Source organism: Nicotiana sylvestris, chromosome 5 (genome assembly GCF_000393655.2).
Source record: "Nicotiana sylvestris chromosome 5, ASM39365v2, whole genome shotgun sequence".
NCBI lineage: Eukaryota > Viridiplantae > Streptophyta > Magnoliopsida > Solanales > Solanaceae > Nicotiana > Nicotiana sylvestris.
Window position 1 is genome coordinate 146013872 of NC_091061.1, and position 72089 is coordinate 146085960.

The following is a 72089-nucleotide window of genomic DNA, read 5'->3' on the forward strand; positions in this document are numbered from 1 at the left end:
CTGTCTTTCCTAGTATTGTGGGTCGTCCTCGCCACACTGGTGTTATGGTTGGAATGGGACAGAAAGATGCCTATGTGGGTGACGAAGCTCAATCCAAGAGGGGTATCTTGACCCTGAAGTACCCAATTGAGCACGGTATTGTCAGCAACTGGGATGACATGGAGAAGATATGGCATCATACCTTCTACAACGAGCTTCGTGTTGCCCCCGAGGAGCACCCTGTTCTTCTCACTGAAGCACCTCTCAACCCAAAGGCCAACAGAGAGAAAATGACCCAGATTATGTTTGAGACATTCAACGTTCCGGCTATGTATGTTGCTATTCAGGCTGTCCTTTCCTTGTATGCTAGTGGTCGTACAACTGGTAAGTATCAGTCTTTTCATATCCAAATCTTCTCCTTGATCGGCAATGTGTTATGAATCTGAAATTATGAGTATCTTATGACAGGTATTGTGTTGGATTCTGGTGATGGTGTGAGTCACACTGTCCCCATCTACGAGGGTTATGCTTTGCCCCATGCCATTCTTCGTTTGGACCTTGCTGGCCGTGACCTAACTGATAACCTGATGAAGATCCTCACTGAGAGAGGTTACATGTTCACCACCACTGCTGAACGGGAAATTGTCCGTGACATGAAGGAGAAGCTTGCTTATGTGGCTCTTGACTACGAGCAGGAGCTTGACACTGCCAAGAGCAGCTCCTCCGTCGAGAAGAACTATGAATTGCCTGATGGACAAGTTATTACCATTGGTGCTGAGAGGTTCCGTTGCCCAGAAGTCCTCTTCCAGCCATCCATGATCGGAATGGAAGCTGCAGGTATCCATGAGACTACCTACAACTCCATTATGAAGTGTGATGTTGATATCAGGAAGGACCTCTACGGTAACATTGTGCTCAGTGGTGGCTCAACCATGTTCCCCGGTATTGCTGATCGTATGAGCAAGGAAATCACGGCTTTGGCTCCTAGCAGCATGAAGATTAAGGTTGTTGCTCCACCGGAGAGAAAGTACAGTGTCTGGATTGGAGGATCCATCCTCGCATCCCTTAGCACATTCCAGCAGGCAAGCCTTATATTTTTATCTTCACTTGAATATTGTTTTGCCATTTTAATAAACTGCATTGAATTGTGGTACTAAACTTGACTTGTTCTGTGCTTAATCAGATGTGGATTTCAAAGGGTGAGTACGATGAGTCTGGTCCATCCATTGTCCACAGGAAGTGCTTCTAAGGTGCTGCTGCTGCTATTTTTACTTTGGTCGAGATCTTCCTTTTTTGTTTTCCTGCTTTTGCTATTATGTCGACAGTGAACTCAGGTTTGCTGTCGTAGACAGTCTTTGAAGGTGGGGCTGTGAAAGAAGGGCGATAAGACAACATTGTACTGCTGATATTGTTTCATGTTTACAGTGCAATGTGGATTATATTCTGAACACATTGAGAGGGCAACCCTCTTTTGTCTGGAAATATCCCTTCTTGAATTTCTGTACGCTTTTCTAGTAGGTTGTTGTTTGTAGTTGGGGAGAGATTGTGATGTTTTTCTTTGAATCTTTTCTTTCGTTTTCTCAGTTTTCGTGTTTTGTTATTCTATGGTACTTTTCTTGGGAACATATGTCACTATTTATTTATTGAATGAGAATTTTTGGTAGTATTTTCAGTTTTCGGATATTACTAGCATTCTCTGTGGATGTGGGAATTGACATTTCTGTGGATCATTTTTGGTGAGGCGTTGTTTTCATCGTTGTTATGTATTCTTTTGTTGCAACCAATGTCCTATTCCTCGTGGTGTTTTCAGCAAACGTTTTGAGGCTATAAAAAAGCAAAACGCCTTGACCTTACGTTTGGTGTACAAAGTTTTGCCATTATATGTGGTTTCATCTGATTTCATGGGAAAAAGCCAAACTCAATTAATTCCCATGAATTTAGATGAAACCTGGCAAAATTTTGTACACCAAACGCTATAAAACACTTGTCAAAGAATAAAAATAAGTATTGCGCTACAAACACGTTCCATAAAAACTATGCTTGAGTGCATTAGTTGGGGCATTAATACGTAAGTACGTGAAAATATTGAACAGTATTTGCATATAGTTGTAGGGCATCAGTCTCTACAAATACTGAATCTCATCATTTGCATTTCAAATGGCATATTAATTTTAAGGTGTACTTGAAGTAAAATGTTATTTCTTTTCACACATATTCAACACTTTTCAAGCAAAGTTTATTTTAAACATAACTTTAACTTCCACACTTCCTTTTTAACTTTTGATTTTAATTCAAATAATTTTTTTCTTAACTTCAGCTCAAATATTGTGCGTAATTATTTCGACATGGAATATTCCGGAAGACGCGTAATCATAATATATTTATCTCTTGGTAGGTGATCATGTGGAGATGTTGCAATCTTTTTAAACAAAAGGTATTATTTAATTAAGTAAAATAAAAGGTTCTGATTAATACTACTAATAAAAGATAACAGCTGTACATGTTCAATGCCTTTTCCTCTCTTTTTTTACTTTAATACTTAATTGACAGTAATAAAAGTAGGGGTAAACGTGAGTGTTTCCAGTTGGCAAATCAGTGGGTAGCCATTCTTTCAGACAGGCTGAGCACATTTTGGTTATCTTTATAGAAGAAAATCAAAAGCTAAATAAAATCCATTTACTGACTTTTCATGTGCTTTTCAAAGATAAGCATCCCAAATCCGAATATCAATATACCAAACGAGTATTAAATAGTATCAAATAGAGTTTGGGACCATTACCTTTATATATTATACTCCCTATAATATGGATTGGGGTTTCAATGAGCATCATTGAATTGAACCTAACAATAGCATGTTCAAACCACTGCATTTATTTTTTAAACAAGCCCAAGAATGTTGCTTAATTTTTGTATTTTTATTGTCTTAGGAACCAAGTAATAGATCACAAAGTCAAGCTTTAGTAGCTTGTTATTTCTGCTTACTCGCGCACGATACATCTAATCGAATAATTTAACTTTAGGCGTTAAAAATAAAGTAAAATCTATATGACTTAACCATGACTAAGTAATAAATGTGCGCATTACCGAAACATATCTTGTATTATTGTTTGGTGTAAACACCATATACAACTAAACTTTTCCCGAACTGTTGGGGTTTGAAATAAGTAACACTATAATTCGAATTATATCTCTTGAGGACAATGTTTCATGTGATATGACCAGGAAGAGGCAAACCCGAAAATAAAGAAGATAAAGAACACCAAATTTTAACGTAGAAAACCCTTCAAATCGAAGGTAAAAACCACGGGATCACAAAGATCCAAAAAACCCCACTATAACAATAAGAGAGTTACAAAAGTTCTCCAAATTGGATACACAACAAGTGCCAAATACGGAGCAACAACTGTAATAAGAGCAACAACTAATCAACTGAAAAAAGAGGAGAATCCACAAAAACGAAGCTGCTGTTCGAGGCTCGAAATCAGATGCTACGAGCCACCAAATTCGATCTCCACCGTTCCAATCCAACACCAAGATGTTAAGAACACTCAATCGAAATTTTAATTTTACTGCATCCCAATGTTCTTTTCCAGGATTAGAAAGGAATCTACTAACAGTACCAATGATATGTGCAATATCTGGTCTAGTGCAAACCATAGCATACATCAAGTTACCAATGGTAGAAGAGTAAGGAATACGAAACATCTCCTTTTTCTCTTCATCAGTAGATGAACTCTGACTAATACTCAATTTGAAGTGTTTAGCAAGAGGAGTACTAACCACTTTTGCATCTGTCATATTGAACCTCTTGAGTACCTTCTCAATGTATTGCTTTTGGGACAGAAATAACTCCTTTCTATCTCTGTGTCGGTGGATTTGAATGCCCAAGATTTTCTTTGCTGGCCCCAAGTCCTTCATCGCAAACGATTTGCTCAACTACTTTTTAAAGACTGCAATTCTGGATTTATTCTTGCCAACAATAAGCATGTCATCCACATAAAGCAATAAAATAATAAAATCATCATCAGAGAACTTCTGGAAGAATACACAGTGGTCTGAAGAAGTTCTTGTACCCTTGTTCTTCTATGACAGATTCAAACTTCAAATACCATTGCCTTGGAGCTTGTTTCAATCCATACATGCTCTTTTTCAATTTGCAGACATAATTTTCTTTTCCCTTAGTTACAAAACCCTCAAGTTGCTCCATATAAATCTCCTCATCTAAATCACCATGAAGAAAAGCAGTCTTGACATCCATCTGCTCAACCTCTAAATCTAGACTTGCAGCTAAGCCTAGAATCACACGAATAGAAGACATCTTCACAACAGGGGAGAAAATTTCATCAAAGTCAACTCCCTTCTTCTGGCCAAACCTTTAACAACTAACCTCGCCTTGTATCTAGACGCAGAGGTATGGTTATCTTGCTTTATTCTGAATATCCATTTGTTAGATAAATCTCTCTTACCTTTCGGCAATTTCACTAACTCATATGTTCCATTCTCATGGAGTAACTTCATCTCATCTTCCATCGCTTCGATCCACTGATCTTTGTGAGTATCTTGCATGGCTTCATCATAATTCTCAGGTTCTCCCATGTCAGTCAAAAGTACATACTCATCAGGAGCATTCGAAGTAGTTACCTGTGCAGGAATTGGTTACTGATCAACCACAACTTCATCAACTGGAGCATCCATAAAATCTACACCATGATGATCATTTTGATCTTGATAACTGATAATAGGCTAGATTTATGTAATTTGGCGATTTTTATGCCCCAGCTTAATTATGTTTCAATGTTATAATATAATTAAATGATGAAAAACAGGCTCTAATTGTGAATGTCACACGTTGCAGGAGTGAGGAGCTTATATGAGGCCTTAAGGCTGTGATTGGAGCTACATTGAAGCAAGAAAACAAACCCCTAGGAGCTGAGTACGCAAGAAGACGAAAAAAAGAATAATTAAAATGAAGGCCTGGACTAGCGCGACCATTAGCGCGTGTGAGCACGTGATTTTTGCTTTACGAAAACTACTCCAAAAGAAATCAAAGATAAAACAAAATTCTCTTGGTGTGCAATTTTTAGGATTTATGTGGCATTTTTGCATAATTATTTGTGTTTTATCCGTAAATATTTACCTTGTTATAGTAAATTGAAAAATAAAATAAAAAATACATGTTGCATGCATATCTAGAATTTAATTATGCATTTAAGAATTAATTAAAACATTATTTGGCTCTAAAAGAAAAATCATAAAAATATGCGTGTTATTCTATTTGTTGTCATTGTGTGATTTTATTTTAAGGTTTTAATTTGTGTGTTAATTATTGTAAGTGTTAATTAATATTTGTGTTAGTTTTATTTTTGATTTTACAAATTAATTCAGAATTGTGTTTAAATTAGAAAATTAAAGAAGGAAAAGGGAAAAAAGTTCAAAAATATGAAGAAATTCGGCCAGGGCCAGTTTTTTAAAAAGAGAAGTCAGGCCCAATATCACACCCAACCCAGGCCAACCGACCAGTCTCAGAATCCAACCAAACGACGCCGTTTTTGGGTCAAAGCTTCTAGGCCGTTGATCTCACGCATCCAACGGTCAGGATCATCAATCCATTACCCGTATAATCTTATCCGACCCGTTTCCATACCCGTTCTCCCCACCAAACGACCCCGTATTCAATTAAAAGGGTTGATCGAGGCCGTTGATCTCACGCATCCAACGACCCCGATTAATTCAATCATTTTAATATATCAAATCCCATCAGACCCCCCTCCCAAACCAAATCCCTCACCCCTCTTCGTCTCTGAAGAACAAGAGATCCCAATCCCTCCCCGAACCCTAGAGCCGCCACCCCACTCTTTCGCTTGAAACCCGGCGGCCCTTACACCGGTCGCCGTGAAAATCACACCCTAGGTTCCCCTGACCCTCCCCTCTCTGAATCCCCACTCCATTGTCTTCGAATCCTCGTAGAATGGTTCGAATCTTCGATCAAAGAAATCTACCAAGAAACCCTAACCTACCCCAATCAGTCCCAAACTCACACCCAATAATCACCTTGACGTCGACGTTGCTAATCCCTAACCAGATTGGCTCAAATCCGAGTAAAACTCACCGAATGGCAGAGCTAGGACTCAACAGTTCGAGTTTGTTTCAAAGCTGTCAAGGTCGAACGGTTTATGGTTAGTATTATAAGTCTACTTCTGATGAAATAGACGTATAATACTAACTGGAACTCAAGTTCGAAAGGGCGTATGGTTGAAATCCAAGAAAAATAGTGAGTTCTTTTCAACTTCTTCTTTTTCCTTTTTCTTTTCTATGTGTTTGTTTGTCTGCGTGATTAGTCATTTTTTTTAGGATTTTTATTTTAAGTTAATCCAATATATATATTCTGTTTCTTTTTCGGATTTTGGTTGGATTAAATATTTCAATGTTTGTTTAAGTAGTTGGATCAATTCCTCGTTTACATAAATTAGGTTCATTGTAATTCGTTTTTTGTCCGTTATTTTCCCCATTCTCCATCAGTTTATGTTCTGTCGATTAATAACATAGGTTATAAATAGTTTCGTCGATTAGTCCATTCTTGTTTGTAAACCAGTAAGTCCATCAAATGGTTTAATGTCGTGTTATGTATTCTGATCTGTAGACACTTAGCTTCAAGGCATTGTCATTGATCCTGCATGCTTGTTAGGGTGGACCTAGAATCCCTGCATTTGTGATTGATTCTGATCCAGTTTCAAGTTTAGTTTTAATGATTTCGTTGAGTTCTGTGCTATGATTTAAATTCAGTTCATTTTTGCTTCAATGGGAACTCAACCTCAATCATTCAGTTGTTAGAAGAATTGGTTATAGCTGTTAGTCAGAATTAGTTTTAGATAACTGTTAGTTTGAACAAATTTTAGAATTAAAAGTTTTAATACAGTTGAATAATTGTATTAGGAAGTCAGTAATATCAAGGGGTTTTCAGGGTTGATTTAGGAATGAAATAGTTAAGATTATATTTTAGTATTAGTACTTTGTTAGTGGGGTATTAAATAATACACTAATGGGGAACAAAAGGGAATAGGGGGCTGATAATAAGGAAAAGCTTCCTTAGTGGAATTTAAAGTGAAAAATCAGATTTTTAGTGGAAAATTCTGATTTGAATAAGGAAAAGGGGTCGGGCACTAAGTTTGAAAGGGGGGCAGGTTGTATAAAAATGGAAGAGGGGACAATTCAGAAGGGAGAGAAAAAATTCAGAGCTAAAAGCAAAAGAAAAGACTGTTTTTTTAACTCTTAAGAGAATCAGTAAGAGTGGAGAGTAAAAAAAAGCATTTATTAATTTTCAGATCTAGAGTTCAAAATTAAAAACTCCAAAAACCAAAAACAATAAAAATCTAAGACAAAAACCAAAAATAGTTACTATTCCACTGGAATTTTCAGTTTAATTTCCAGTTTTTCCTAAGTTCTGGTTTCAGAGACATATATACTGATTTCGAATGGCTTTAGGTCCAATTGAGCTAGATTTCAATTGATTTTGGGTTTTGACTGAAAGTGTTGAGTATTTGCTGGGTAATTGTCAAGGTCATTTGGCCTGTTTCGAAATTGATTCAAGTTGATCTTTCTTTTGTCTGGTTGCAAATTTTCTTCTGGGCTATGTTTTGATTTTTGGGCTGTGTATTGTTGCTGTTTGGTTATCTCAAAGTGCTGTTGATCATCACTGCTCCACTAACCTCCTCTTCTTCTTCTTCTTCTTCTTCTTCTTCTTCTTCTTCTTCTTCTTCTTCTTCTTCTTCTTCTTCTTCTTCTTCTTCTTCTTCTTCTTCTTCTTCTTCTTGTTATTATTATTATTATTACATTTCACATCTCCAGGTACACATTTGAGCTTGATTCTATGTAGATCTCTTGCTGGAAATGAAAAAATGAAATTGAGCCTGGACCTCTGCTGTTGCCTTGCGATTTTAGTGACTTTATCATGTTTAGATAGAATTATATCGTTTGTTAGTTCACTCATAGACTGTATTAGCTTTGGACTGTTTAAGTTTATGGACCGTTGAACTCTTGCTGATAAGCTTACGAACTTCATAATTGGCAACATTAATTTGACTTAGACATATGCTGGTGTAGTGTAGTATAATGTTAGGTAACTTGATTTGTTTCTCATTAATTGCAAGAAAAACAAGTCAAATGGTTTGGTTTTGATGTGCTACTTTCAGTGATCCATTTTTTTTATCATGAACTGCTTGAATAATAATTCAGTAATGCTAGATTGAACTGTCCTAAAATCAATAGGGTATTTTAAGTTCAGGCTATTGAGTAGTTCGCATGTAATGTAAATAAAAATTACCTAGTCCAATTGATTAGCTTATTCATGTGAGGCTGATGTTTAAGATCAATACTGTTAAGTTCAATCACCCCCAGTCTGTGTTCATCTTAGTGACATTCAATAACTCATCAGGAACCATAATAGAAAATGATATAAGTAGGGAATTGAAATTCAAGCGATTAGCATGTTATCAATTTGAACAGTGTCTATTCTATCACAAAAGCAATAAGTGAATTTGGGAACACTTTAGATCAAGTTTAAGCCATAGCAATTTTAAAATGTCGTTGGTATAAGTCTACTGAAATTCCAGGCCATACAACCTCGTTTTGCTGATTTGGGGCCTTAGTGATTTAGCGCGGGCCTGGGTCTTGTGCTGAATTCCTTCTCGTTTGGGCCTGGGCCAAAGCCTACATACGGTTGATTTTGGTTATAGATTGGCTAGTGATTCTTACTCTTTGGGTTTCCCTTGGGGCCTAATGACATGTTTAGTTTAGACCATCATTTAGCTTGCATTAGATCAATGATATTAACCAAGTAGGATTTTCCTTATTTTTAGAGACAAATAAAAATAGAAAATCATAGTCACTTTAGGTTTGCCCTTTTAAAATAAAAATGAGATGAGCCTCGCCGAATAAACTATAAATTGCGGGGCCCTCAATAAGTATTGTACTAATTTTTAGACTTCGGGATGGGCCGTTTTAGTGAATTTCACGGCCTTCCCCAAAATAATAACGCATTAGTCTCTTTAGGCGTGCATTTTAGTAACATTACATTCCTAAACTCGAGTGCACATTTATGTGACTCAAATACAAATCCCAATGAAGTCGAAATGTGTCAACAACCATGGGTGCATTTATGTGACGTGATTCGAGACGTGTTTTCACGACGTTGCAATTCTTTTTTAAAATAACAATAATAAATGCGGCTAAAAGTTAAAATTTGCACATAGACTCATAATTATTAAAATCAGATAATTTACGCCAAAGATAATAGTTGAGCGACTGTACTAGAACCACGGAACTCGGGAATGTCTAACACCTTCTCCCGGCTTAACAGAATTCCTTACTCGGATTTCTGGTGCGCGGACTGTAATACAGAGTCATTCTTTTCCTCGATTCAGGATTCAACCGGTGACTTGGAACACCATAAATCTCCCAAGTGGCGACTCTGAATTAAATAAATAAATTCCGTTTCGATTGTCCTTTAATTGGAAAAACTTCCTCTACGCCCCTACTGGCGCGGGCGAAAAAAGAGGTGTGACAGCTCTGGCGACTCTGCTGGGGACTCGAACCCAGAATCTCTGGTTCAGGGTTCAGAATTTGAGCTTATAATAATTGTTGTATCTGGCTTTGTTTATTATCTGATTTTATTACATGTTTGGGCTTAATGTGCTAAATGTTGCTTTTAGCGCTTTGATATTATTTGAACTGTATATATAAACTGCTACAAAAATCCCTCTCTTCTTTCTCTTGAGGAGTGCACGCTGGTCGTGACTTCTTTCTGTTAGTGTCCTATCCCAAAATAGAACGAGGATTCGGAGGAGTTGCAAAACCGGATGATCTTTTGGTTACCGGTACGCAGTTCCCATCCTCGGCTCGAGTTGTCCGCTCGGGTAAACCAGGTCTAGAACAAACACCCAGGATAAACCTAGTATAACAAAACCTCATGCCGGATCCCTAGTAGGAACGCTTATTTGTATCATGTGCATTTGACTTAGGGGACTCAACACAGGGGTTGCGTCCGTCTAGGACAAGTAACCTGAAATGAAAAGACCATTCTGCTGCATCCGGTGTGTTTTATGCATTTATTTGCCGCAAACTTGCATGCTGACCGGCTTCTAAAAAAAAGAAGAAGAGAAAATAGCAGTATAGAGAGATAATTCCGAGTTACCGGCAAACTCTACTAAAATTTTGTGAAAAAAAAATGTTTTTTAGGGTAATTTATTTAAACAAGTCTTGTTGTCAGAATTAGTTTATTGGTCGTGGTCCGAACTACGTAGGTTTGATTCTCACAGGATGTGAGATAGGTAGGCAACCCTCATCGGGTCCAACCTCCCCTTTTGCAAAAATAGCCAAAAAAAAAATGTCAAAAATTTTAATTTTTCGTCGTAAATAAGTCAGGTGATTCCATTCTTGTAAAAATAGCCGAATGTCCCTAAAAAGACGCCGGAAGGCTGTTTTTGCGAGAAAAACCACTGTTGGTCATTTTTAAGGTTTTGTCCGGTTGGTAAAACACAGCCTTTAAATCTTCTTCAAAGTGCTGAAGGGCTGTATTGACAAGACCAGAGTTTTAAATGAGTGTCAATTCTTCCTTTGAGTCCAATGAGTCTTAATCACCCCAAACAAACATGCAGAATGAGCACGGGTCCAAGTTTGCCGGTAACAGTTAGGAGCAAGATCCCTTTGGAGTTGCGCTTGTGGTGGAAGGATTTGGAAAAGTCAGAGCGAGATAAGATCAAATCACATCTGGGAGACCTCACCAGTTTGTTGAACGTCAGACCCAGATGTGACATCATAAAAGCTTTGGTTACATTTTGGGACCCGGCCCACAACGTATTCCACTTCTCGAATTTTGAACTCACCCCAACCTTGGAAGAGGTAGCAGGATATATGGACATTACTGAGGGGCTAAGGCATAAATATCTGATTGCACCAAGAACCGTCAATTCGCACAAGTTCATGGATCTGCTGAAGATAAGCAAGGGAGTCTCGTACTCTGAATTGGATAGGGGTTTTTCTACTTTGCAGTTCATATTCCAGAGGTATGGACATATAAGAGGGTTCGACGATTTGGAAAGCAGGGTTTGCAGTAGAGGGAATCAGACAAAATGGGATGAACATAAGCGATTTGCCTTCATGGTAGCATTCTTGGGCATTGTGGTGTTTCCTCGGAAAGACAGAAATATTGATTTAAAGGTGGCTGGAGTCTTCAAGGTCCTAATTACTAACAACAAAAGCACGTTGGCCCCTATGATAGTGTCCGAGATATACCGAGCTCTCACAGCCTGTAAAGCCGAGGCAGATTTTTTCGAAGGGTGCAACTTGTTATTGCAAATGTGGATGATCGAGCACTTGTGTCATCATCCTCAGTATATGAGTTGTAGATCTACAAACGAAGGTTGCATTGAAGGATATAACACGAGGGTTTCAGGGCTCAAACTGGCAGAAGGGTCTGAAGACTGGGTATCTTGCCTTCGCACCACCACAGCAGCACAAATAGGGTGGACATTGGGTTGGCTTCCTGTTGAAGAAATTGTATACATGCCCGTCACGGGTCCTTACTTCCTCTTAATGGGACTCCGAGGCATTCAGCCTTATGTGCCTTACCGGGTGATGAGACAGTTAAGGAGGTGCCAGGTGGTACACCCACATGAAGATCTTAGTATTTATGCAGTCGAGGTTGGTATCCATGGCCAATTTCATGAAGAAGCCGTTCATTCTATATGGAATGAATGCCAATATTTAACGGTAAACACTCGAGTGTGCGACTTATCCCAAGGTGAAGTCTCACCGGCTTATATCGCCTGGTACATGGAGAGAGATGTTGTAAGAGATGAGCCAGAACGACTAGCCAAAAAAGCCCACATTCAAGAGTTCATTGAGGCATTGCAAGAACCGTGATATTGGTTGGCCAAAGAGCGGAAATACCAGGCCGAAATAGGCAAGCTGAAACAACAAATTAAGGATCTGAAATTTGAGAACAAGGTGCAGGTTGCTGCCGATGAAGGAGAAAAGAACAAATTAGCCCGGGAAAGCGAGATTCTTAAAGCTCAAATCCGGAAAATGAAAATGGATGCCGACACCCAACGGAGAAGCCGGTCCGATAAAAGGCTGATAGCAGGGTTAAGGAATCAAGTCGTTAAAAGCCAAAAAGACTTGGAAAAATCCGAGGCTAGCATAGTAAGAATGCGGGCCAGATGGGCAAAAGGTGCAGCAGCGCGGAAAAAGCACCTATGGCAAGTGAGAAGGGATTATGAAGGGAGCATTGCAATATTAAGAGAAACAAATTCCACTCTCAGAGATCGGGTCTTTAAACAAGCCCGAGATGCTAGGACGGACAGGGAGCGCTGCTATGATTCAATAGCCCGAATGGAAGAACAAATGGAGAGGTTCCAAGATCAGCTCGTTGACAACACTCAAGTATTGGGATTAAAGAATCAACGAATAGAACAGCTGTGTATGAAAAGGGATAGAATCAGGGGTAGGATCGATGAGATTGGGCACTACATCACCACGAAGTGCTTAGCATGTGAGGAAATGCCCAGCGACACCCTTTTTGCCTCAGTCATGGGTTATGTCCACTGGATCATGGAGGAATTAAAAAGCTTGCAAGGAGGCCTGGCACCAAAGCCCGCGGAAAGGCCGAACGATGCCTCGCGGGCACCAAAATTCAAGGCTTTAATGTATCCCTAGTTCAACTCTGCACTTGTTTGTTTTTAAGAGTCTGTTGTCTACCCCTCTGTTCTCTTTTCATATAAAACAATGTTAATAGTGTGGAGTCTGTATTTCGTTTGTTTTTTTAAATGGTAGCTTGTAATAGCATATTTTGGTAATAAAATGCAAAATTGTGTCTTTATCTTTACTTATGGCAGAACTACACCCGGTCTGATTCATGCGGGGACATGATACGCAGACAATCTACATAAGATTCGACCACCACTAAAAGATAAAAAGAAAAGGCAAAGTGAAAGGACATAAGTCGGAATGACGCATGCAGTCAAAGCAAAAACATGTTAGAAATGGTTAATTGCCTAGGAACATTGCATTCCCCAATGTGAAATTGCAATATGTGTTAAACTCTAATGCTAACAAGTTTGTTGTTTATACCAGAGAAAGAGATTTCAAAACAGTTAGCTCGTTAGAACGGTCTGGCAGATTACCATTACCACACAAGATCAAAAGGGCCCATTCCGGAAAGTATGTCTGGTTCGGACAAAAGTGTTGAGGAGGAAAAGACGGAAATGCAAATGATGAAGGAGGAAGTAGACAGGTTGAGACAAGAGATAGCTGGGATGCACCTATCCTGGGCTAAGGGACAAACATCACCAAAACTTCCCCCTACTCCTGCCCTTTCACCAGCTCGGACTCCGGAATACCCTTCCACTGGTCCATCAGCGAGCTTCCTCATTGCCCAATACTATCAAGGGGAAACTTCCTATAACCCCCAAGCTTCACCACCTAAACAAAACCCTCCTCCACCAGCTGTTCCTATTTTCGTGGCACCGCCACATTGCAAAAATCACCCGATGAACTAGTGTTTCAGGTTCACGACAACCAATACTATCCTCCTGAACTCACCTTCAAAGCACCCGAGCCATACACTTACACCCCTAACCTTCAGTTCCCAACAGAAACTGAGAGGCCAGCTAAGAACCCGGAGTAGGATGAAGTGCTCCATAAAGTGAAAAGCCGAAGGAATATGCATGGATTGGGCAACCAAGTTAGTGTGGCCTACAAAGATCTGTGTCCCTTCCCCGATGTTCAATTGCCTGCAGGTTTTAAGATGCCAAAGTTTGACCTATATGAGGGACATGGTGATCCCATGGCACATCTACGAGGTTTCTGCAGTAAGATGAGAGGGGCAGGTGGAAAGGATGAGTTGATGATTGCTTATTTCGGTCAAAGTTTAAGCAGGTTCGCATTAGAATGGTACACGAGGTAGGATCCTAGCAGGTGGTATACCTAGGATGATCTAGCACAAGCATTTGCAGGTCATTTCCAGTATAACCTTGAGATCATCCCCGACCGTCTCACACTATTAAAACTTGAGAAAAAGCCCGGAGAGAGCTTTAGGGAATTCGGATTCCGTTGGAGAGAACAAGCAGCAAGAGTCGATCCACCAATAAGGGAAGGTGAAATGGTGGACTACTTCTTACAAACTTTGAAGCCAACTTACTTTGGTCACTTGGTGATGTCAGTTGGTAAATCTTTCAATAAAGTAGTAAAAATGGGTGGCATGGTTGAAGAGGGACTCAGGTCCAACAAGATAATGAGTTATTCGACGATCAAAGCCACAACTCAGGCTATCCAAAGCGGCATGAGAGGTGCGCTCGGGAAAAAGAAGAGAGAGGAGGTCGCAACAGTCGAAGCAGGTACTTGGTCCAGATCAAGAGGTCCATCCCCTCGCTATCAAACCAGACCCCATTACCCAAATTATCCACACAATCCATACAACCTTCCACAACTCTATTATCTACCACAAGAGCCCCATTTCTCCGTCCATCATGCCCAAACTTACACCCAGCCTCCGGCTCGTCTACAATGGAATGCGCCGGCTCCCCAACATACATATCCACCTCCACAAAACACATATCCACCTCCACAAAACATATATCCACCATCGAGGGCATACAGGAATCCTTCAGGGCCAAGCTTCTGCGGAAATCAGGCTTTCAGGAATGAAAAGATGCAGAAGCCGAGAACATTCACTCCGTTAGGAGAAACCTATACTACTCTGTTCCACAAGTTGAGACAGATAGGCCTATTAAGTCCTGTTGAACCCAAATTGCCAAATCCCCTTCCCAGAATTCTGGACCACTCAGTAAGCTGTGAATATTGTTCGGGGGCTCCCGGGCATGATACTGAGAAGTGTTGGAAGTTGAAGACTGCCATACAAGATCTTATTGACACAAATAGGATCGAGGTTCAGGCACCAGAGGCACCCAACATCAATGAAAACCCGTTACCAATGCACCATGAGGCCCACATGATCGAACTAGTGTACGAAGGAGGGAAACTTAAAACACCCTCACAAACGGTAATGATGATTCGTGCCAGTCCGAACGAAAATTCGACCAGTGGAAAGGCAGTGGTACAGTTGGGAAAGACAAATGATAAGCCATTTGTGGTAATGGGGAAAGGTTCGTCTGTTGCTGCGAAGAAGCCAGAGTCAGCCAGGACAGTGCTGCAAAGAGTATCAAGCACACCAGTGTTAGTGGTGAAGGGGGTTCACGTAGAACCAATTGTTATCAGGCCAGTCATGCAGTTGCCAATAACAAGTGAGAAAGCTGTGCCGTGAAGTTACAGTCAAGTGACAGTGATGCATAAGGGGAAGGAGGTTATGGAAGAAGTATGCGAGGCTCAGGGGTTAACTCATTCGGGAAGGTGTTTTGTTCCCGCAGAATTGAGAAGGACCAATCCGTAACAATCAAGAAGCCAGTGACGGAGGAAGAAGTAGAAGAGTTTTTGAAGAAGATTAAGGCACATGACTACTCAATTATAGAGCAGTTGAGAAAGACTCCACCCCAGATTTCGTTGCTATCCTTGTTGATCCATTCAAGCGATCATTGTCAGGACTTAATGAAGATTCTGAACGAAGCCCATGTCCCGGACAAGCACTCAGTGAACCATCTGGAGAAAATAGTACACAAGATCTTCGAGGTAAACCGAGTGACATTCTCTGATGATGAGTTACCGGTAGAGAGTACAGAACACAACAGAGCACTCTACCTGACCGTGAAATGCGAAGACTCGGTGGTCACTCGAGTACTAATTGATAATGGGTCAAGTGCCAATATCTGTCCTTTGGCCACTCTGAACAAACTAAAGGTTGTTGATGATAGGATCCACAAGAACAACGTCTGTATCCGAGGTTTTGATGGGGGCGGTACTGACATAGTGGGTGATATCGTACTGGAATTAACCATTGGTCTAGTCGAGTTCACCATGGAATTTCAAGTGATAGATGTGGCAGTGTCGTACAATCTTTTGTTGGGACGACCCTGGATCCACGCAGCTAAAGCAGTTCCTTCTACACTGCATCAAATGGTCAAATTTGAATGGTATAGACAAGAGATTGTGGTACACGGGGATGATGGCACACTTGCCGTCAGTGATGTTATTGTACCCTTCATAGAAACCGACGATGACAAGGGCCCATGGGTTTATCAGGTTTTTGACGCAGTCTCAGTAGACAAAATTCCTGAGGGTGGGGGCCTTCCACTTACCAGAATCAAAGCTGCAACCTTGATGATAGCCTCAGAGATGTTGAACAACGGGTTTGTACCAGGAAAAGGTCTGGGGATTGATCTGCAGGGAATGGTCCAGCCAGTTTCTTTGCCCAAGAACCTGGATACTTTTGGGCTGGGATTCAAGCCCACCGCAGCGGATGTAAAGCGGGCCCGCAAGTTGAAGAAAAGAGTCTGGGTCCTTCCTAAGCCAATCCCACGCCTGTCCAGATCATTTGTCAAAGCAGGGTGCAGAAAGTTGCCAGTCCCGGAAGTTCTTGGACCCTTGATCGGGCCAGATGGAGATTTGAATGAGGGCTTTGAAAGAAAGTTCGCAGATGTCAACATGATAGAAGCTGGAGAGGGTTCCAGTAAGGCAGACATACAGTTTGTGGGGCCTAGGGCCAATGTTAACAATTGGACAGCTACTCCTCTTCCTACTTGGAGGGAGTCCTGGTAGTTGGCTCTGATTTTCCTTTTTGTTTTCTGGATTATTCCAGGGTTGTAATCCAAATTCCTTTTTATTTCTATTATTGCTCAACAAAGTGTGAAACCTTGTTATCCCATAATTTAGTAAAATGAAAAGTTTCTTCTTCATTACTTATTTTATTTTTATTTTTATTTTTTAATTCTTGTTTCTTTCTTTTCTTTTTTCCTGAACAATTCTTTTCATACTGGTCTTAACGACATGGCATGCACAAGTATCTTCAACCTAGTCTAAAAGATCAATCTGATTTCGAACTAACTATACAAGAGGTCGATTATGATAATGAATCGAAATACGATGAGGATGAAGCCTTCGATGAGATAAACAGGGAGTTAATCCAGTTTGAAGAAAAATCTAGGCCCAACTTAAATGACACAGAGGCCATCAATTTAGGGGATGCCGGTGATATCAGAGAAACTAAAATAAGCATCCACATTGCGCCAAATATCAGGGAAGAATTGATCAAAACACTTATTGAGTTCAAAGATGTTTTTGCATGGTCATATGATGACATGCCAGGGTTAAGCACAGATTTAGTGGTTCATAAATTGCCCACTGACCCGACATGCCCTCCTGTCAAGCAGAAATTGAGGAAGTTCAAAACAGATATAAGTGTGAAGATTAAAGAGGAAGTAACCAAGCAGCTGCAAGCAAAGGTTATTCGTGTCACTTGATATCCTGATTGGTTGGCTAATGTGGTGCCGGTGCCAAAGAAAGATGGGAAGATCAGGGTGTGTGTCGATTACCGCAATCTGAACAGGGCAAGCCCAAAGGACAACTTTCCTTTACCCAACATCCATATCTTGATCGACAATTGTGCCGGACATGAGATTGGATCTTTTGTAGATTGCTATGCTGGGTATCATCAGATTCTGATGGATGAAGAAGATGCAAAAAATACGGCATTCATCACGCCATGGGGGACTTATTACTACCGGGTAATGCCATTTGGTTTGAAGAATGCTGGGGCAACGTACATGAGAGCAATGACCACTGTGTTTCATGACATGATCCACAAAGAGATTGAGGTGTACGTGGACGATGTGATCATAAAGTCCAAGCATCAGGAAGACCACGTAGCAGACTTAAGGAAGTTTTTCCAAAGACTTCGAAGGTATGATATTAAACTCAACCCGACCAAATGTGCCTTTGGTGTTCCATCTGGAAAGCTGTTGGGATTCATCGTCAGTCGACGAGGTATTGAACTGGACCCGTCAAAGATCAAATCTATCCAAGATTTTCCACCGCCGAAGAACAAGACAGAAGTAATGAGTCTGTTGGGAAGGTTGAATTACATCAGTAGATTTATTGCACAACTCACAGCAACCTGTGAACCCATATTTCGGCTATTGAAGAAGGATGCCGCGGTAGAATGGACGGTGGAATTCCAGGAGGCATTTGACCAGATCAAAGGATATTTATCAAATCCACCTATATTGGTTCCACCTGAGCCAGAGAGACCGTTAATTCTTTATCTAACGGTCTTGGAGAATTTGTTTGGCTGCGTGTTGGGGCAACACGACATTACAAGAAGGAAGGAGCAAGCCATCTATTATCTCAGTAAGAAGTTTACAGTATATGAGGTTAAGTACACTCAACTCGTGAAGACATGTTGCGCCCTAACTTGGGTGGCCCAGAAATTGAAGCCTTATTTGTCCTCATATACTACTTATCTCATTTCCCGCTTGGATCCGCTAAAGTATATTTTTCAGAAGCCTATGCCCACAGGAAGGTTAGCGAAATGGCAAATATTACTCATGGAGTTTGACATCGTCTATGTGACGAGGACATCCATGAAGGCCCAAGCATTGGCAGATCACTTGGCTGAGAATCCTATTGATGAAGAATACGAGCCGTTGAGGACGTATTTTCCTGACGAGGAAGTAATGCATATAGATGAGTTGGAATTACCTGAGGAACCAGGTTGGAAGCTTTTCTTTGATGGAGCCGCAAATGCGAAGGGTGTTGGAATAGGAGCGGTACTTATTTCTGAAACAGGACGTCATTATCCTGTTACAGCTCAGCTGCGTTTCTATTGTACCAATAACATGGCTGAGTATGAGGCATGCATTTTGGGTCTGCGACTAGCTACAGACATGGATGTCCAGGACGTTTTGGTCTTGGGAGACTCGGACCTCCTGGTGCATCAGATTCAGGGTGAATGGGAAACACGGGATTTGAAACTCATACCATATCGACAATGTTTGCACGATCTGAGCAAGCGATTTTGATCGGTGGAGTTCAGACACATCCCAAGAGTTCACAATGAGGTTGCCGATGCATTGGCCACTTTAGCATCGATGTTGCACCACCCAGACAAAATTCATGTTGACCCGTTGCACATCCAGGTTCGTGATCAGCATGCCTATTGCTACATGATAGAAGAAGAAGTGGATGGTGAGACATGGTTTTATGACGTCAAGGAGTACCTCAAGATGGGGATATACCCGGAGCAGGACACCGGAGATAAAAAAAGAGCCATTCGGCGATTGTCAAGTGGTTTCTTCCTCAGTGGAGGAGTGTTGTACAAAAGAACCCCGGATTTGGGATTGCTGAGATGTATAGACGCCAGTCAAGCCACGACAGTTATGACAGAGGTACATGCTGGAGTTTGTGGGCCACATATGAGTGGATATGTATTGGCGAAGAAGATTCTTCAAGCAGGGTATTATTGGCTCACTATGGAGCGTGATTGTATCAATTTCGTGCGGAAATGCCATCAATGTCAGATACACGGAGATTTGATTCATTCTCCGCTGACAGAATTACATACAATGTCAGCGCCATGGCCATTTGTTGCATGGGGCATGGATGTCATTGGACCTATTGAGCCAGCAACTACCAACGATCACAGGTTCATTCTGGTGGCCATCGACTATTTTACTAAGTGGGTTGAAGCTAAAAGTTTCAAATCAGTAACCAAGAAGGCAGTGGTGGATTTTGTTCACTCCCATATTATCTGTAGATTTGGGGTCCCAAAAGTGATCATCACGGATAATGGTGCTAATCTTAACAACAATTTGATGAAAGAAGTATGTAAATAGTTTAAGATTACACACCGTAATTCCACACCATATCGTCCTAAGGCGAATGGAGCAGTTGAAGCAACCAACAAGAACATCAAGAAGATACTGAGGAAGATGGTAGAAAGATCCAGACAATGGCATGAAAAATTACCATTTGCGTTGTTGGGTTATCGCACTACCGTCTGGACTTCAGTAGGTGCAACCCCTTATTTGTTGGTATATGGAACCGAAGCAGTAATACCTGCGGAAGTTTAAATTCCATCCCTTCGGATTGTCGCTGAGGCTGAGATTGATGATGACGAGTGGATCATAACCCGATTGGAGCATTTGAACCTGATTGATGAAAAAAGATTGGCAGCTGTGTGTCATGGACAGTTATATCAAAGGAGAATGGCGAGAGCCTACAACAAGAAGGTGCGCCCCAGAAAATTTGAGGTAGGACAGCAGGTGTTGAAATGAATCCTGCCACATCAGGCCGAAGCAAAAGGCAAGTTCGCCCCGAATTGGCAAGGACCGTTCATTATAACCAGAGTATTGTCCAATGGCGCTTTATGTTTAACAGATATCGACGGGAAATGCGTCGACATGGCTATCAATTCTGACGCAGTTAAGAGATATTATGTATGATTTCTTTTGATTGTAATTGTTGTTTGTTTGTGGTTGGCATTTATCAGAGAATGAAATGACGGAGGCAATTCTTTCTTATATCCAAACACTTTATCCTTTGCTTCCCTTTTTGAGCCTTATTTATTCTTTCATATCCCTCTTTTGGAATCAGTAAATTAAAATGAAAAAAAGGGAGAAAAATAATGATAATAAAGACAAAAGAAAAGTCACAAGAAAAACAAAGGAATTGGGAACTACGTTTGACCTAATTCTTCAAATAAGGATACATAGGCGCCTCACGGCTCGGTCATAGTGTAACAAAAAAAGTAAAAATCCCCAAGCAAGAAAAACTGGGGCACAAGTTGTGTTTGTAATTTTGAAAAGAAAGTTTGATTCCAAGAGTTGTAATATTTTACCCATCAAAAGTATTTCGAGCCTTTTTGATACCCCTTTTCCTTTCAGCCAGACACGAAAACCCATATTGATGTCCAAAAAGACCTCCCGATCAGTATCCAAAAAGTGCAAAGTCATGCAAATGGAAGTTGGTAATAACACTCTGATCCCCAGCAGAGAAGAGGATCATAAACTAGAAATGAATTGATAGCCGAAAGAATCCCCAGCAGAGAGAGTCATATCGGCAGCACTCCTATCCCAGCTGAAAAATAAAATAAAATGAGAGAGTCTTATCGGTGAAAACCTTCACAGGCACCATAAGGTGATGGAAGTTGAGAGAAATAAAATGAGAGGGTATTATCGGTAAAAACCTTCACAGGCACCATAAGGCGACGAGAGTTGAGAGAAATGAGAGAGTCTTATTAGTGAAAATCCCTCGAAGGGCACTATGAGGCGACAAGGCAAGATTGGCGGGAAGGATCCGCGGTTGGCAAAGAGTTGAGTGTTTTATTTATCCCCAGCAAGATGAAGCTGTCCGAAAGATTGATTGATATGAATAGACTGGGTTGATTAATCCGGAATGCACGAAATGATCGTTGGGATCGGTTATATCTCAGATAAGTTCTTTTCTTTCTTTTTCCCCAGCATTTATTCAGAAAGACTTCTTCTTTTTCTATTTTTTTAAATGATCACTTTTTCATTTTAAAGACTTTACCTCCCCAAGTTTGTTTTTGAAAAGGATTTTCAGAGCTTACTACCAGTTGCTAAAATGGTGCAAAGCAAAATGCGAATAGGACAGGCCAAGGATAAGGCGACAAAGCGAAAAGAAGTTGGTCGCAAGACCAAATAATGAAGGGGTCTAGATCCCAAGAGGACCAAAATTCCAGGGGAAGTTGGAGAAAAACAGAAAAATGACAGGTTAAAAAAGTTATGGATCAAATTCCAAGAGGATCCCCAGCAGATTTGCGAGATACAGGAACAACTCCGACAGGTTCTCGACCAAGCTTCATAATGGTCGGACAACATAGAGCGGGGAAGGAAGAGAAAAGAAAAACCATCCCCAGCAGGAGTATCATCCTCAGCAAACAATATCCTCCCCAACAAGTTTTATAGCAAAGCAAGGAAAAGAAAAGGGAAAAACCATCCCTAGCAGAAGTGGCATGACCACTCGCCCCGTTTTAAACTAACAAATTTTTCTTTGATTTTAAGCAGGGAAAAGAAATATTATTGACAGCAGGAAGACATAGTCACAAAGAAGATTATCAAACTGGGGCAGAAAACTTTCTCTCATTACGAAAATTTTCTTGAAATCAGATAGCCATTTGGGAAAGAGAGAAGATAACACAAGTTTTGAAGAAAATAAAATCCCCAACAGTATACAAGAAGGGAGGTACAAGTTTTAAAAGGAGAGCAATCTTGGAAGAAGCAAGATAACCCAAAGTTGTAAAAGCAATGACCTTTGAATCAATATCATCCCTACCATTGTTAAAAGGAGGAAGATAATTCCCCAACAGTGTTATTCCCGGCAGGTTTCAGGGAAGTGGAAGCACTAAGCTTTAAAGGAAATAGTCTTTGAAGAAGGAAAATGACATATTTGTGAAATAAAATATCGGTGTTATTCCCAGCAGTTTTAAGAGGAACAAAACACCAGTTTGGAAGGAAGCAGTTGAAGAAGTCAAGAGCCCGTCTGGGGAATGAAGGTGTTACATTTTCAAAGTTGTTGAAGTCAGGAGCCCGCCTGGAGAATGGAGGCCGAATTATTTTTAAGTGATTGTTGAAATCAGGAGCCCGCCTGGAGAATGGAGGCTGATTTATTTTCAAAATTGCTGATAAAGTCAGGAGCCCGCCTGGAGAATGGAGGCTGATTTATTTTCAAAGTTGCTATGGAAGTCAGAAACCCGCCTGTAGAATGGAGGTTGTTAAATGTTAAGATTGGAGAAGTCAGGAGGCCGCCTGGAGAATGGAGGTGTTACATTTTCAAAGTGGTTGAAGTCAGGAGCCCGACTGGAAAATGGAGGCTGAATTATCTTGAAGAAGTTGTTGAAGTCAGGAGCCCGCCTGGAGAATGGAGGCTGAATTATCTTGAAGAAGTTGTTGAAGTCAGGAGCCCGCCTGGAGAACGGAGGTTGTTATTTTAAGTTGGAGAAGTCAGAAGCCCGCCTGTAGAACGGAGGTTGTTATATTTTTAAGTTGTTGAAGTCAGGAGCCCGCCTGGAGAACGGAGGTTGTTATTTTAAGTTGGAGAAGTCAGGAGCCCGCCTGTAGAACAGAGGTTGTTATATTTTTAAGTTGTTGAAGTCAGGAGCCCGCCTGTAGAATGGAGGTTGTTAAATGTTAAGTTGGAGAAGTCAGGAGCCCGCCTGTAGAACGGAGGTTGTTATATTTTTAAGTTGAAGAAGTCAGGACCCCGCCTGGAGAATGGAGGTTGTGTCACCTTTCAAAAGTCAAGTTGGTGTCGGGAGCATCCCCGCCTGCAGAACAGAGGAATACATTTCAAGATCAAACAGAAGTCAGTAATAAGGAGGGGTACAACAAAAATCCCCAGCATAACAAGCTTTAATGTAGGAAGCAGTGTCCCCAGCAGACAGAACGGAATAATAAAACTTGTGCTCAGAAAAGCAAAAGGCCAGTGTCATCCCCAGCAGTTTTCGAAAGAAAGGCACCAGAGGAAACACAAGCCGACAAGAAAGCAAAAGCAACCAGAGCGTGTGGAAGATAGATAAGATTTTGTAATTCCTAGTTTAGTCTAGCCTCTAGTTTTCTTTTGAGCACAATGTAACAAGGAGATCGGTAAGCAGTAGTAACAACATGCAATAGCAGTAACAGCAAAAAGCAGTCCCATGGTAGTCCCAGCTACCAAAACTTTCCGAACTACATTAACCTGATTCCCTTCTAGCCAGGGATATGTAGGAAACCTTTGAAGCAAAGGTTCGGTTAAATCATTTTCAAAAAATGCTTCATACGGAGTATTCCAACGGGCAAAAATCGCTCGTATCTACTCACTTTATCTTTGCACGAAAACCCTTCGTGTTTTCGGACAAAGAGGGACAGCTGTGAGCACGTGATTTTTGCTTTACGAAAACTACTCCAAAAGAAATCAAAGATAAAACAAAATTCTCTTGGTGTGCAATTTTTAGGATTTATGGAATTTTTGGATAATTATTTGTCTTTTGTCCGTATATGTTTACCTTGTTATAGTAAATTGAAAAATAAAATAAAAAATACATGTTGCATGTATATCTAGGATTTAATTATGCATTTAAGAATTAATTAAACCATTATTTGGCTCTAAAAGGAAAATCATAAAAATATGCGTGTTATTCTATTTGTTGTCATTGTGTGATTTTATTTTAAGGTTTTAGTTTGTGTGTTAATTATTGTAAGTGTTAATTAATATTTGTGTTAGTTTTATTTTTGATTTTACAAATCAATTAGGAATTGTGTTTAAATTAGAAAATTAAAGAAGGAAAAGGGAAAAGAGTTCAAAAATATGAAGAAATTCGGACTGGGCTAGTTTTTTAAAAAGAGAAGTCAGGCCCAATATCACACCCAACCCAGGCCCAACCGACCAGTCTCAGAATCCAACCAAACGACGCCGTTTTTGGGTCAAAGCTTCTGGGCCATTGATCTCACGCATCCAACGGTCAGGATCATAAATCCATTACCTGTATAATCTTATCCGACCCGTTTCCATACCCGTTCTCCCCACCAAACGACCCCGTATTCAATTAAAAGGGTTGATCGAGGCCGTTGATCTCACGCATCCAACGACCCCGATTAATTCAATCATTTTAATATATCAAATCCCATCAGACCCCCCTCCCAAACCAAATCCCCCACCCCTCTTCGTCTCTGAAGAACAAGAGATCCCAATCCCTCCCCGAACCCTAGAGCTGCCACCCCACTCTTTCGCTTGAAACCCGGCGGCCCTTACGCCGGTCGCCGTGAAAATCACACCCTAGGTTCCCCTGACCCTCCCCTCTCTGAATCCCCACTCCATTGTCTTCGAATCCTCATAGAATGGTTCGAATCTTCGATCAAAGAAATCGACCAAGAAACCCTAACCTACCCCAATCAGTCCCAAACTCACACCCAATAATCACCTTGACCTCCTCGTTGCTAATCCCTAATCAGATTGGCTCAAATTCGAGTAAAACTCACCGAATGGCGGATCTAGGACTCAACAGTTCGAGTTTGTTTCAAAGCTGTCAGGGTCGAACGGTTTCTGGTTAGTATTATAAGTCTACTTCTAATGAAATAGACGTATAATACTAACTGGAACTCAAGTTCGAAAGGGCGTATGGTTGAAATCCAAGAAAAATAGTGAGTTCTTTTCAACTTCTTCTTTTTCCTTTTTCTTTTCTATGTGTTTGTTTGTCTGCGTGATTAGTCATTTTTTTAGGATTTTTAGTTTAAGTTAATCCAATATATATATTCTGTTTCTTTTTCGGATTTTGGTTGGATTAAATATTTCAATGTTTGTTTAAGTAGTTGGATCAATTCCTCGTTTACATAAATTAGGTTTGTTGTAATTCGTTTTTTTGTCCGTTATTTTCCCCATTCTCCATCAGTTTATGTTCTGTCGATTAATAACATAGGTTATAAATAGTTTCGTCGATTAGTCCATTCTTGTTTGTAAACCAGTAAGTCCATCAAATGGTTTAATGCCGTGTTATGTATTCTGATCTGTAGACACTTAGCTTCAAGGCATTGTCATTGATCCTGCATGCTTGTTAGGGTGGACCTAGAATCCCTGCATTTGTGATTGATTCTTATCCAGTTTCAAGTTTAGTTTTAATGATTTCGTTGAGTTCTGTGCTATGATTTAAATTCAGTTCATTTTTACTTCAATGGGAACTCAACCTCAGTCATTCAGTTGTTAGAAGAATTGGTTATAGCTGTTAGTCAGAATTAGTTTTAGATAACTGTTAGTTTGAACAGATTTTAGAATTAAAAGTTTTAATACAGTTGAATAATTGTATTAGGAAGTCAGTAATATCAAGGGGTTTTCAGGGTTGATTTAGGAATGAAATAGTTAGGATTATATTTTAGTGTTAGTACTTTGTTAGTGGGGTATTAAATAATACACTAATGGGGAACAAAAGGGAATGGGGGGCTGATAATAAGGAAAAACTTCCTTTGTGGAATTTAAAGTGAAAAATCAGATTTTTAGTGAAAAATTCTGATTTGAATAAGGAAAAGGGGTCGGGCACTAAGTTTGAAAGGGGGGCAGGTTGTATAAAAAGGGAATAGGGGACAATTCAGAAGGGAGAGAAAAAATTCAGAGCTAAAAGCAAAAGAAAAGACTGTTTTTTTAACTCTTAAAAGAATCAGTAAGAGTGGAGAGTAAAAAAAAACATTTATTAATTTTCAGATCTAGAGTTCAAAATTAAAAACTCCAAAAACCAAATACAATAAAAATCTAAGAGAAAAACCAAAAATAGTTACTATTCCACTGGAATTTTCAGTTTAATTTCCAGTTTTTCCTAAGTTCTGGTTTCAGAGACATATATACTGATTTCGAATGGCTTTAGGTCCAATTGAGCTAGATTTCAATTGAGTATGGGTTTTGACTGGAAGTGTTGAGTATTTTCTGGGTAATTGTCAAGGTCATTTGGCCTGTTTCGAAATTGATTTAAGTCGATCTTTCTTTTGTGTGGTTGCAAATTTTCTTTTGGGCTATGTTTTGATTTTCTGGGCTGTGTATTGTTGCTGTTTGGTTATCTCAAAGTGCTGTTGATCATCACTGCTCCACTGACCTCCTCCTCTTCTTCTTCTTCTTCTTCTTCTTCTTACATTTCACATCTCCGGGTACACATTTGAGCCTGATTCTATGTAGATCTCTTGCTGGAAATGAAAAAATGAAATTGAGCCTGGACCTCTGCTGTTGCCTTGCGATTTTAGTAGCTTTATCATGTTTAGATAGAATTATATCGTTTGTTAGTTCGCTCATAGACTGTATTAGCTTTGGACTATTTAAGTTTATGGACCGTTGAACTCTTGCTGATAAGCTTATGAACTTCATAATTGGCAACGTTAATTTGACTTAGACATATGCTGGTGTAGTGTAGTATAATGAGAGGTAACTTGATTTGTTTCTCATTAATTGCAAGAAAAACAAGTCAAATGGTTTGGTTTTGATGTGCTACTTTCAGTGATCCATTTTTTTAATCATGAACTGCTGGAATAATAATTTAGTAATGCTAGATTGAACTGTCTTAAAATCAATAGGGTATTTTAAGTTCAGGCTATTGAGTAGTTCGCATGTAATGTAAATAAAAATTACCTAGTCCAATTGATTAGCTTATTCATGTGAGGCTGACGTTTAGGATCAATACTGTTAAGTTCAATCACCCCCCAGTCTGTGTTCATCTTAGTGACATTCAATAACTCATCAGGAACCATAATAGAAAATGATATAAGTAGGGAATTGAAATTCAAGCGATTAGCATGTTATCAATTTGAACAATGTCTATTCTATCACAAAAGTAATAAGTGAATTTGGGAACACTTTAGATCAAGTTTGGGCCATAGCAATTTTAAAATGTCGTTGGTATAAGTCTGCTGAAATTCCAGGCCATACAGCCTCGTTTTGCTGATTTGGGGCCTTAGTAATTTAGCGCGGGCCCGGGTCTTGTGCTGAATTCCTTCTCGTTTGGGCCTGGGCCAAAGCCTACATACGATTGATTTTGGTTATAGATTGGCTAGTGATTCTTACTCTTTGGGTTCCCCTTGGGGCCTAATGACATGTTTAGTTTAGACCATCATTTAGCTTGCATTAGATCAATGATATTAACCAAGTAAGATTTTCCTTATTTTTAGAGACAAATAAAAATAGAAAATCATAGTCATTTTAGGTTTGCCCTTTTAAAATAAAAATGAGATGAGCCTCGCCGAATAAACTATAAATTGCGGGGCCCTCAATAAGTATTGTACTAATTTTTAGACTTCGGGATGGGCCGTTTTAGTGAATTTCACGGCCTTCCCCAAAATAATAACGCATTAGTCTCTTTAGGCGCGTATTTTAATAACATTACCTTCCTAAACTCGAGTGCACATTTATGTGACTCAAATACAAATCCCAATGAAGTTGAAATGTGTCAACAACCACGAGTGCATTTATGTGACGTGATTCGAGACATGTTTTCACGACGTTGCAATTCTCTTTTAAAATAACAATAATTAAAACGGCTAAAAGTTAAAATTTGCACATAGACTCATAATTGTTAAAATCAGGTAATTTACGCCAAAGATAACAATTGAGCGACCGTGCTAGAACCACGGAACTCGGGAATGCCTAACACCTTCTCCCAGCTTAACAGAATTCCTTACTCGGATTTCTAGTGCGCGGACTGTAATACAGAGTCATTCTTTTCCTCGATTGGGGATTCAACTGGTGACTTGGGACACCATAAATCTCCCAAGTGGCGACTCTGAATTAAATAAATAAATCCCGTTTCGATTGTCCTTTAATTGGAAAAACTTCCTCTGCGCCCCTGCTGGCGCGGGCGAAAAAGGAGGTGTGACAGCGCGCCCACTATTGCGACCACACTAGACCAGATGGTCGAGGCAGAATGTTAGGGTATTAGCGCAGCCATTAGCGCGGCCGCGCTAGCCCAGTTCCTTGAATATTAATTTTCAGGGGTAAACTTGGAAGTCTAGGGAAAAAATTCACTTAACCTATAGAAGGTCAAGCTCGCCCAAGGAGGGGATTATGCAACTTTTGATAGCTTAGTGCAAGAAAAGGAGAGGCAAGAGGCAAGGAGGAGGATTCAACATCAAGTTCTTCATTTATTCCTTTGTTTTTATGATTTGTGATGAATTTGATTATTGTAGTGATGAACACTAGTATGAGTAGCTAAATATTTATTCTAAGGTTTGATGGAACCTATTGAAGTATGAACTTCTTAATTATGTTAATATAGTTTGCCCTTTTAATCTCTATTTGTTCAACTACATGCTTGTTGTAGTTAATTGACAGGATCCTCAATTAGTTGTGCCTATTTAATGTGTATAACTCGGGAGAGTGCATATTTAGGTAATTGTTGAACAACACCACTCCCAAAATATATGAGGGATCAATAATTACGGGTTTAAAGGCGGGATTAGGAATAACGAAGCCATGAGTGCAATCTAAAGTGAGCTGTAATAAACAAAGCCAGCTAGCGTATCTTGGGAGAGTGCGTCTAGTAAATTATCATGATTACTCGGGAGAGATTTACGGTAAGAGGAGTGCTCATGATTGATAGAGATGATTTGGTGATTCTATGTGAAGCATAACCGGAAGGGATTCCATCAATAGGGGAAATCATAGCCTTAGAACCTTCTTTTAATTGTTACAACTAAATCATAGTTAGTTTTAAGCTGTTTAATTACATTCATTCTTAGTTAGTAGAGATACTATCAATTGTTATTGACAACGTTTGGGAAGTTGATTCCGTAGAGTTTAGTACGTTTAACGAAAGTGATAGATATGTTAATTCCTTATGGGTTCGACTCTGGGCTAAATACTCAGATTATATTTGCATCGTCCGCGTGTCCATTTTATAAGGCATAGTTGGGCATGATCAAATTTTGGCGCCGTTGCCGGGGAATTTAACGTTGTTATCAATTACAATTGAAAGAAGTACAAAAAAAATTCTTAGTGTAGTCAATTTTCTCTATACCCAATCTTTACATTGAAATTTTAACGTTTGTTGACTTGGTTACACAGGTGCATGCCTATAAACTCATCAAGAACTGGTGAAGTATTTGAAGTATTATCAGATCCCGAGAAAGTTTTCAAGGCCTTGAACCGGGCCAACCGGAAAAATAAACAAGAACAAACAATTAAACACTTTGAGACAGAAATGGGAGATCACAAAACGAACCTAGCTGTACCAATAGCGCCAGTGACACCTCTTGTGCCAGAGGCAACTCTCTATGACTAGGTACAACCCACAACTGAAAATCTGGCCACCTCAATTTTAGTCCCGCAAATACAGGCTGAATCATTCCAAATCACGAATAACATGCTGCACTTGTTGCAGAACAAGGGACTATTTTCGGGGTCACAAGTCGAAGATCCTCAATAGCACTTGAAGAATTTCCTGTCAATCTGCAAAACCCAAAGGCAGACCAACGTAACTCCCGAAGCAATCAAGGTGTTATTGTTTCCTTTCTCAGTGATAGGAGCTGCCCAGACCTGACTAAACTCACTCACCATAAATTCCATAACAACTTGGGAGGAGTTAGTCAAGCAATTCGTGAACAAGTTCTACACACCCAACAAAATCGCTCAACAAATTGATGAAATTTTGAGTTTTAAACAGAGACCAATGGAGACACTGCATGAAACATGGGAACGATTCAAGGGGATGCTGGTTATATGTCCGCACCATGGTATTCCAGATCTGATATTGGGGCAGCGGTTTTACATGGGATTGTCAGATAGCGTGAAGAAAATTGTTGATGCTTCAGTTGGCAGAGAATTTTTGAGCGAAACATGGAGAGAAGGTCAGGGTCTGCTTGACAAGATGGCACAGAATTCAGGATAGATAACCAGGAATGCACCTATCACTCCAGTGGTGCACTTAGTACCCTTAGATCCATCCAACTCTATGCCTGAAAATATGGCCACCTTACTGACACAGATGAGCATACTCACCAAAAGGTGGAAGAGTTAGGGCAGAAGCAGCAGGTACACATTGTAGATACTACCAATGGGGGCTTGTGAACATCGTGCATTAGTCAGCCAATTGGTAACTAGTGGAATGTAGAACATGATCATCATCACTACCCTGAAGACATGAACTATGTGTCGAATTATGGAGGCCAGAGACTGGGTGGTCAGAATTGGGGCCAGCAGAATCAGTAGTACAGGCCAGCCCATCCACAGCTCAACGATGCGAACATGGGAGGTATGAGACTCCCTAACAATATGGCACCTTACCCAAGGCCACAGGGATATAATAATCAGAATCAGCAGCAGGGATATCACCCTCCTTATCAGCAGCAGCATGGTGGAAGGCAAGAAGATGGGCTTGCTAGACTTGAAGCAATGATGCAGCAGGTTATTGGGTCTAATGCAAAGATTAGTAAGAGAGTAGATGCACATGATTCAGCGATCAAGAATATTGAAATGCAGATGGGCCAAATTTCGATGTCTCTGAACAATCGTCCTTATGGGACACTACCTGAAGACACCTAGATAAATCCAAAAGATCAAGTCCCGAAGCAGCTGATGACGGTGAGTCTACATAATGGTAGAGATTTTGATGTAGAGCAAGAGAGGGCTTGAGAAACTAGACAAGCGGAGACACTCATACCAGTGCCCATCGAGCTGGATGAGTCAACGAAACTGACAGAGGTGATAGTCCAGCCCGCCCAGGAAGAAAATAACATTCAGATTGAGACTGAGAAGGAAGCTGAGACAGCCCAGGAACTAGTAGTTGAGGTGGTAGCTGATAAAGATCAATCCCAAATGATTGGGAAGAAGAGACATCCTGCACCCTTCCCTCAGAGGCTGGCTAAGTACCAAAAGAAGGAGCAATACAAGAAGTTCTTGGAGATGCTGAAACAAATCCAGGTAAATATTCCATTGATTGATGTTTTGAAAGAGATGCTTGGGTATGCAAAAATGATGAAGGACTTAATGTCCCGAAAATTTGATTTCCAAGACTTGGCCACAATTACTCTTACTCAGACCTGTAGTGCAGTGGTGACTAGACCAATTGCGGAAAAGCTGTCTGACCCAGGGAGCTTTATAATTCCATGCATTATTGGTAATTTTGCTTTTGCTAAGGCACTGTGTGATCGAGGGGCCATCATTAATCTTATGCCCCGGGCGATTTATAAGAGGCTAGGTATTGGAAGAGCTAGACTCGCCTCTATGTTGTTGCAACTAGCTGACAGGACTGTAAAGCAACCCTCAGGTATCCTGGATGATATGTTTATTCAGGTAGGGAAATTTGTGTTCCCTGCAGATTTTGTGATATTAGACTGCAAGTTAGATGAAGAGATTCCCATAATTTGGGAAGACCATTCTTGGCCACTGGGAGAGCTCTCATTGATTGTGAGACTGGGAAACTCAAGATGAGATTGAACGACGAAGAGATAACATTCAATGTGCAGAAATCTATGAGGCGGCCAAGTGAATTCTCCAATTGCTCTCTTATTGATGCCGTGGATGTAATCGTAGAGACTGATGATCAGATGCTGACTATTGAGGACCCTCTTGCTGCATGTCTGATGAACTTATATGAGGTAAATAGAGAAGAACTGGCAGAATGGGTGATGGCATTAGAGGGTAAAAGGTTCTGGGATAGAACTCTTGACTTTGAGCCCTTGCACTTGGAAAATAGAGAAACTCCTCCAGCCAAGCCATCCATCGAAGAACCACCAAAGCTAGAGTTGAAGCCACTGCCCGCCCATCTCAGGTATGAGTTCCTTGGACCTAACTCCACATTATCTGTTATTATCTCATCTAGTTTGTTAGATGTGCAGGCACAACAACTCTTGTAGGTACTCAAGGAGTGTAAGACTGCTATTGGGTGGACCATGGCAGACATAAAGGGGATCAACCCAGCCTACTATATGCACAAAACTCTGCCGGAAGAGGGACACAAACCTTCCAGGGAACACCAAAGAAGGTTGAACCCCAACATGAAGGAAGTGGTGAAGAAAGAAGTGATAAAGTGGTTAGATGCGGGAATCATTTTCCCAATATCTGACAGTAGCTGTGTTAGCCCGGTTCAGTGTGTACCTAAAAAGGGGGGCATGACGGTAGTTAAAAATAATAACAATGAAATGATCTCTATGAGAACCATCACGGGTTGGAGAATTTGTATGGATTACAGAAAGTTAAATCTAGCCACCCGAAAAGACCACTTCCCACTTTCCTTCATTGATCAAATTGGCAGGGAGGTCGCATTTCTATTTTCTGGATGGGTACTCAGGGTACAATAAGATCTTTATTGCACTAGAGGACAGAGAAAAGACCTCCTTCACTTGCCCGTATGACATTTATGCCTTTCGGAGGATGCCCTTTGGCCTATGCAATGCACCAGTCACATTCCAAAGGTGCATGGTGGCCATATTCACTGACATGGTGGAGGACATAATGGAGGTGTTCATGGATGATTTCTCAGTGGTGGGGAACTCATTTGATGAGTGTCTTATAAATCTGACTCGTGTGCTGAGACGGTGTATTGAGACTAACATGGTTCTTAATTGGGAGAAGTGTCATTTCATGGTACAAGAGGGCATAGTCTTGGGGCACCGAGTGTCAAGCAAAGGAATTGAGGTGGATCGTGCTAAAGTGGATGTGATAGCAAAGCTGCCCCCTCCAACTTCAGTCAAGGCAATCAGGAGCTTTCTCGGGCATGCCGGTTTCTACCGGAGATTCATAAGAGACTTCTCAAAAATTGCCAACCTTCTCTGTAAGTTGTTATAAAAAGATCACCCTTTCTTGTTTAGTGATGACTGCACGGTAGCATTCGAGGAGCTGAAGAAGAGGCTAGTCACATCACCTATCATTGTTGCCCCCGAATGGGAGCAACTATTCAAACTCATGTGTGATGCAAGTGACTACGCAGTGGGGGTAGTGCTAGGACAGCGAAAAGACAAGTTGATGCATCCAATCTACTATGCTAGTAGAACGCTGAGTGGAGCCCAGCTGAATTACACTGTGACTGAGAAGGAGATGTTGGCTGTGGTGTTTGCTTTCGACAAGTTCAGATCATACCTGATTGGCTCTAAGGTAATTGTATACACTGATCATGTAGCTCTCAGGTACTTTATTGAGAAGAAGGAGTCCAAGCCGTGCCTAATTCATTGGGTGCTGCTATTGTAAGAATTTGATCTCGAAATTCGTGACCGTAAGGGCATAGAAAATCAAGTTGTTGATCATCTATCGCGACTTGAAGGAGCTAAAAACTCAGTCGAGGTTGAAGATATTCTGGAAACCTTTCCAAATGAGCAGCTGCTCGCTATTAGTCTTGAGGAAGCTCCATGGTATGCAGATTACGAATATTACCTTGCCAGTGATATAGTTCCCTATGACCTTTCATCTGTACAAAATAAAATTTTTTATCATGACTGCCGCATGTATTATTGGGATGAGCCCTATCTGTTTAGAATATGTGTTGAAAATATGATCCGGAGGTGTGTCCCCGAGATAGAACAATCTTCTGTTTTGTAGGCTTGTCACGCATCGGCATATGGAGGACATTTTGGAGGGGTCAGGACAGCTATGAAAGTGCTAGAGGCCGGATTCTTTTGGCCAACAGTGTTTAAAGATGCGCACCAATGGGTGAAGGGTTGCAATGAATGTCAATGGACCGGGAACATTTCCCGTCGCCATGAGATGCCCATGAACCCGATTCAAGAGGTGGAAGTGTTTGATGTTTGGGGGATTGACTTCATGGGTCCTTTTGTCAGCTCCTTTGGAAATAAGTACATAGTTGTTGCTGTGGATTACGTGTTCAAATGGGTAGAAGCTGCAACGTTGCCCACTAATGATGCAAGAGTGGTGGTGGGATTTTTGAAGAAGAACATATTCACCCGCTTTGGGACACCAAAAGCGATCATCAGTGACGGAGGCACACACTTCTATAATAGAGCTTTCGAGAAGTTGCTCGCAAAGTATGATGTGCGCCACAAGGTGGATCCCCATATCATTCCCAGACTAGTGGGTAGGTTGAAGTATCCAACAGAGAGAGCAAGAGTGTGCAAACCAAGACTGTGAATGCCACAATAACTGATTGGGTGAAAAATCTAGATGATGCACTCTGGGCGTATAAAACCGCTTTTAAATCACCAATTGGTATGTCTCCATATAAGTTGGTGTTTGGGAAGGCCTGCCACTTGCTAGTGGAACTTGAACATAAAGCTTGGTGGGCACTGAAACAGCTGAACCTTGACACTGAAGCTGCAGACACAATGAGGATCACTGAATTGCATGAGCTCGACGAGTTTCGACATCTTGCTTTTGAGAGCACAAGGTTGTACAAGGAAAGAATAAAGCGGTTGCACGACCGGTACATTGTTGAGCGATATTTCAAACCCGGGGATATGTTACTGCTCTATAATTCCAGATTATGGCTATTCCCGGGTAAGCTTAAGTCATGATGGTCTGGGCCATTTTGAGTGGTTGAAGTATTCCCTTCAAGAGCTGTAGAGATCGCCTCAGAGAAAGACTCTCACATATTTAGAGTCAATGGGCAGAGATTGAAGTTATACATAGGCATGAAGGAACCAAAGGAAGTGTCAGAGGTCTACCTAAGGAAACCTCAGAGGTCGAGCGAGCTTTAAATGCGCTTGTCTGCATCGTGCCACGACATTAACTAAGGCGCTGATTGGGAGGCAACCCAACGATAGTAGTAGTTGTTAATTGTGAGTTTTAGGAAATGCTAACCAATGCAGGTGTAATGGGCGGGTGATAAAGCCATCGGAAGTGGTAACAACAAGTGGAAAATGTAAAAAAAATATCCGCCCAGGAGCGCGCCCGTGCTACAGGATGCGCTACAGGACGAGCTATTTGGGCAAACATTCTGCCCGGCCCGCGCTCGTGAGCGCGCTACTGGCCGCGCTACTAGCGCGATCGCACTTGTGGCCGCGCTAATGGGCAAACATTCTACCTGGCCCGCACTCGTGAACGCGCTTCTGGCCGCGCTACTAGCGCGATCGTGCTCCTGGACGCGCTAGTCCGACGATTTATTTTTGTTTTATATTTTCTGAATTGTTATACATTTTATTTTTTGTTAGTTCTAATAAAACCCCCCTTTTTTATCCCCCAAACCCACGACCCACTCCCAATTCCAAACACAAGAGCAAGAGACACAAAACCCTCCCCAAATCCTCTTCTTCATCAAATCCCCTTCACCTTCAACTCCCCTCTTCCACAAATTTTCAATTTTTTTCAATTGGCCCCAAGTCTCCAACCACATTCTCCTCCATCTTTCTTCTCTGTTCCCCACCTTCTATCACTACAGGTATGCATTTTAGGGACCAATTTTTTTTTCTTTTGTTCCTTTTATTTCTGATTTTCAGTTTTATTTTTATTATTGTTGATTTTGCCTTTGTTGAGTCAAAATTTGTAGTATATGTTGTAGTAACTATGGATGGAATTGTTGGTGGAGTTAAAGAATGATTTAGTTGTGCTTGTGGCTGCATTGTGGTGGTTTTTAATGTTGTCAAATTCTTGAAAGGGTTATGAGTGCCTAATGCCCACAAGGTGTTTGTGGAAATGCCTCAATGAACGTAACTATGTAGTTGTGACCACTTATGCGTGTGAAATCTGAGTAACCGCAATGCGTCACAATTTTGTCTTAGGCTATGGTAATGTGTTCCCGTTTTCCAGGTACTATGAGTCCATCTAGAAAACGTTGCGCCACAAGTGCATCTTCTAGCAGCCAAGTTGGCTCGTCTAGGATATAAGGAGCAGCCCCTGCACGCACCTTTGATAGCACCAGATTTGTCTCGGCCAAGGCTCAGGACCGCTTTGCGGCTAAAGCCTCTAAAAAACCGATTTCGGAGAGGGGTATTAACATCGGATCGGTCCAACGACAATTCCCTCACATGTATACTGAGATGCTGAGGCGGGGGTTGCAAACCTTCATTAATAAGCCAGGTGAGGGGAATGTCATGGTTGTTAGAGAATTTTATGCCAATGTTTTAGAACATGAGAATGGTGTAGTCATGGTGCGCTGAAAGGCGGTGAATGTTTCTATTGAGGCGACGGTATACCAGTTGCCCCCTCCTGTGGTTGATTATTATGACATTTATAAGTATGGTCGTAACCCAACATAGGAAAAGTGGGAGCGATTCTTTGAAACAATCTGTGTACCAGGGAAGGAGGTGGTTTGGATGAAATATGGTGAGAAGTTTCACTCCTCAGCACTAACCTTTGAAGGAAAGTGCTGGCTGTATCTTATCAACAACCGTCTGCTTCCGTCCTCCAACACTACGGAGGTAAATGGACCCCGAGCAGCTTTGATTTGGTGCTTTGTCAATGGTCACAACTTTGACGTGGCCAAAGTGATACATGAAGAGATATTCATCCGTTGCCCAGTAAAAAGGTGTAGGTTCTTTTTCCCTTCTTTAGTTACTCAGCTGTGTAGGGAAGCTTGGGTGCCCGAAAATCTAGCTGTTGATGGGCTAGTACCAAGAGACCGCAAGTTCCGGGCTGACAAGGTAACAACGGGTAAGGAGCCGACGGCAGTTGAGGGGGAGGATAGTAGTGGCTCTGATGACTCGGACGAAGAGGAGGACGAGCAGGAGGATGTGGAGGCCGAACCACAGGCCCATGAGCACAGTGCAACAACTGCAGCACCACCTAGGGCTTCAACATCTGCACAGCCACGCCGTAGTACCCGCATGACCACTTTGGAGCAGGATATGGCTGGGGTGCGTACCTCTGTCACTGATTTAGGTGCCCGAGTTGACGCGGTGGCTGGGCGGCAGGTGAAATGGAAAAAGAAATTCTTAGGCTGGCTGAGAGTCTGGGTCGCGCATGCAATGTGAACCCAGACACCGTCTCTGATCAGGAGTGATCCTTCAGGGAAGTTCCTTCACCTCACTACTTTTTGAATTTTGATGCCATGAGGACATGTCTACATTTTAAATGTGGGGTGGGGGATACTTCAATGTATATATATAATTGTACAATTAGACTGTTTGATGTTTCTCTGTTTTGCGTTGATTGTTTTCGATGTTGAGTAATAGTTTCATTAGGTTAGTTTAAAGTAGGTAAGTGGCTTGTTCCGACGACGGATCTCTTTTGGCGGGATTCTTGAGGGACTAAGTGGATTGAAAAAAAGGAAATATGGAGACTCTTCCTAATGACAGAGCCTTTAGACAATTTTCTTGAGGGAAGTAAGTCTAGAGAAAAGACCAAAAAGATTTTTTTTGGTAGTGTAGTAACCCACCCTTGGTTTTTCTTTGGGCCACGGTTCTTTTCCAAGGGTTTAGCTTGAACCGGGTATAGGTAGTTTTTGTTCATTTTATTTTCTTTTAGTAGATTAGGATTAATAGGCTACGAGCTAAAATCAAAAGTTAAGCCTCTAGCGTTGATACACCTGAACACAATAGACACTAGAGTGTAACGCTTAGTCTCAGTAGTTGATTCTTGCTAAAGTGCCTTAAAAATTGTATGTTTGTTACTGACTTGAATACTCAGAAGAGAGTGTCTTGATAAGCCAATCTGGAATGAGTCATGTGCCATGTGTGTGTGAGCTTTACTGTATTCCACGATTCACATTTGATGCCTAGAACTTGCCCTATGTGTTTGCAAAGTGAAATAGTAGTTTCATTCAGTTCTAGAAGTGATATAGGCATTTCTTTGTTGAGCCAGACATATAAAGTAAACCCACCTAACTGTATTACATCTTAGTTAACCTCGTTGAGCCTATAAGCCTGTTTCTTTGGCAACCACATTGCGAGCCTTACCCAATTGTTTGAATAGCCTGCTGTTTGAACCCTTTTACCTCCCATAAGCACTTGAATTGTATGGAATATATGCAAAGGCAAAAGTGTGGGATGGTGGTTTGGTTTTTGAGTGGAACCGTTGAAATTGAGAAAAAGGTGCAGTTTTTGGAAAAGTAAAAGAATAAGCACTGTCAACGCCCCCTTTTTCTACGAGTCGAAATCGGGTATACGACATTTGGGAGGACAACTCTATTCCCTTTCGAGAATTAGGTTTTGGAATTTTGAAGAGTTGCCACCTAATGATTATAGCGCATTTGGACACTTTAAGAAAGAATTGAGATGAAGAACTAGAGATTGGGTAAGAGCTAGAAATTATCTCGAGGGGAAGGTGTTAGGCACCCCTCAAGATCCACTGGTGTGGTTCCCGGTCATGCTACAATTGTGACTTTAAGCAGACAAGTAGAAAAGAAAAGGATTTTTCACATAGTTTTGCAAACAAGTTTAAGAGTTGAAGGAGTAGAGAGTTTGGAAAATTAATTTAAAAGAAAACTTAAAAATTAACAAGTAAAGGGGAGAGGGGTCCTAGGTTTACAAATAATATGGATCACATCAATGCAATATCCAGCAATCACTCCTCAGAAGAGGGGTCGCACGTGATATTAGCGCACCGGTCATCATATTCATATTCTACCCATCCCACCCCGTTAAGGTATTAAAGCGCGGAAAGTTTCGTTACTTATTGCATGCTAGTACCCGTCCCAATCCTATCAGTCCCGGAGGCATTTAGGACTACTAATCCTAAAGGGAAAGGGATTTGGGGCCTTTTGAGAGCTTTCAAAGGACAAAACACTAGGCGTCAATCAAAACACATAATGCAAGTAAAAGGGGAAGCAGATAAGCAAGTAAGGCTCAAGTAAACCTCCTTAAGTCAGATAAGCCATAGAGTTTAGCATGTCTTGCATGTACTGGTTTGGTCTTTAAAATTAAAGCGATAAGCGGACTGGTTCAACACATACTTTTAGACAGGAAGTCCGCATTAGGCTCGCTCGAATGCAGTTATTAAGGACTAGTCTACTTTCAGCTATGTGTTGGATAGAACTAACGATTTCGAAAAGCGAACTGGTTATAAAGAGTTACCAGTTTTTTATCAGAGTGAAACGAGTTTCAGAAAGAATGTACTGTTTTGAAAAAGATTTAAAAGAAAAGAAAGGAGCTTCAGAAGACATGTAGACTAGTTGAAAAAAAGAGTTTCACGAACCTTATAAAAAAAGTGAGTTTCAGAAAATGTCAGTTTGGTTTAGAAAATGTTTGTTAACTTACGAGGTTCAGAAAATCACAGAAGACTGTCAGTTTTACCAAAGTATATATTAATTTAAATGGTTGGTGCTGTTTTGAACAAATGAGACAGTTCCGACTCGAAGTTCCTATAGGCATGCTTTCTATATGTTAACTGATTTTAACACTTTTTAACAGGAGTCTTACAAACATGGTATCTATATACAACTTTATAATTAAGCCTACAGTTTGCCTAATGGTATCATTATGTGCAGAAATGTAAACCCCTATGAGCACGGTATCTATATGCATAGTTGCTGAAAGTTTAGAAGTTAAATCCTATAGGCATGGTCTCTACGTGTGAAATTGAGCAGTGTAGAAATTAAACCTATAGACATGATTTCTACCCTTTTGTGCATGAAAAGTAACCCCCTCCCTTTTTCACTAAAATCCCATGAGTTTATACAAATTATTACAGACCAGTAAAAATAAGACAAAAATTAAAAATACATCAGAAATTACAGCTACATCCGAGCAGCCTAATTCAGACTTAGTATATAACAATATGAGATTGAACCACTTCCGAGATCCATATTTCCCAAAGCCTTCTCTTATCTAGGATGTTTCAGAGATCCAAGGAGTTTCAGGAACTCCAGGCAGTGCTTACACCCAAGATGTTAATTAGAAAGAGTTACAGTGTAGTGTGGAAAAGCCAGCCCTCAGGTGTCCAAGTTCAGAGGGAGCTCATGGATCTCAAAGCAAGGTTCACAAGAGAGGGGCAAACGTTAGGTTCTAAGAATGAGTGTAAGTGCAAGATAGGGGGTTGGGGAATGCCATGGCAGGCTGGTGGTCATGCCTAGCCACGAAGTAGGCTGGCACACCCCTGACCAAGCCTGTTCAACCAACAAATAAGAGCACGAACCTATTGAAGGTTAGACTATGGTCTGGGCAGTGATTAGGACACTGCCAGACCAAGGTCTCAAGCTCAGAATACATATAAGGGGGAAAATGAATGGGAATTGAAAGAGTTTAGGACTCAGGGAGACCAGTCCATATACATGAACAACAATATCAAGGATTGTCATGTTTTCTGAACCATAACTCAACAGATAAAGGGTTCAGGGATGGGGATTCATATAGGAACAGGAATAACAAGCTTGCAGAAAGTAGTAAAATAAACAAAGAAAAGATTGAAGCATAAACACATAAGAGAGGGGGCAGAATTTAAACAAGAAGAGACATACCAGTTACAGAAAAATAAGCACAAAGAAAAGCAGGATACTTGCAGCCAAAACACAATCAGAGAAGAGAGCTTATGAGTTCAGAGAAAATTCGAATGCTTTTTTTAGAAAACCTAAGTGTATTTGAGAGAAGAAGTGGTGACTTATGTTGTGTGTTCGAACTTGTTTTTTGAAAGAGAAGAGGTACAGGTATTTATAGTTTTGAAAACGAGTAGAGAATAAGGTAACAAATAAGGTTTCAACACAAACATGGAAATAAACACAGTCAGAATCAATTAACACAGGTATTCCCCTTTAATCAAGGGATTACTACTCAAACGGACACTAACAGGATTAATATAAGGAAAGAATATCAATTTGTAAGCAGAATGATTGTTACCATAAAAGGAGCAGTAAAACCATATAGTAAGGGATTAAGTCCAAATACAGGAATGTACTTATTTTGGAAAGGATCTGGTAAGGCCAAACAAAGAGAGAGAATCAATTAACCCTTAACGGGCGAGTAAAAAAATCAGAATTTCATAAGGAAAAGTTTTGAAAATCAATCACAAGTTTGAAAATCAATCACAGAAGGGACTCAGTATATAAATGAAGTGCACAAGCAATAAGCATGTGAGGCCAAGCTATGGCGAGAAGGAACAAAATACAGTAATAGCATAGAGCAAGCATTCATAGCATGATAATCACGTAGGTCAGGTTTCAGTGATTTAGTAGTAGAGGAAAAGATCAGAAGCATGCGAAGAATCAAGTAAAAACCTTTCTGAAAACACAGTCGAGTTTGACAGATAGTCGGAACTCAGAACAAAAGGAATCACATAAGGAAGAGAGATGCTAAAACAAAAAGAATCAGGCTGAGCAACTTCAGATAGACGAATTGCACGAATAAACTCAAGGGACTCGAATAGGCCCCAAAGAACTAGGGTTTTTGAAAATTAGTCGAGTTTAGAGGTGATAAACAAGTGAAACAAACAAGCGAATTCAGAATCTCAAATAAACCCCAAAAATTAGGGGTTTCAACGCTAATCAGGTGTAAACAAGGTAAATCAAACTAATACAAACAAACAGACTAAGAAACTCAAACAAAATTCCAAAACTTAGGGTTTTCAACATGCTAATTCAAATAGAAAAACAACACAAGCAAAACACAGCAAAATATGTCGAGAATCGGAGAAGAGATTCGAAATAACTTAACATGAAACCCTAGTTGAAGAATAAAGAGTTTTGAAAGCAAAATTAAAGAAACTTCGAGAGAAAATGCTTAGCAAGTTCAAAACACACATAGATTAGGAGCATATATGAAATAAAATCGGAGGAACCTTAGAGATTAGGGTTTCGTAAGAAACCCAGGTGATGAGGAAGGCTTTGAAAACCATCGATCTAAGTAGGAGAGTCGAAGGTCGAACTTGGATAGCCATGGCTGGCCGAACAAAGGTTGAAAACGACCGAAGAATAGTCATCAAGCAAAGGCTTGGTCGAAACCTTTCAAGATCTGGTCATAGGACCTTAGAAACGAGCACGTAGGAGCCTTGAGAGGCTGGTATAGGCCTCCGATGAGCCTGGGAAGCCATGGATTAGGGTCTCAGTGAGAGGCGGTGGCTAGGGTTTGAGGTGAGTTGAGAGAAAGAAGGGATTCAAAGGCGGCGTCTCTAAAAGAATGAGGTAGGGTTTAGGGTCGTTTGGATTAAAAAAGGTAAGAAGCAACGGTGGCCGTTGATCTAAATGATCAACGGCCGAGATTAAAAGGGGTTATGGGCTGGGTCGGTTGAATAGGTGCTGGGTCGGGTTAGAGTGGTAATTGGGCCGGTCCGAATTTGAGTTTGAAATTGGGTCAATTTTAGGCTAAAATAGAAATGTAATGGGACTACAATTGAAACGAACTGAGGCCAAAATTTAAATAGTCAGTTTTCCCTTTTTATTTTATAAAAATAGTAAAAAATGATTTTGAAAGCAAATTAAAAGCACTGGATCCATTAATAGTATATAAATATTAATTAAAAAATATTGAAACCAGTTTCATAATTATAAAATGCTATTAAATCTTAAAGCATGCTAAAATTGCAATTATATGCAATTTAGCTTTTAATATACCAAATTAATTTGTAAAAATATATGAAAAGTAACCTACCTATATTTTGGTATAAATATGAGAATAAAATAAGTTATTCACCAAAGTGATAATTTTGGGAATAACTATTGAGCAATAAATCAATTTAAAAATGTTTTAAAAAATTAGAAAAATACTAAAACACTTGGGCATACTTATATATGCATGTACATGATATTTGAAAGTATTTGCATGTAAAAAAATACATAGGGAAAAATTGGGTATCAACAGCTGCCCCTCTTTACCCGGGAAGGATGTAAGAGTTGTCGGGTAAAGATATGATGGCCAATTTTGACCGAAAGAGATGATTTGCAAGGAATTCTGACCGAGCTCTGTCTCTTGAGCTGCCTACATATCCCTGGTCTTACAGGAATCAGGCCATATGTAGTTCAGGATCCATCGGCGAAATATGCCGATAGAGTTATTGAAAGGAACGGACGTGATGCCTAAGTTGAGAAGGATAGTTGAAGTCTGATAGGCTATGAGAACCGGAGCGGGATCGCTACTACTGAGACGGCCGTTTGCTAGCCGGTGTACCTGCAAGTGGGCAATACAACATAGATTGTACATAAATTTAAATGTGATGCAAGTTCCCATTGGACCATGAATGCTGTCTTTGGACGGTTAGGATGACGTCCTTGGACCATGACGTCTCGGGCTATGAAGAGCGTAAATAAAAATTCGTAGGCCATGAAATGATGTTTTCGGGCCATGTAGATGGTGCCTCCGAGCTATGATGCCTTTGAATAGATTAGCGATCTTTCGGCCCATGAAATGCAAAAGGTGGCGGTCTTTCAGCCGGTATAGAATTTAAATGAAGATGGCGATGTTGCAGCCGTGCGAGAAAAGTAAAGAGGTGATATTTCAGCCATGCAGGATGGAGACAATGCTTAGTCTCGAAAGGCAGATAGAGTAGCCTTATGCAGATGGAGACATGGCTTAGTCTCGAAAGGCAGATAAGTAGCCTTATGCAGATGATGATGAAGGTAGAGCTTAACCTCGGAAGTCAGAAAAGTAGCCTTATGCAAAATGCAGATGGAGGCATGGCTTAGTCTCGAAAGGCAGAAGAGTAGCCTTATGCAGATGATGATGGAGGTAGAGCTTAACCTCGGAAGGCAGAAAAGTAGCCTTATGCAAAATGCAGATGGATACAGGGCTTAGTCTCGAAAGGCAGATAAGTAGCCTTATGCAGATGATAATGGAGGTAGAGCTTAACCTTGGAAGGCAGAAAAGTAGCCTTATGCAAAATACAGATGGAGACAGGGCTTAGTCTCGAAAAGCAGATAAGTAGCCTTATGCAGATGATGAGGGAGGTAGAGCTTAACCTCGGAAGGCAGAAAAGTATCCTTATGCAAAATGCAGATGGAGACAGAGCTTAGTCTCGAAAGGCAGATAAGTAGCCTTATGCAGATGATGAGGGAGGTAGAGCTTAACCTCGGAAGGCAGAAAAGTAGCCTTATGCAAAATGCAGATGGAGACAGAGCTTAGTCTCGAAAGGCAGATAAGTAGCCTTATGTAGTGCAAGAATGTAAAAGGACGATTAGTAGTAAGATCTTTTAGCTGATAGCCGATTACGACAATATGACTGTTGGGGAGATTGTGTACGGATAGCAATTGCAGGCAAGTGATAATTCTGAGAAGTTGCATTCTTGGGAAAGTATGCGTACATAAATATACTTAATGATACTGCAAGTCGAGTGCCTGTATCCAAAGAAAAATCGTGAGTTCTGTAAGGGGAAAGGTTAGTTCATCTTCCCCGGGCTCTTGACGTTGTGTGTCATTGGGGTAGCGTCGCTAAACAACAACAATTCAGGTAATAGTTATGCATGATTTAGTAAATATAACGCAAGTATATAATCGAAAATAGTTTTCTTTAGATGAACCAACGACTGCGATGTGGTTCAAGACATTGCAACCTCTTTCGCTCCGAAATTTTGAGGGTCCTCCTCAAAATTCTGCCCCAGTTTGCTGAGCGGACATTTCTGACGGCTGTGCTGAATGACTAAAAAATCATCTTCGGACTTTTGAGGGTCCTCCTCAAAATTCTGCCCCAGTTTACTGGGCTGGAGCTTCTAGCGATGCATGGACTAAAATCAACTTCGGAATTTTGAGGGTCCTCCTCAAAATTCTGCCCCAGTTCCAATAGCAGGGAAAAATGGAATTTTTATTAAATTTTGACCGAACCCATAGGGCTGCCTACGTATCCCCTCTTAAATGGGAATTAGGTCAGGCGTAGTTCAAATTATATCATAGAGGGAATCATAAGTGGTTACACATAATATCGTTTTACTACATCTGAATTGATCGGCTTTGGCCAGACTTCTCCGTCCATTTCTGCAAGAATAAGGGCTCCTCCAGTTAGAACCCGGTGAACCATGTACGGACCCTGCCAATTGGGAGAGAACTTCCCCTTGGCTTCATCTTGATGTGGGAATATTTTCTTCAACACCAGTTGCCCCAGTGTAAACTTCCTTGGCTTAACTCTTTTGTTGAAGGCTCTGAACATCCTGTTCTGATACAACTGAACGTGGCAAACTGCATTCATCCTTTTCCCATCTATAAGGGCTAACTGCTCGTAGCGTCCTTTTACCCATTCTGCATCATCCAACTCTGCTTCTTGTATGATCCTTAAGGAGGAATTTCTACCTCGGCGGGGATGACCGCCTCTATACCATAAACCAGCATGTAGGGATTTGCTCCGGTCGATATACGGACTGTGGTGCAATATCCCAATAAGGCGAATGATAATTTCTCATGCCACTTTTTGTGCCTTTCGACCATCTTCCTTAGTATCTTCTTGATATTCTTGTTGGCTGCCTCCACAGCTCCATTCATTTGAGGCCTATAGGCTGTAGAGTTATTGTGTGTGATCTTGAATGTTTCACACATTGCTTTCATCAAGTCGCTGTTGAGATTGGAACCATTATCGGTGATGATTGATTACGGAATTCTGAACCGACAAACAATGCGGTCACGGACGAAATCTGCCACAACTTTCTTACTGACCGCCTTGTATGATGCTTCTTCGACCCATTTGTTAAAATAATCGATTGCCACTAAGATGAACCTGTGCCTATTTGATGCGGCAGGCTCGATAGGTCCGATAACATCCATTCCCCAAGCGGCGAATGGCCATGGTGAACTTGTTGTAGTAAGCTTGTTTGGAGGCACCTTTATCATATCTGCATGTATCTGACAGTGATGGCATTTGCGAACATACCGGATACAGTCTATTTCCATAGTCATCCAAAAATACCATACTTGGAGTATCTTCTTTGCTAAGACAAAACCATTCATGTGCGGCCCGCAGGTCCCTGCATGCACTTCGTCCAATAGCCTGGATGCTTCTTTTGCTTAGACACACCTTAGTAAACCTAAATTGGGAGTCCTCCTGTATAGGATTCCTCCACTATGAAAGAAGTTGCTGGATAACCTACGAAGTGTGCGCTTCTGAGTAGCGTTGGCAAGTTTTGGATATTCCCATGTTGTCAGGTACTCCTTGATGTCATGGAACCATGGTTTTCCATCTGCTTCTTCCTCAACGTGGGCATAATAAGCTGGCTGATCATGAATCTTTACTGGGATGGGATCAATGAAATTTGTATCTGGATGCTGGATCATTGACAATAAAGTAGCTAATGCATCAGTAAACTCGTTCTGGACTCTGGGGACTTGCTGAAATTCTGTCTTTGTGAACCTTTTCCTCAACTCCAGTATGTGATGCAAGTAGGGAAGTATCTTAGAGTTCTTGGTTGCCCACTCTTCTCGAACCTAATGTATGAGAAAGTCTGAATCCCCAATCACTAGCAACTCCTAAACGTTCATGTCAATGACCATTTTGAGCCCCAAGATGCAGGTTTCATATTCGGCCATATTATTGGTGCAAGGGAACCTGAGCTTGGCAGATACCGGGTAGTGCTGGCCGGTTTCTGATACTAGGACTGCTCCTATGCCAACTCCTTTGAAATTTGCAGCTCCATCAAAAAACAACCTCCAACCATCATAGGATTCTGCAATATCTTCTCCTATGAAAAATACCTCTTCATTGGGAAAATACGTTTTTAGGGGCTCGTATTCTCCGTCCACGGTATTCTCGGCGAGATGATCTGCCAAGGCTTGCCTTTTGTTTGCTTTCTGGATCATATAAACAATGTTGAATTTGCTTAGCAGGATTTGCCACTTGGCGAGCTTGCCAGTGGGCATGGGTTTCTGGAAGATATACTTCAAAGGGTCCATTCTGGATATGAGATAAGTAGTGTAAGCACAGAAGTAATGCCTCAACTTCTGCGCGACCCAAGTCAGAGCATAACAAGTGCGTTCTAAAAGAGAATACTGGGCCTCGTACGGTGTGAACTTCTTACTGAGATAGTATATGGCTTGCTCCTTTCTCCCTGTTTCATCATGTTGTCCCAGAACACAACCAAATGCTCCATCCAATACTGCAAGGTAAAACAATAGGGGCTTTCCTGGCTCAAGCGAAACCAAGACCGGCGGCGTTGACAGGTATTCCTTAATTCTGTCAAAAGCTTTCTGACAATCATTAGTCGATTTGGTGGCAGCGTCCTTTTTTAACATTTTAAAGATAGGTTCACAAATGACCGTGGACTGAGCTATGAACCGGCTGATATAGTTGAGTCTCCCTAGGAAACTCATCACGTCCTTCTTGTTCTTTGGCGGCAGCAATTCTTGGATAGCTTTGACGGATCCAATTCTATTCCTCGACGACTCACGATGAAACCCAATAATTTACCGGCAGGAACCCCGAATGCACACTTGGCGGGATTCAGTTTCAGATTGTACCTCCTCAGTCTGTTGAAGAACCTTCTTAGGTCTTCTATGTGATCCCTGGCTTTCTTGGATTTGATGATGACGTCATCCACATATACCTCGATCTCCTTGTGTATCATGTCATGAAAGATGGTAGTCATGGCTCTCATGTAGGTGGCACCAGCATTCTTCAAACCGAATGGCATCATTTTGTAACAGTACATTCCCCATGGAGTGATGAAAGTCGTTTTCTCTGCATCTTCCTCATCCATCCATATCTGATGATACCCAGCGAAACAATCAACGAAAGACTGTAACTCATGCTTGGCGTAGTTGTCAATTAGAATGTATATGTTCGGTAAGGGGAAGTTGTCTTTAGGACTGGCCCGGTTAAGATCCCGGTAGCCAACACAAACTCTAACTTTCCCATCCTTTTTGGCACTGGCACGATGTTGGCTAACCATGTCGGATACTCTACTACCCTGAGAACCTTGGCTTTGACTTGCTTGGTAACCTCTTCTTTGATTTTCAAACTCATGTCGGGTTTGAATTTCCTGAGCTTCTGCTTTACCGGCGGACATGTTGGATCTGTTGGCAGTTTGTGAGCTACAATGGATATACTGAGACCAGTCATATCATCATATGACCAGGCGAATATGTCTTCATATTCCTTTAGGAATTCCGTGTACTCTTTCTTTTCTGATGGTGACAGGTGAACACTGATGCGCATTTCTTTGACATTCTCTGTATCTCCCAGATTAATGACCTCAGTTTCGTCCAAGTTAGACTTAGGACTATTCTCAAAATTCTCAACCTCTCTGACGACCTCTTCTGGTATATCATCCTCTTCTGAATCTATAACCATTTGTTGCATTGTCTCATTGCAAGTCACAATCGTTGGTTCATCATCAAGGCAAGTAATAGTAATGTTGTGTAAAATAAAGTGAATGATAGAAAAAAATAATAAGAGTGAGATATATAATAAACTGAAATACTTCGATTGAATTCATAATTGTTTTGAATATCAGAGCTCTTTTCAAAATTAAAGACAATGCGGAAATAAAATCAGCTAGTAAAAAGTAAAAATGTGATGCATGGTGCTTTTGTTTAGCCTTGCTACCCCGAAGCTTTCCGGGCCCTGGTGGTTCTAATTGACCAATTGTTGAGGCGTTCTCCTCGGTTCACAGCTTCTATAGAAGGTTCTTCTTACCCTTCCTCCTCGAAAATAACACAGCAGTCCATATCATCGTCTTTCAGAAATAGATTCTTCATGGATGCCAATGTTTCATCTTCCTTTGATCCATATATGATGTCTGCCGGCTGGAAAGTCTGCTCCAGGCAAGGTATCGGATGCTCCAGTGGATAGTAGGGACCGCTCCATGGTGGCGACCAGTCATTGAACTCCTTCCAAGTGTATTCATACCCCAAACCAAATGTAGTACCATGTTTCTTCAGCTTGATGGGTTTGGTGATTCCCTGGAGGTTTTTGCCGAGTCCCTTTCCAGGTTCGTACCCACACCAATTCAAGATACTTTCAATCTTGTTATCCCGCCATTTATCCTCGTCTACAACGTTGACCCTTTCAATGTGGTGTTATGTTTCTCCGCCTATTCTCCTTCTGCCTCCAATCATCGGGATGGTCTGGCGACTATATATGGGGTTGCTACCATCGCCATAAATAATCACCTCTTGGTGATTCCATTCGAACTTCACTGCCTGATGCAGGGTCGATGCCAGCTCCAGCGGCGTGGATCCATGGTCGTCCCAATAGCAAGTTGTAGGATGCTGGGACATCTATCACTTGAAAGTCAATATCGAACCAAGTTGGTCCCATTTGCAGGCATAGGCTAATCTCTCCAATAGTAGACCTTTGGGACCCATCGAAGGCTTTAACATTGATGGCTCCATCTTTGATCTCGTGCAGGCTCTTTGCCAATGTTCTGAGAGTGATTAGCAGACAGATGTTGAGGTTGGATCCTCCGTCGATTAGGACTCTAGTGATGAAGTAATCCTCGCATTGCATAGTGATATGCAGGGCCTTGTTGTGACTCAGTCCTTCCGGTGGTAGCTCATCTGCGTGGAAGGTGATTTTGTGGCTTTCCAGTATTTGCCCTGCCATATTTGCCATTTTGCCTCCAGTTATGTTGCTGGGCACATAAGATTTGCTCAATATATTCATCAAGGCATTTTTGTGTGCGTCAGAGCTCTACAGAAGAGGTAGGATGGAGATCTGCGCTGGTGTTTTGTTCAACTGCTCAACGACCGAATACTCCTTAGCTTGTATTTTCCTCCAAAGATCATCGAGCCCAGTTTTAGTAGTCCGTCCAGAGGCTTGCTTACTGGACTCAGCTAGGTGCTCTAGAGTGTAAACCCTCCCTGTTTTGGTCATACCCTGCGCACCAATTGCTTCTCCCGTCTTGGTCTTCCCTTTCCTCCTAGCTTCAGTTGTTTAATCCCATGGTATTGCATTTGAGTGGAACAATGTTATGTCTGACATTGCTACAGGAATAGGTACCCTTGGTGGTAACACAACAACTTCGAAAGGTGCAGGTGCCTTCAGGACTCCAAACTCAACCTTAATTGGTTTGGGCGCCTTTGCAGAAGAAGGTGCTTCAAATTCAATAGGTATAGACATATTTACTTCATCGCCCTTGGAGGGCTGATTGTGCACAACAATTGGGTTAAGTGTGACCGCCGGTTTCTTTGGCTCATCGCCTTCAGCAATCAATCCTATTGACCCCTTGGGGTCCCAGTCATCTTCGATCTCGATCGTGTGAATATCTCTACCTTTGTGATCAGGCAGAGGGTTGTTGCGGACATTAGGAGCAGGCTCCTTTTCTACGATAACCTTATTGTCGATCAGAGTTTGAATCTTGTCCTTCAACAAGCGGTACTCGTCAATGGTATATCCCTTCATGCCGGAGTGGTACGCACAGGTCTTATTAGGGTTGACCCACTGGGAAGGATTTTCTAAAGTTATGGCAGGGATAGGGGAGACGTAACCAGCAGCTTTAAGTTTCTCATACAGCTAGTCAATTGGCTCAATGATGGCTGTATATTGTCTGGGAGGTCTGCGGTCAAAATTTTATCTAGGTCTAGGGAAATTTTGGCGAGTGGAAGGTGATTGGTAGTGAGAGGGTTGGGCATTATAAGCTTGGTAAACAAGTGTAGGTTGAGAGTATCTGGGTGAAGTGGGTTAATATGTGGGAGGTGGAGATGATTGGTAAATGGGCGGTGGATTTTGGTAAGAGGGTGTGAGTGCTTGGTAATTCGGGATAGGTTGATATGTAAGTGGAGGTGACGGGTAAGTGTGGTATTTTAGTGGTGATTTGGCTCCCTGTGCGACCATCACGACACTGACATCCTTCTTCTTGGATGTGCCACCAGACTGTAAAGCCTTGTTGGTAGCCTACAATGCTTCAAGATTAGTAACCATACCATTCTTAATGCCTTCTTCAATTCTTTCTCCCAGCTTGATGATATCGGAGAATTTTTGGCCCTCGATCAGCATCAACCTCTCATAATATTGTGGATCCTGAGCCCGTACGAAGAATCTGTTCATCTTTTCCTCTTCTAAGGCTGGCCTGACCTTAGCAGCCTCTGATCTCCAACGAGTAGCATACTCGCGGAATGTCTCGGTAGGCTTCTTCTTCAAATTCTGGATGTAGAATACATCCGGTGCGTTCTCTATATTGAATCGGAACCTATCCACGAAATCTGATGCCATACCTACCCAGCTTGTCCATTTCTTGGGGTCCTGGATGATGTACCAGGATAAAGCATCCCCTTTCAGACTTCTCATGAAGAGTTTCATACGGATTTTCTCATCCCTTCCGACTCCGGCCAACTTATCACAATATATCCTCAAATGGACTCTGGGATCTCCTATGCCATCAAACATTTCGAACTTGGGAGGTTTGTACCCCTCTGAAAGTTCAATATCTGACTGAATGCAAAGGTCCTCATAATTAAGCCCCTCTATACCTCTGTTGCCTTCCACGCTCTGGACTCGACTGGTCAACTTCTTGAGTTCTGCTGCCAAGTTTCTGATAAGAGAGTCCTTGTCATCAGACTCAGGTGTACTTGAGATTGGTTGAGTGTAGTGGGGTACAGTATCTACGTAGATGGGAGTGTTGTGGAGGTGGTCGTTTGTGGTGTTTAGTGGTTCAGGAATGAGTAGTGGAGTGTTTTTTGGAGTGTGGCATGTGTTGCAGTGTTGAGCATGAGTGGGTTGCATCTGTGGTTATGGGGTGTTCTGTGGAGGTGCGGGATTTTGAGCATTTGGAAAGTTGACATCAAGAGCGATGAGAGAGAATGATAAATTTGCCAAGTTCTGAACTTGATCCAGTTCTTCTCGGAACATCAATAATATCTGCTCAAGTTGGGCAGCAGTTTCCTTAGCAATCGAGGTACCCTGAGGAATATCAGTTCTTTCCTTTCTGGTGCTTGAATCTTCCATTCTACTTTTGTTCTTGTTCCGGATAGGACTCGGAGGAGGAGGAGGAGGTGGAGGGCCCTTGGATCTCGTGCTATATGATGATGGTGCCAGAATGCACGAACTAACCTTTGGGGAGGGTAATAAAAATAAAAGAAAAACAAAAAGGTAACAAGTTAGCGCGAATTATGAGAAAAGTGTTGCAGTATTTAAACATATTGTGCAAGAATATAAATCGCGTCCTAATTTGTGTGCCTCGTTGTGCCCGAGGTAGGCCTAGCGACAAATTAATTTGGAGAACTTATAATGCTAAATGCCTCATTTATTGATAAAAATAAAACGAATCCAAAACGACACTAACTAACGGAAAGTAAAATGTCACTAGTGGCCATTGGCCTTATTACATCATTAAAGCAAAATGAAAGACTCCTAGCTACTTGGTCCCAGAAGGACCTTCTTCAGGTTGAATGTTCTCGTTGATCAAGTCCGCCAGCTCGCGCAGATTTTCCTGTAAAAATGCTATCGCCAGACGTTCTCCTTTGCATTCCTCAGCATTTTGACAGTCGATGACTCTTTTCCTCACTTTCCCTTCCAATTCCAGCAAGTTGTACTCCAGGTATTCTAACTTCTCACTAGCCTTGGTGACTCTCTCTTTCCATTCGTTGATTTGGTTGCTCGATGGGAGGTTTCTCCACCAAGTCTGCAAGAGTGAAGGTATGTTTACCATACCGAAGTCAGGAACTTTGTCATTCATTTTCTGCAAAACAAAAGGGTTAAGACCTCACCCCCACCGGACTCGACTATTTAATACCAATAATCAGCATAAAAAGCATTTAGTTCTCCAAATAAATGTACAGAATATGGTGGTGTCCGTTTGGGTTTCAAGGAAACCCAGTGGACTTCGGACAAGGCTATCTTAATGAGTCATTATGTGGACAACATAACTGACTCGGCTAGGTTTGACCATGATGCATGCACAATTGAACAGAGTAAGGTTTCTATTGGGGTATTAGACAGGTACCCATGAGCGGACAACTCAAGAGGGAAAGGCACAGAACCGTCGACTGCACCATTGATCGACTGGTTTTACCGCAAATACGCCTTTGACGAATTTAAAGGGTGATAATATTGGAAGAGCACAAACACTCATTATAAGCGTTGCTATGGTATTTGTTTGGCACGAGTGGAATATGATGTTGAAGATGCAGTTTACAAGAATGAAACAAATTGACATGTATTTCCACATTCATAAGATAAATGATTACAATAATTGCAGTAATCACAACAGTATTGAAATAAAGAAGTAAAGGAAAGCAGTTAAAGGAAAGAAAAGACATAAAGAGCCAAGTCAGTTTCGTAGTGATAGAAAAAAAGACAGTAAATAAAGCAATTAATGAGATAATAGAGTCACAAGCAGCATGTAGTGGTAAAAGCCTAAAGAATCCCCAGCAGAGTCGCCATGCTATCGACGCCCCCTTTTTCTACGAGTCGAAATCGGGTATACGACATTTGGGAGGACAACCCTATTCCCTTTCGAGAATTGGGTTTTGGAATTTTGAAGAGTCGCCACCTAATGATTGTGAGCATGTGATTTTTGCTTCATGAAAACTACTCCCCAAAGAAATCTAAAAATAAAACAAATTGCTTTTGGGTACAATTTTGAGAACTTTGCGTGACATTTTGGATAATTATTTTTGTCTGTGAATGTTTAGTTTGTTTTAATTAATTAAAAATACAAAAAATATATGTTGCATGCACATTTAAGATTTAATTGTGCACTTAAGAATTAATTGAACCATGTTTTGTTTTTAAGAGAAAGAAAATCACAAAATAACGTATTTTTAGTATTCCATGTCCAAGTTATGTGATTTTATTTGATTGTGTGTGTTAATTGTTATTAAAAAGTTAGTAGTACTTTTGTAAATTAATCTAGTCCTATAAGCTAATTTAGTTTTTTTTTTGGAATTTTTAGTTTAATTAGTTTAAGAAGAGAAAGACAAAATAAAGGAGTGTTAAGTCATATTTGGGTCAAATCAATTTAAATTCCAAACAATTTTCTTCCTCTTTGAAATTGAAACCCGGATACCCAGCCCATACCCCATCCCCGACCCGGTCTGCCCCATAGACCAAACAACCAACCCCCCCTTTTCCCATTTTCATTTTCATTTCCAACCCCAAAAACCCTAAACACCTGCCCCCTCTTCTTTCTTCTTCTTCTTCGAGACCCCAACACCCCACCCCTTCTGCTTCATCTTCTTCGTCGTCTTCTCCAGAGGCGACCACCAACAGCCCAGCCTCTGCCTCGTCATCGAAACCAAGCGGCCAGTCTGCTTCTGTTATCCCCATAACCACCAGCGAGCAACTCCAGCTCGAATGCCCGTCGACCACGCTGTCCGTCACACCCTCCGTTCCAGTCAGCTCACATTTGAACACTAGGTCACCAACAGTGGCACCCTGAAGCTTTTCAAGATATTAAAGACAGTGTTCGATCAGATGTTCGTCAAACGCTTCACTCTCGCGCCGAGAATCCATGTCAAGTCCCTCTTGAAGTGAATATAGTTCTTGTTGGTTTTTAATGGCGACGGGGGCTACATGTGCACATGAAGGGTTCTAAGTTGAATTGTCTCTTTGTCATGTTCTCTTGATTGTTTTGTCTAAAACTAAACAAGTCAGATTATAACTTCTAGCAAGATATTGCTTCTGTTTGATATCAGTCAGTATAAGACTAGTTTTCCGTAATGGTTTGGTGAATTGATTGACGCCCTTGGCGACAGTCTGAATTTTTATGGAATCGATCTCTTCTATTGGCTTTTTGAGGTTAGGTCTTAATTAAAGCTTTAATGATACTTCTTTGTTTGATTAGTCAATTTCATATTCTTGTACAAACAATGACTATTCCTATAAATGTTTGCTAGCATTTTTGGTTCAAATGGTTTCATTTTTGTGTATTGTTTGCTTCCCTGCTCTTGGTTGTTCATCATATTGTTTGGTTCTCTGCTCGTTCATGTTTTGTCTACGTTAATTGTGATTTTTTTCCCAATAGAGTTAGTCTATTCCCTTGTATCTGTGTGAATCAATTTTGACCTTACTAGTTCAATACAATGGTTCTGAATCATTGAATCCTTTATCTTGGTTGTAATGTTATTGGATTTAATTTGAAGTTCAATTGATGATCGACTTTAGTGATTTAAATCTACTTGTTTGTCCTATTAAGTTTGTTGATATGAATCTGACCATGATAAACTGGGCCCTAAGTGTTGTCAATTGGGAGTTAGTCTCATATGATTTGATTAGTCAATTGTTAGGATTTCTCACTTAAGATTGGTTGTAGCTGCTATAGTTTGGTTAATTGATTAGGAGGATTGGATATAGCTGATGGGGTAGAATGGTAATTTCAGTAGTTTCAGGGGTATTTTGGGGATTTAAAGTCTTAAAAAATGATTAATTTGAGTGTTTCGTCCACTAAGCACTAATAATATTAAAATAATACATTATTTAATACATAGTGGGGTACAAGACATATGGTAGTGGGAACTAATACATTTGTTTAATATAGTGGGGGACAAGACATTTGCTAGTGGGGAACAAGGTAGAGTGGGGAACAAGGCATGCAAGTGTGTGGAACAAAACATAATGGTATGAAAAGCTTAAAAAGGATTGATTAAAATATGTTGCCCATACCTGTTTTGGGTTATAAATAGGGTCATTTCAAGACAGAAAATGGGCTGGTTTTTTCTGGAGAGAAAAAATCAGTTCTCTTTCAGTCTTTTTTCGAGAGAGTCTAGGCTGGATTTTTAACATTTAAAAGTTCAGTAATCTGAGAGTAAAAAAGAGGCTAGTTTTTTTTTATCCTAAAAGGTTCAGTGTTTGAGAGCTAAGAAACTGAAAAGTGAGGTCTTTTCTTTGCTGCTGAATATCAGAACTAGTACTGTTGCTGTCCCATTGGTGTTGCTGGCTGGTTATTTCTGGGATTTCACTGAGGTTTTAAGTGGTTTTTGAGTTTGTTATTTCTGGTCTGCGTTGGTTTGTGTTGTTGCTGTTTCATTGAATGTGCTGGAACCCTATTGGTTTTCAAATCTGTCACTGGGTGTTCTGTTTACTGGTTGTTGTTGGTTATTGCTGCTGCTGATTTCTTCTTCTTCTTCTTCTTCTTCTGTTTCTTATATTTCAAACATCCAGGTACATATCATGTAACCTTCAAGCTTATGGACACGAAATGAAATGCTGCTTGAGATGATTTCTGACTTCTTATGTTTTGTTTTAGTTCAAAAGTGTAGTGCAATTATGTTTATTCGAATTTTATACCATTTGTATAATGGGACTGTTTGAGGTCGTGTAGGACTCTTAACTCATTTGATTTGTGTGAAGAATTGAAACACCAGTTTTAATCTGGTTTACTCCTTAATTCGTGTTGTAGTTAAATCTGATATTTGGCCTATGATAGTTTAGCATGAGAGGTTTGTGATAGTTAGTAGTAAAAATCTGATTCTCGAATTGTTAATGATACGACTTGTAGTTAATTTTGAAATGAGGGTAGACATGTAAGATTTGAACATTCTAGGTCATTTCAGTATATTAATCATAAGGATTGCGTGAAAGTAATACCATTTGCCATGGTCATATGGAGTTGAACTACTTACTTTGTAAAAAATCAATTAATTGCTGATAGTTGCTATTAGGTTGGTGAATAGCCATGCCCGTCTGCGTACTTAGGTTTCGATTTTAAATGGGTGGTGTTCATGACCCAATTATAATAGCTCTTAAACCATATAATTAACTAGGACTCCTCCTTTTGTTTTAGAAACGAACTAAGTAGAACACTATAGATTACTTTAGGTTTGCCCTTTAAAGATAGTATAAATGAGATGCTCGCTGAATAAACACATAAATGGCAGGGCCCTCGTTAAATGTATACATTAAATACTTAGATTCCGGGATGGGCCGTTTTTCACGGCCCCGTCCAAAATAGCAACGTGTTAGTCACTGTTAGGCGCGTACTTTTAATAATTTACTTTCTTGAACTCGGGTGCACATTTATGTGACCCGAATCCAAATCTCAACGAAATCGAAATGTGTCGCTAATCACGGGTACGTTGATTGTGACGTGGTTCGAGATGCATTTCCACGATGTTGCAAATTCCTTTTAAAAATAATGAATGAGACGAGCCTCGACAAACAAAAATACACAAACTACGGGGCCCTCTATACGTGTTGGTATAATAACTTAGACTTCGGGATGGGCCGTTTAGCAAATTTCATGGCCCTACCCAAAATAATGACACGCTAGTCGCTTTAGATGCGTATTTAATAATGTTATCTTCTTAAACTCGGGTGCACATTTATGTGACCCAAATCCAAATCTTAACAGAGTTGAAATGTGTCAATAACCACGGGTGCATTGATGTGATGTGGTTCGAGATGTATTTTCACGATGTTGCAATTCTCGGTAAAAAGTGATAATAATAAAAGCGGTTAAGAGTTAAAATTTGCACATAGGTTCATAATTGTATAAAAATCAGATAATTAAGCCGAATATGACAGTTGAGCGACCGTGCAAGAACCACAGAACTCGGGAAAGCCTAACACATTCTCTCGGGTTAACAGAATTCCTTATCCGGATTTTTGGTTCGCGGACTGTTAAACAGAGTCAATCTTTTCCTCGATTCGGGATTCAACCGGTGACTTGGGACATCATAAATCTCCCAAGTGGCGACTCTGAATAAATAATAAATCCCGTTTCGATTGTCCTTTAATTGGAAAAACTCTCTTTTACGCCCCTTTGCGGGTGGCGCAGGTGAAAAAGTAGGTGTGACAACTCTGGCGACTCTGCTGGGGACCCCGAACCCAGAACCTTTGGTTCAGGGTTCAAAATTCGAGCTTAGATAAATTGTTATGTTTGGCTTTATCTGATTTTGTTACATGTTTGGGCCTAATGTGCTAAATGCTGCTTTTACCGCTTTGATATTATCTGAATTGTGTATAAACTGTGCTGAAACCCTTCTCTTCTTACCTCCGGGGATGAGCTTGCTGGTCGAGACTCCCTATTCTGTTAGTGTCAATATCTGAAATAAGAAAGAGGCCGGACAAGTTACTAAGCCGGATGGCCTTTTGGTTCCCGGTACGTAGCCCCCTCCTCGACTCGAGTTGTCCGCTCGGGTACACAGTCTAGAACAAATACCCAGGTTATGAACCTAGAATAACTCAGCTTCATGCCGGATCCCTAGTAGGAACGTTTGTTTGCATCACGTGCATTTGACTTTGGAGGCTCAACACAGGGGTTGGGTCTGTCTAGGACAGGTGTACCAAAAAATGAAAATGATCATCCTGATGCATCTTACTTGCTTCTACTTGTGCATTTATTTGCTTCGGACTTGCATGCTGACTGACCTTTTAAGGAAAGTGAAATAGCAGTATGAGGGTTAAGGAGAGTTAATCGCCTGTTTTTGAAAAAAAAGAAAAGAAAAAGAAAAAAAATAATGTCCAAATAGTGTCGATACTCTGCCGATTTTTTTTGAGAAAGTGGAAAAAAAAAAGAAAAGAAAAAGAAAAAATAAATATAGTTTTATTTGCCAATGAAAAGAGTCTGTTTTTCAAAAAAAGAGTTTGTTTTATCGACCCGAACTACGCCGGTTTGATTCTTACAGGGTGCGGGATACGTAGGCAACCCTCATCGGGTCCAACCTCCCCTTTTTACAAAAATAGCCAAAAAATGTCACATGTTAATTGTCAACATAAATAAGTCGGGTGATGCCGTTTTTTTTGCAAGAATAGCCGAATGTTCCCGAAAGGGATGCCGGAAGGCTGACTTTGCATAAACGGCCACTTTTAGTCATTTTTGGATTTTTGAACCAGTTGACTCACCCAGCTTTAAAATCTTCGTTCCTGAAGTGCTGAAAAGCCGTGTGTGGAGCCGGATCGTCCTTTTAATCTGTGAAAATTAAAAATAGTCAATTTGTTGAGTTAAATAAATTTTATTTCTTAATCACCTTAATAAATGTGCAGGATGAGCACGATGCAAAATGAACCTTTTTCAATAATGACTAAAATTCCTTTCAAGTTGCGGCTATGGTGAGATGATTTGGGTGGTGAAGGGCAAGATGAGGTCAAGAAATATCTAAAAGGTCTTACGGGTTTATTGGAAATCCAGCCTCGGGGGGATATCATAAGAGCTTTGGTCACCTGCTGGGACCCGACACACAATGTCTTCCACTTCTCCGATTTTGAACTCACTCCGACTTTGGAGGAAATAGCCGGGTACATCGGAAATGCTGAAGTTCCGTTAAGGCAAAAATACCTGGTCGCTCCAAGAGCTGTCACTGTGCATTGGTTTTTAGATTCGTTAAAGATACCCAGGACGGTCCATAACCCAGATTTGGTCGCAGGTTTTTGTAACCCGCACTTCATATACGACAGATACGGTCATGTCGGAGGATTCAGCAACTCGGGTAACAAGTTATGCAGTAAAAGCAACCGTCAGAAGTGGGACGAGCATAGATGAGTGGCTTTATGATAACCTTTTTGGGCCTTTTGGTATTTCCAAGGAAAGACGGAAACATCGATCTGAAAATAGTCGGGGTCGTCACTACCTTGCTCACTCAAGATAAAAGCACTCTTGCGCCTATGATAGTATCTGATATCTTTCGAGCTCTCACAGCCTACAAAGCCAGAGGGAACTTTTTCGAGGGGTGTAACTTGTTGCTACAAATATGGATGACTGAGCATCTCTGCCACCGTTCCCAGCTCTTGAGTTATGGTTCCTCGAAGAAAACTTGCATAGAAGAGTTCTACACAAAAATCGAGGGGGTCAGTCTACCCGAGGGAGTTACGGCGTGGACATCATTCTTTAAGACCCTCACCGCCAGCCAAATACAGTGGACACTAGGATGGTTTCCTGTGGATGAAATCATATATATGCCAACCACTGGACCCTATTTCCTTTTGATGGGACTCCGGGATATTCAGCCCTATGCCCCGTATCGAGTCTTGAGACAGTTGGGGAGATGCCAAATAGTTCCGAAAGATGAAGATCTTAGTGGCCAAGTAGTCGAGATCGGGCCCAACGGACAGTTTCCTGAAGCGGCAGTCCGACAAATTTGGAGCGAGTGTCAATACTTAACAGCCAATACATGTGTATGTGATCGGTCCAAGGGTGAAGTTTCGCCGGGATACCTTGCTTGGTTTATGAAAGAAATCGAGTTTGGGAGACCGGCCAAAAGGCCCCATCTCCAGGAGTTCGTCCAGGCGTCGCAAGAACAGTGGGATTGGTTGGCTAAAGAAGAGAGTTACAGGGCAGAAATAGGCAAGCTGAGGCAACAGATTAGAGACCTGGAATTTGAAAATAGTCTGCAAGTTGATGCCGATCGGGGAGAAAAGAGCAAATTGGCCCAAGAAAACGAGGCGCTGAAAGCCCAAATCCGACAGATGAGGAGAGATGCTGACAAACAACAAAGGAGCCGGTCGGATGAGCGGTTAATAAAAGGGTTGAAAAAGGAAATTGGTGAGTGCCGGGATGATTTGAAGAAATCTGAGGATACCATAGCACAACTCCAGGCACAAGGAGCAAAAAGAACAAAAGAGCGCACACAGTACTTACAGCAGGCAAGGAAAGATTATGAAAAGACCATTGTCAGTCTAAAAAGGAAGGCGATCACCTTAGAGAGCAAGGCGGCTCAACAAGCCAAGGCTTTTGAAACCGAGAGTAAACACTGTTGTAATCTGATAGCCTCGATGGAAGATGAAATTCAGCAGTTACGGAAACAACATCTGCATGATTCTCGGGTTTTGAAGGTTAGAGGGGATCAGATAGAACGCCTACTCCTAGAGAAAGACCGAACCAGGAACAAGATTCTGACTATTGCTCGTGCTATCACCAAGAAATGTCGGGAGTGTGAAAACATGACCCGTACTACCTTCTTCTCGGCGGTGACGATATTCGTGAAGCACTTCATGTATGAATTGGAACAACTGGAAAGGAACCTTACCCCTAAACCCACGGCGAGGCCGAATGACGCCCCGCGGGCACCCAAATTCAAAACCTTAATGAGTTCATAGTTTGAATCTGCATTTTCTTGCTCTTAGAGTCTGTTGTCTGTTAGAGTCTGTCCTTATTTCGCATCAGAGTCTGTCGGTAGTTATTGAGTTCGTACTTGGTTTGGTTTCGAGTCTGTTATTTTCCTTTCTAAGAAGCGTCTGGTTTGTAATAGAATGTTTGTTAATGAAAAATCGAAAATTTCCAAAAATTTATCTTTTTGCTTTTTGCAATTATAGGGCAAAACTATGCCCGGTCTAATTCATACGGGGACATGATACGTAGCCAATCCACATAAGATTCGACCACCACTAAAAAGAAAAAGAGAAAAGAAGAAAAAAAGAGAAAAGAAGAAAAGAAAGAAAATAAAAAGAGAGATAAAGAAAGTTTCGGAAACACTTCAACAAGGCACAAACAAAGTAAGCCGGAATGACGCATGCGGTCGAAGCAAAGACATGTTAGAAATGGTTAAACTGCCTAGGAACATTGCATCCCCAACGTGAAATTGCAATATATGTTAAACTCTAATGCTAACAAGTTTGTTGTTTATCCAGAGATTTCGAACCAGTTAGTTTGTTAGAACGTTCTGGCAGATTACCATTACCAAACAAGATCCAAAGGGCTCGTACTAAAAAGCATGACTAGTTCAGACCAAAGTGTCGAGGATGAAAGGACGGAGAATCAAATGCTGAAGGAGGAAATGGATAAGATGAGACAGGAGATGAAAGAAATGCAGCTGGCCTTAGCTAGGGTGCAAAAAGTGCCTAACCCTCCCATTATTCCCACTCTCCCACCAGGACACACGCCGGAATACCCTCCCCCGGCCCTTCGACAAGCTTCCCCAGTCACCAATACTATCAGGGAAGAAATGCCTATGATCCCCAAGCTTCACAACCCAATCAAAACCCTCCCCCACCAAATGTCCCTATTTTCGTGGAACCCCCACCAGCCACACTGCAAAGATCATCCAACGAGCCATTGTTTCAGTCTCACGATAACCAGTATTACCCCCTGAACCAACCTTCAAAGCACCCGAGCCTCATACTTATAATACTCACTTTGAGCTCCCGGTAGAGACTGAAAAGCCGGCTAAGAGCCCAGAGCAAGACGAAGTGCTTCGAAATTTAAAAGCCTGGAGCAATCCTTCAGGAATATCCATGAGTTAGGCAACCAAGTCAGTGTGGCCTACAAAGATCTGTGCCCATTCCCCGATGTCCAATTGCCGGCAGATTTTAAGATGCCAAAGTTCGATCTATACGAGGGACATGGTGATCTCATGGCACATCTGCGAGGTTTCTGTAGTAAGATGAGAGAGGCAGGTGGAAAGGATGAGTTGCTGATAGCTTATTTTGGTCAAAGTTTAAGCGGGTCCGCACTGGAATGGTACACGAGGCAGGATCCTAGCAGGTGGTATACCTGGGACGATTTAGCCCAGGCATTCGCAGGTCACTTTCAGTACAACCTTGAGATCGTCCCTGACCGTCTCACATTGCTGAAACTTGAGAAGAAGCCTGGGGAAAGCTTCCGAGAATTTGGGTTTCGCTGGAGAGAACAGGCAGCAAGAGTTGATCCTCCGATGAGAGAGGGGGAGATGGTGGACTACTTTCTGCAGACTCTAGAGCCAACTTACTTTGGTCACTTGGTGACGTCAGTTGGCAAATCTTTCAACGAAGTAGTAAAAATGGGCGGTATGATTGAAGAGGGGCTTAAGTTCAACAAAATCCTGAGCTATTCGGTGATCAAAGCAACCACTCAGGCCATCCAGAACGGCACGGGAGGTGCGCTCGGAAAGAAGAAAAGGGAAGATGTCACAACAGTCGAGGCAGGTACTTGGTCCATATCCAGAGGTCTCCCCCTCACTACCAACCTAAACCCCATCACTCAAATTACCCACACATTCCATATGGCCCTCCACAGCCCTACTACCCACCACAAGAGCCACATTTCTCTGTCCATCACGCCCAAACTTACACCCAGCCTCCGGCTCGCCCGCAATGGCGTGTGCTGGCTCCCCAGAATACATATACCCCTCCACAAAACACATATCCACCTCCACAAAACACATATCCACCACCAAGGGCCTACAGGAATCCTTCGAGACCAGGTTTTCGTGGGAATCAAACTTTCAGGAATAAAAGGGTGCAGAGGCCGAGAACATTCACTCCGTTGGGAGAAACCTATACTACTCTGTTCCACAAATTGAGGCACTTAGGCCTATTGAGTCCTGTTGAGCCCAAATTGCCAAATCCCCTTCCCAAATATCTGGACCACTCGGTAAGCTGTGAATATTGTTCGGGGGCTCCCAGATATAATATCGAGAAGTGTTGGAAGTTGAAGACTGCCATACAAGATCTTATTGACACAAATAGGATCGAGGTCCAGGAGCCAGAGGCACCTAACATCAATCGGAACCCTTTGCCAGCACATCATGAAGCCCACATGATCGAACTAGTGCACGATGGAGGGAAGCTCAAGAAGCCCTCACAAACGGTAATGATGATCTGTGCTAGTCCGAAAGAAAAGTCGATTAGTGGAAAAGCGGTAGTACAGTCGGAAAGGGTAGAAGGCAAGCCAGTGGTGGTGATGGGGAAGAGTTTGTCTGATGTTGCCAAGAATCCAGAGCCGGTCAAAGTAACGGTGCAAGGGATATCAAGCAAACCAGTAGCCGTGAAGGGGGCATGCATAGGACCAGTTGTTATCCGGCCAGTAATGTAGTTGCCGGTAATCAACGAGAAAGTTGTGCCGTGGAGCTACAATCAAGTAATGGTAATGCACAGGGGGATGGAAGTTGTGGAAGAAATATGTGAGGCACAGGGGTTAACTCGTTCGGGAAGGTGTTTTGCTCCCGCAGAGTTAAGAAGGGCCAATCCAGTAGCGACAAAGAATCCAGTTACCGAGGAAGAGGCGGAAGAATTTTTAAAGAAAATGAAGGCGCAAGATTATTCCATTATGGAACAGTTGAGGAAGACCCCGACACAGATCTCATTGTTATCATTGTTGATCCATTCAGAAGAGCACCGCCAGGTATTGATGAAAATTCTGAATGAAGCCCATGTTCCGGATAAGATCTTTGTGAATCATCTGGAGAAAATAGCAAACAAGATTTTCGAGGTCAATAGGGTCACTTTTCGGACGACGAGTTGCCCATGGAAGGTACAGAACACAATAGAGCCCTTTATCTGACCGTGAAGTGCGAAGATTCGGTAGTCACTCGAGTACTGATTGATAATGGGTCCAGTGCCAATATCTGTCCTTTGGCCACATTGAACAAACTCAAGGTCGATGTTGACCGAATTCACAAGAACAACATCTATGTTCGAGGGTTTGATGGTGGTGGTACAGACACAGTGGGTGACATCATACTTGAGTTAACAATTGGTCCAGTCGAGTTTACCATAGAGTTTCAAGTGTTAGACGTGGCAGTGTCATATAATCTTCTGTTGGGGCGACCCTGGATCCACGCCGCCAAAGCAGTGCCTTCTACATTACATCAGATGGTCAAATTCGAGTGGGATAGGCAAGAGATCATAGTACATGGGGAAGACAATGCAAACGCCGTAAGTGATGCCATCGTGCCCTTCATAGAGACTGATGATGATAAGGGACCATGGGTTTACTAGGTTTTCGATACGGTTTCAGTGGGTAAAATTTTTGAAGGTGAGGACCTTCAACTTCCCAGGATCGCAGCTGCGACTGTCATGGCAGCCTCGGAGATGTTGAAGAACGGGTTTGTGTCAGGCAAAGGTTTAAGGGCTGATCTTCAGGGTATTGTTCAGCCAATTTCTTTGCCCAAAAATCTGGACACCTTTGGGTTGGGGTTCAAGCCTACAGCGGCGGATGTGAGATGGGCCCGCAAGTTGAAGAAAAGAGTCTGGGTCCATCCCAAGCAAATCCCGCGCCTATCCAGATCATTTGTCAGAGCAGGTATCAGAAAGCTGTCAGTTTCGAAAGTTCTCGGACCACTGATTGGGCCAGATGGAGATTTGAATGAAGGCTTTGAAAGGCTGTTCACTGATGTCAACATGATAGAAGCTGGAGAAGGTTCCAGTAAGGCAGACATACAGTTTGTGGGGCCTAAGGCCAATATCAACAATTGGATGGCTACTCCCCTTCCTACTCGGAGGGAGTCTTGGTAGTGGGCTCTGATTTTTGTTTCTTGTTTTTGGATTATTCCAGGGTTGTAATCCAGTTTTATTTTGTATTCGGCAAAGTGTGAAACTCTGTTATACCGTATTTTAATAAAGTGAAAGCTTTTTCTTCTTATTTTGTTTTAATTTTGTTTTACTCTTTTTTTCTTTCTGAACAGTTCTCTTTATATTGGTCCTAATGACATGGCATGCACAACGGATCTTCAACCCAGTCTAAAAAATCAGTCTAATTCCGAACTAATTGTACAAGAGGTCGATTATGATGATGAATCGGAACACGATGAGGATGAAGCCTTCGAAGAGATAAACAGTGAGTTAAGCCAGTTTGAAGAGAAATCCAAGCCCAACTTAAATGACACAGAAGCCATCAATTTAGAGGATGCAGATGATATCCGGGAAACTAAAATAAGCATCCACATTGCACCAAATATCAGGGAAGAACTAATCAAAGCACTTATTGAGTTCAAAGATGTTTTTGCATGGTCGTATGATGACATGCCGGGGTTAAGCACAGATTTAGTGGTTCACAAATTGCCCACTGACCCGGCGTGCCCTCCCGTCAAGCAGAAATTGAGGAAGTTCAAGACAGATATGAATGTAAATATTAAAGAAGAAGTAACCAAGCAGCTGCAAGCAAAGGTTATTCGGGTCACTCGATATCCTGATTGGTTGGCTAATGTGGTGCTAGTGCCGAAGAAATATGGGAAGATCAGAGTGTGTGTCGATTACTGCAATTTGAACAGGGCAAGCCCCAAGGACAACTTTCCATTACCCAACATCCATATCTTGATCGATAATTGTGCCGGACGTGAGATCAGGTCTTTTGTAGATTGCTATGCTGGGTATCATCAGATTCTGATGGATGAAGAAGACGCGGAAAAGACGGCTTTCATTACGCTGTAGGGGACTTACTGCTACCGGGTAATGCCATTTGGTTTGAAGAATGCTGGGGCAACGTACATGAGAGCAATGACTACTGTGTTTCATGACCTGATACACAAAGAGATTGAGGTGACGTGGACGATGTGATCATAAACTCCAAGCATCAGGAAGACCACGTAGCAGACCTGAGGAAGTTTTTCCAAAGACTTCGAAGGTATGATATTAAGCTCAACCCGGCCAAATGTGCATTTGGTGTTCCATCTGGAAAGCTGTTAGGATCCATCGTCGGTCGGCGATGTATTGAGTTGGACCCGTCAAAGATCAAATCCATCCAAGATTTTTCACCGCCGAAGAACAAGATAGAAGTAATGAGTCTGTTGGGAAGGTTGAATTATATCAGCAGGTTTATTGCTCAACTCAAAGCAACTTGTGAACCCATTTTTCGGCTACTGAAGAAAGATGTTGCGGTAGAATGGACGGCAGAATGTCAGGAAGCATTTGACCAAATCAAAGGATATTTATCAAATCCACCTGTGTTGGTTCCACCTGAGCCGGGAAGACCGTTAATTCTTTATCTAACGGTCCTGGAGAATTCGTTTGGCTGCGTACTGGGGCAACACGACATTACAGGAAGGAAGGAGCAAGCCATCTATTATCTCAGCAAGAAGTTTACAGGCTACGAGGTTAAGTACACTCAACTCGAGAAGACATGTTGCGCCCTAACTTGGGTGGCCTAGAAATTGAAGCATTATCTGTCATCGTATACTACTTATCTCATTTCTTGCTTGGATCCACTAAAGTATATTTTCTAGAAGCCTATGCCTACAGGGAGATTGGCAAAATGGCAGATATTACTCACAGAATTCGACATCATCTATGTGACGACGACGGCCATGAAGGCCCAAGCATTGGCAGATCACTTGGCTGAGAATCCTGTTGATGAAGAGTACGAGCCATTGAGGACGTATTTTCCTGATGAAGAAGTGATGCATATAGATGAGTTGAAATTATCTGAGGAACCATGTTGGAAGCTCTTCTTTGATGGAGCCGCAAATGCGAAAGGAGTTGGAATAGGATCGGTACTTATTTCTGAAACAGGACATCATTATCCTGTTACAGCTCAGCTACGTTTCTATTGTACCAACAACATGGCTGAGTATGAGGCATGCATTCTGGGCTTACGGTTAGCTGCAGTCATGGATGTCCAGGACATCTTGGTCTTGGGAGACTCAGACCTCCTGGTGCATCAGATTCAGGGTGAATGGGAAACAAGGGATTTGAAGCTCATACCATATCGACAATGTTTGCACGATCTGAGCAAGCAATTTCGATCAGTGGAGTTCAGACACATCCCAAGAGTTCATAATGAGGTTGCCGATGCTTTGGCCACTTTGGCATCGATGTTGCATCACCCAGAAAAAATTCATGTTGACCCATTGCATATTCAGGTTCGTGATCAGCATGCTTATTACAACATGATAGAGGAAGAAATGGATGGCGAACCATGGTTTTATGATGTCAAGGAATACCTCAAGATGGGGATATACCCAGAACAGGCCACCAGAGAGCCATTCGGCGATTGGCAAATGGATTCTTCCTCAGTGGAGGAGTGTGGTACAAAAGAACCCCAGATTTGGGATTAATGAGATGTATAGATGCTAGTCAAGTCACGACAGTTATGACAGAGGTACATGCTGGAGTTTGTGTGCCACATATGAGCGGATATGTGTTGGCGAAGAAGATTCTTCGAGCAGGGTACTATTGGCTCACTATGGAGCGTGATTGTATCAATTGCGTATGAAAATGCCATCAGTGTCAGATACACGGAGATTTTATTCATTCTCCACCAACAGAATTGCATACAATGTCAGCACCATGGCCATTCGTTGCTTGGGGCATGGATGTCATTGGACCTATTGAGCCGGCAGCTACCAACGGTCATAGGTTCATTCTGGTGGACATCGATTATTTCACTAAGTGGGTTGAAGCTAAAACTTTCAAGTCTGTAACCAAGAAGGCAGTGGTAGATTTTGTTCATTCCCATATCATCTGTAGATTTGAGATCCCAAAAGTGATCATCACGGACAATGGGGCTAATCTTAACAGTGGTTTGATGAAAGAGGTATGTCAACAGTTCAAGATTACACACCGCAATACCACACCATATCGCCCCAAGGCGAATGGAGCGGTCGAGGCGGCCAACAAGAACATAAAGAAGATACTGAGGAAGATGATAGAAGGATCCAGACAATGGCATGAAAATTACCATTTGCATTGTTGGGTTATCGCACTACTGTTCGTACTTCAGTAGGGGCAACTCCTTATTTGTTGGTATATGGAACTGAAGCAGTAATACCAGCGGAAGTTGAAATTCCATCCATTCGGATTGTCGCTGAAGCTGAGATTGATGATGACGAGTGGGTCAAAACCCATTTGGAGCAGTTGAACTTGATTGATGAAAAGAGATTGGCAGCTATGTGTCACGGCCAGTTATATCAAAAGAGAATGGCAAGAGCATACAACAAAAAGGTGCATCCCCGGAAGTTTGAAGTGGGCCAGCAAGTGCTGAAACGCATCCTCCCACATCACGCTGAGGCAAAGGGCAAGTTCGCCCAGAATTGGTAAGGGCCATTCATTGTAACCAGAGTGTTGACCAATGGCGCTTTATGTTTAATAGATATCGAAGGGAAATGTGTCGACATGGCTATCAATTCTGACGCAGTTAAGAGATATTATGTATTATTTCTTTTAATTGTAATTGTTGTTTGTTTGTACTTGGCATTTATCGGAGAATGACGGAGGCAATTCTTTCTTCTATCCAAACACTTTAACTTTTGCTTCCCCTTTTGAGCCTTATTTATTCTTTCATACCCCTCTTTGAGAAAAATAATGATAATAAAGACAAAAGAAAAGTCACAAGAAACACAAAGGAATTGGGAACTACGTTTGACCTGATTCCTCAAAGAAGGATACGTAGGCGCCTCACGGCTCGGTCATAGTGTAACAAAAAATAAAAATCCCCCAGCAAGAAAAATTGGGGCAGAAGTTTGTGTTTGTAATTTTGGAAAGAAAGTTTGATTCCAAGAGTTGTACTGTTTTACCCGTCAAAATTATTTTGAACTTTTGATACCCCTTTTCTTTATCCATACACGAAAACCCATATTGATGTCCAAAAAAGACCTCCCGATCAGTAGCCGAGAAGTGCCAAGTCATGCAAACGGAAGTCGGGGATAACACCCCAATCCCCAGTAGAGAAGAGGATCATAAACTGGAAATGAATTGATAGCCGAAAAGAATCCCCAGCAGAGAGAGTCATATCGGCAGCACTCCAATCCCCAGTAGAAAAATAAAATAAAATGAGAGAGTCTTATCGGTGAAAACCTTCACAAGCACCATAAGGCGACGGAAGATGAGAGAAATAAAACGAGAGAGTCTTATCGTTGAAAACCTTCACAGGCACCATAAGACGACGGGAGTAGAGAGAAACGAGAGAGTCTTATTAGTGAAAACCCCTCGAAGGGCACTATGAGGCGACAAGACAAGATTGGCAGAAAGGATCCGCATTTGGCAAAGAGTTGAGTGCTTGTTTATCCCCAGCATAGATGACGTCGTCTGAAAGATTGATTGATACAAATAGACTGGTTGGTTAATCCGGAATGCACGACATGATCATTGGGATCGGTTATATCATTCAAATGAGTTCTTTTCTTTCCTTTTCCCCAGCATTGGTTTAGAAAAATTTCTTCTTTTTATCTTTTGAAATCATCACTTTTTCATTTCTTGGTTTAAAGACTTTATTTCCCCAGCAGTTTGTTTTTGAAAAGGATTTTCAGAGCTTATTACCAGTTGCCAAGATAGTGCAAAAGCACAATGTGGATAGGACAGGCCAAAAATAATGCAATAGAATGAGAAAGACGTTCGTGGCAAGACCAAATGATGGATTGATCTAGGATTCCAGGGGAAGTTGGAGAAAAATAGAAAAACAACAGTGGAAAAATTGTGGATCAAACTCCAAGAGGATCCCCAGCAGATTTGCGAGATACAGGAACAACTTCGACAGATTATCGACCAAGTTCCGCGATGGTCGGACAACACAGAGCGGGGAGGGAAGGAAAAAGAAAAACCATCCCCAGCAGGAATATCATCCCCAGCAGGAATATCATCCCCAGTAAATAATGTCATCCCCAGCAAGTTTTGTAATAAAGCGCAAAGCAGGGAAAGGAAAAAGGGGAAAACCATCCCCAGCAGAAATGACACGATCACTCACCACGTTTTAAACTAACAAATTTTTCTTTGATTTGAAGCAGGGAAAGGAAATATTATTGGCAGCAGGAAGACATGGCCACAAAGAAGATTATCAAACTGGGGCAGAAAATTCTCTCATTGCGAAAATTTTCTCGAAAATCAGATAGCCACTTGGGAAAGAGGGAAGATAACACAAGCTTTGGAGGAAGTAAAATCCCCAGCAGTATACGAGAGAAGGCGAGACAAGTTTTAAAGAAATCAATCTTGGAAGAAGCAAGATAACCCGAGTTTTAAGGGTAGTGGTACGTGAATCAGTGCCATCCCACCATTGTTAAAGGGAGGAAAGTAACTAGTCTTAAAGAAGGAAGATAATTCCCCAGCAGTGTTATTCCAGGCAGGTTTCAGAGAAGTGAAAACACCAGTCGGAGGGAAGTAATTCCAGTGGAAGGAAAGCGCCAGCTTTAAAGAAAGTAGTCTTTGAAGTAGGAAAATGACATATTTTTGAATAAAACACCGGTGTTATCCCCATCAGTTTTCGGAGGAATAAAACACCAGTTTTGAGGGAAGCAGTTGAAGTCAGGAGCCCGCCTGGAGAATGGAGGTGTTATATTTTTAAGAAGTAGTTGAAGTCAGGAGCCCGCCTGGAGAATGGAGGTGTTATATTTTAAAAAATTAGTTGAAGTCAGGAGCCCGCCTGGAGAATGGAGGCGTTATATTTTAAAAAATTAGTTGAAGTCAGGAGCCCGCCTGGAGAATGGAGGTGTTATATTTTAAGGTTTATTGAAGTTAGGAGCCCACCTGGAGAGTGGAGGTATTATATTTTTAAGAAGTAGTTGAAGTCAGGAGCCCGCCTGGAGAATGGAGGTGTTATATTTTAAGGTTTATTGAAGTCAGGAGCCCGCCTGGAGAATGGAGGTGTTATATTTTAAAAAATTAGTTGAAATAAGGAGCCCGCCTGGAGAATGGAGGCGTTATATTTTAAAAAATTAGTTGAAGTCAGGAGCCCGCCTGGAGAATGGAGGTGTTATATTTTAAGGTTTATTGAAGTCGGGAGCCCGCCTGGAGAATGGAGATGTTATATTTTAAAAAATAGTTAAAGTCAGGAGCCCGCCTAGAGAATGGAGGTGTTACATTTTAAGAAGTTGTTGAATTCAGGAGCCCGCCTGGAGAATGGAGGTGTTATATATTTAAGAAGTAGTTGAAGTCAGGAGCCCTCCTGGAGAATGGAGGTGTTACATTTTAAGAAGTTGTTGAAGTCAGGAGCCCGCTTGGAGAATGGAGGTGTTATATTTTTAAGAAGTAGTTGAAGTTAGGAGCCCGCCTGGAGAATGGAGGTGTTATATGTTTAAGAAGTTGTTGAAGTCAGGAGCCCGCCCGGAGAGCGAAGGGTTACAACAAAGGTCCCCAGCATAAATTAAAGTTCAGAAGTCGGGAGGAAGGCGACACTAGTCAGAAGAAGGCGGTTCAAGCTTCGAAGGAAAAATAATTCGAAGCTCACAAGAAGGAAATAAGCAGTTCAAATTCGGCAATCAAGAGAAGACTACGAGTCAAGACAGAAAGAAAGAAACATCAGAGGAAACACCAGTCACCGAGACATCAAAGCAACAAGAGACACAAGAGCACGGCTGAAGATCTAGATAAGATTTTGTAATTCATAGACTATAGTTTAGTCTAGCTTCTTGTTGTCTTTCAGCATGGTGTAATAAGGAGGTCGGAAAGCAGTAATAACAGCATGCAACAGCAGTAACATTGCAGTCCCATGGTAGGCCCAGCTACCAAAACTTCCCGAATTACATTAACCTGATTCCCTTTTAGCCAGGGAT

The 72089-nt window shown here is 41.4% G+C and overlaps 2 protein-coding genes and 1 non-coding gene across 3 annotated transcripts in view; 2 read left to right on the plus strand and 1 right to left on the minus strand.

The window, feature by feature from the left end:
- The window catches only part of LOC104242450 (actin-7), a 2789-nt gene extending 1144 nt beyond the window's left edge, over positions 1–1645 (plus strand). Inside the window, exons 3-5 of the mRNA XM_009797499.2 lie at positions 1–363; positions 448–1061; positions 1163–1645. The exon at positions 1–363 is cut by the window's left edge and continues 31 nt beyond it. Coding sequence (XP_009795801.1) covers positions 1–363; positions 448–1061; positions 1163–1228 — 1043 coding nt within the window. The 3' untranslated portion in view covers positions 1229–1645. The remainder of the gene's footprint in view (positions 364–447; positions 1062–1162) is intronic.
- Positions 1646–30013: 28368 nt separating this feature from the next.
- On the minus strand, positions 30014–30120 carry LOC138869827 (small nucleolar RNA R71). The gene has a single exon (XR_011400079.1). It is a non-coding gene; the product is annotated as a small nucleolar RNA R71 (small nucleolar RNA).
- A 534-nt stretch (positions 30121–30654) lies between these two features.
- On the plus strand, positions 30655–31812 carry LOC138869457 (uncharacterized). The gene is made up of 2 exons (XM_070147076.1): positions 30655–30892; positions 31046–31812. Exons 1-2 carry the CDS (start codon positions 30655–30657, stop codon positions 31810–31812), a joined length of 1005 nt encoding a protein of 334 aa, XP_070003177.1.
- Positions 31813–72089: the final 40277 nt, after the last annotated feature.

What these genes read in the sequence shown, in the direction of transcription:
- LOC138869457 (XM_070147076.1), top strand. Translation starts at nt 30,655, where the DNA reads ATGGCACCTTACCCAAGGCCACAGGGATATAATAATCAGAATCAGCAG. An exon ending in TTCGATGTCTCTGAACAATC is followed by an intron (nt 30,893 to 31,045) that starts GTCCTTATGGGA and finishes CACTCATACCAG; the next exon opens with TGCCCATCGAGCTGGATGAG.